The 71456-nt window shown below is 46.7% G+C and overlaps 2 protein-coding genes and 1 non-coding gene across 4 annotated transcripts; 2 read left to right on the top strand and 1 right to left on the bottom strand.

Moving 5' to 3' along the window:
* Positions 1–14155: 14155 nt before the first annotated feature.
* TRNAE-CUC (transfer RNA glutamic acid (anticodon CUC)) lies at positions 14156–14227 on the bottom strand. Its single transcript has one exon. It is a non-coding gene; the product is annotated as a tRNA-Glu (tRNA).
* Positions 14228–14941: 714 nt separating this feature from the next.
* LOC149362707 (sphingomyelin phosphodiesterase 4) lies at positions 14942–68162 on the top strand. 2 transcript variants are annotated; one of them, XM_089573178.1, is made up of 16 exons: positions 14942–15058; positions 20692–20778; positions 22677–22886; positions 23947–24061; positions 27051–27109; positions 29083–29288; positions 32435–32867; positions 38996–39150; positions 40393–40483; positions 42929–43041; positions 45687–45810; positions 47835–47874; positions 49226–49395; positions 54014–54292; positions 64142–64462; positions 66335–68162. In XM_089573178.1, exons 1-16 carry the CDS (start codon positions 15023–15025, stop codon positions 66683–66685), a joined length of 2790 nt encoding a protein of 929 aa, XP_089429304.1. In that variant the 5' UTR covers positions 14942–15022; the 3' UTR covers positions 66686–68162. The 2 variants fall into 2 exon arrangements, with proteins under 2 accessions (XP_089429304.1, XP_089429303.1); XM_089573177.1 differs by lacking the exon at positions 14942–15058 and adding an exon at positions 15463–15640.
* LOC149362708 (uncharacterized) lies at positions 50006–53612 on the top strand. Its single transcript, XM_089573179.1, has one exon. It carries the CDS (start codon positions 50561–50563, stop codon positions 52568–52570), a length of 2010 nt encoding a protein of 669 aa, XP_089429305.1. The 5' UTR covers positions 50006–50560; the 3' UTR covers positions 52571–53612.
* Positions 68163–71456: the final 3294 nt, after the last annotated feature.

The raw sequence follows: 71456 nt of genomic DNA, 5'->3' as shown, positions 1-71456 counted from the left end.
AGGCGGCGGCGCTTGGTTACATTTAAGGCACCTTTAGTTCATCCGAGCTTGTAGCTCCATTGTTCAGTGTAACGTGGATAGGAGTGTCCACCAAAAAGTCTGCCACACTTTTTGCCATGCGTCACGGTGAAAACGTCACAGCGGCAGCTTTACGTAGCAAGCCCTCCCCAGCGCACTTAATGAAGTGAATTCCACTCCCATCAGGACCCCATGACCACAAAACGTAGCAGTCTCGATATGGCTGCACCCTGGCCCATATGCCCCTAGTTAGAGCTCGGGACGACCTGGACAACATTGTCTCTTGGCTTTACTTGGATCAAGTAATCGGTCAAGACGTACTAAGACGCCAACACTAACGCTGTTTAACCTAGAGAATGGGCTTCATGAAGCTTTCGTAATATAAATTTTGTCCGGGGTTGATAACCCCAGCCAGAAACCTTTCAGTGGAAGCCTAAAAAGTTGCATTTCCAGTACACAACTGGAACTCGACGTGCAAAGATCTACCTGGTTTATTTCTCCAACATTACGGGCCTCGCTTACTTTTACAGTGCACGCTTCGCGTCAAGGCGCTCTCAGAAGTCCTATAAGCGCCAAGCATTTAGAGCGCCTTTGGAAGGCACCGCATTGATTAAAACCCCCCACCCTGCACACACACACACACACACACACACACACACACACACACACACACACACACACACACACACACACACACACACACACACACACACACACACACACACACACACACACACACACACACACACACACACACACACACACACACAACATTCCTGATCATTAGTGTCAATGCACGCACAGCAGCTGATATGCGTGTCGTCTAACCGGTGACCGATATTTAAGAGAGAGAAGGCGTAAGACACCCCCATTCCCCTTCCCACAAACGATAAACTACTTATGCGAAAGCTGCGCTGGCCCTCATTTTTATTTATTGTTATTAAGAAGACAGTTGAAGAAATGCATTGTATAATTAGTGCCACCATTTTCTCCGCACCCCTAACTGCTTGTTGATAAATCTATCTACCAGAGCATTTAACCGAGTCGCTATTTTCTATAGCCCTTCACACTTGTGACTGCTCGACACTCGGCATCTGCAGGTGGATGCAGAAAACGCGCTCAAGGTAGATTTAGTGGCGCCATCTATCGCGCATGCGAGTAAATCACCGTCATTGGTGTTTCCCGGCCCAAGCTGATTAATTTGGTCGTGGTTGCGCGAGGAATTGGGCAGACAGAGGACGATGCGATTAAAGGGCATATTTCTTTTCACCTACTGCGGTGTCTTTCAGTGAACAGTGCTAATTACTTACATACCGTCAGTCGGCTGCAGTACACCGCTGAGAGGAAAGCACACATGCACTTCAAAATCAGCAAAAACTTCTGAAACATAGCAATACCAGCCATTACATTTTTTTTTTTCATGCGACTGTGGGCAAACATTCAGTGTAGATGGGTTGGATCAACTTCTTTCTTTAGCAAACGAGCTGTTCTCGTTTCAATTCTCTAAATTCCGTTCTGTCCGAAAAAACGAGCAAAGCAGTATTCTCGGCAAGCACGCCGCAATAGCTGGCGCACTGAATAAAAGTTACACTCATTCAAAGAAGGAAACCAACAAAGTACGGAAGTCAGAGGCCTGGTGAAACGGAAGTTCTTAACAATACACAGCCTAGTTGTGCATTTTGAGGCATGACCCCGTTACCATACATGCATCTACACAACAGAATGCTCCGACTCCTCGCCAAGCCTCGTCTGCCAGCGTAACGCTATTCGTCAACTGTCATCACCCTCTTAGAGCAGCTTCTCAGTCAAGTAGGTTTCCTCGCTGCATATTAGGACACGGACGCAAGGCCAGGCTGTCGCGACGCCGGACGTTGGGCCCGAGTCGAGGGTTGCGAAGACCAGCAAGGCGTCGAGGAACCTCGGAGGCGAGGAGCTCTCGTAGGCGAATTAGAATTTATTTGCATCTTTACAGATAGAGATTGCAGAGAATTCTCTCTACGAGGCGGAAACCTCGATTTTAAGCTTTGTAATGTCCCTAGGTCCCTAGGCAGGGAATTCGTTGTCCTTGGGCACGCACCAATCGAAGAGCACAAATTGCCATTCTTTTCACACGGCACCATAAAGGCCCGCCCTCGAATTCCTGCACGTAAGCCACAGCACGAAGGTACTGTACACACACCAACAGCCTTCCGCAGGCAACCGCTGTTTCTCACGCTGCGAAATCGGAAGATCGTGTTCTCGGCGTGTCTGTTAGTCGTTTAGTGTTGCTCCTCAGCGGCGTGTACTTTTCTCCAACCGGCGGGTTGCGGTAAACTGATCCCCGCGCGGAGCCAGCGTTGCTTGCATCATGCCCACGCCGTCGCACCTTGGCGAGGTCGCCGTTCTCGGGTAGCCTTATGTAGCTTCTGCCTCATCCGGATACTCGATTCGATGGGAACTGGAGCTCCTTGTACGGTCACGCGCTACGGCAACCCTCGTCGACGCGTGCTCGTTTCTAGGCCATGGTTGCTATCCGCCCTTAAGCGCTCCACGGTGTACTTGGCATCAATGAGACACACCGGCGCCTTCTCAAACAGTTCAGACATTACAATGTATACGCATCAGTCAAGAAATAGCGTGATATTCTGGCTACCGCGATGGTTTAGCGGCATTCCAATCGCTACAGTCAACACGGACACCATGTGACTCCTCGCCCTCTCGGTCAACTCAGCGCAACAACCCGAAGATAACATGACAAATCAGTTTTTAAAAGTAAAGCTGCATTCGTTTTTGCTGGCGGTTGCATAATTGAACATCCGCTGCTTTTTTTTTTAACATTCATGTAAAAGCCCAGATTTATGCGCAACCGTTTTTTTATGTCAATTACCGGTAAATTAACTACTTTTGCTGATAAAAAGGCAAAAAGAAAAAGACCGAAACTGCCGTCTGCAATAAAAATCGATAAAAAATGCGCCATATTTTCAAATCGTAAAAACCCCTAAATCCGAACCCCCTAGAGATGTTCAAGATTTGCATCATCTCGGCCTGTCATACCTTCTTGAACAGATCTGGAATTTTGTAGCAGCCTTCTAATAGGACACCCTCTATTTCTGGCAACGCCACGAAGTGAGGTGAGCCCGCTTTAAGGTGAGCTCACGTCGCATCATCCTATTCGGGTGCCCCCAAAGGCTGTTCATATGCCATAAACGCGTAGCCGTAAGTGCAGCGACAGCTCAGCTTTTATCTGTTCCTCATGTGTAAGTGCATCGCGCTGTTTACCTTGACAACAGGGTCTCAAGCAGGAGGCCTTGTAGAACGCCCTGCTGACCCCCCAAAAATTTCAACCTTGCTTCTAGAAACACCACGCTTGTAATGTCTAGGTTTATTTTCCATCTGTATCGTATCTCTCTCTCCCCCTGTTCACTTTTCGAGAAGGGTCGGCTTCTCAACGTGCATTACTTGTAAGGCGGCGACTATGCATCCTTTTTTATTTGAGGAGAGGGGGTAGTAACTTCATAGTCCCCACTGCCCCCAGCTTTCAGTAACCGCATTACTTGCTACATCCGAGCAGGAGACAGGATCGAAATGGGCATAAGCGGCTACAAGGCTGCGCTGCACTCTCTAATGTCGTTTATTTGACCGCTTTCATTTACGGATAGTGGCCCGTGCAAGACCAAAGTATGTCAATGCGCTCGGCATGGCGAGAAGGCTTCGTTGGTTTGGCTTCTCCTGTCTTCTGTGTGCGTTAGGTGAAGCAAGCTTTAGGTTTTAGCGCATTCCGTGATGTGGTGGAAATCACAAATGCAATTGGGCTCTCACGTTTCAGTTCAGTTGCCTAGCAGCCCGATGTATTAGCGCGTGTGGTGTGAACTAAATTAACTACAGATACAGTAGTTCGTCAGCGGCACCCGTAACTGTTCCTGAGTAAAGACTATTCTGTTTTATGCTTTTATTTTTTATTGTTCGTTCTTTCGTTAACTTCCCGTCTCGTGATTTGTTATTTTGCTAATTTGTTTGTAAAAACTCTGCGCCCCTGTGAATTCACATGACGTAGCAAAAATGTCACGCGCATTCCACCCAATTCATCTACAGTATGAACTGCTGCTGTACAGTTTAGTAAATGGTTTACTCGTTCATTCATTTTTTTTTATCTTGTTGCTGTATCGCTGTGCTACTGGAATACTTATAAATAAAATCTAAGCAGAAACGTAAGCAGCGCTGTACATGGTGCGAAAAATTCACAACCGAAACATAGACTCGTTCTTGAAATATGACGTTCGTTTCTAGGTGAAGTAGGCGTGAGTGCTTAAGTGCACAGAAACGACGACTTTGGTGTAATTCTAAAGGACAGAAAAGGGCGAAAACTCTTTTTCACCCAATCACCGGTATTGTATACTTGCTTCAAATAAATGTGCAGGCTTAAATTTTTGTTCCGTTTTATTGAAGACGCCCAGCAAACGGCTGTCGAAGGTCTGCAGCGCAATGAAGGTACTACTAACACCTGACTGGCTGCTACCTATCCATCACAAAGAACGCAAAGGCCGGAGACAGAAAGATGTTCTCCATTTTGCATATGTCCTGTCGCTCGACTTCGCAATACGTTACCCTGATTCTTTGCATCTTTTCTGGAAGAGTTCACAATCGCTTTACTAGTCTCCCAAATAGAGCAAAAAAGCTTAACTGGGGATCAGCGGCTGAGGAGGAGGGAAAGGATAGGTAAAAGCCGAAATAACCGCTGCATGTAGACAACCTAAAAAAACTCCGGCCTTGTCGAAAATTGAGACCAAAACAGCGTCCCCGGAAAATTCTCATCTGCTTCAGCAACCGTTATAGGAGAACTGCTTCTTTGAAGATGGCTCAAAGAACACTCCGATACTGTATAATTACGGTAAAGCCACGCTAACGCTCCCGCTTACCGGTTTGATGAGATAAAGATTTTCCATTCGGTGCTATCTACTTAAATCGAGTCATTCCGAAACAACTTAAGAAAAAAAAAACCTGCTTGCCTGCGAACTTCACAACATGCACCGACTAGAGCAACTTTCGAAAGTTGGAAGCAGCATCGTCCAACGTCTTCTGGTGCCAGACGCAACGCTTGTTGTGGAGTATGAACGGTGAGATGGCTATTACGCTGCCTTGGTTCGCTGTTCAGCGCCACCACCTCTCCACTTCTTTCATTTGCCTTCACCCGCAGAATCTCGCTTCCGCACAGCTTGTGTGCTGCTAGCATATTTCACTTCGCTTGTATACGCCGTCTGGAATGGCGCCGCTTTCGGTCACTCCTTCCCGCGGACACGCTCATATCCAAGCTGATCCACGCATCATCTGCTCGCGTGTCCAAAACATCCCTTCGCTTTTATTTTTTTCTTCCCTTTCTCGTTTTCATACATCCGGCCAGTAGTGGGCCGCCGGACACCATTTCGGGGAGCCATCCCCTCGCCTTACCACCCGAAACGCGTCACATGATCTAGAGCTCGCAGACGACGTTGTCGCCAGCAGACGACGCCGCGCCGCCGCGGCGTGGGTAGGAGGCTATCGATAGCCACAACGGCGTGTCGTCAGCGACGAGGCCCTTTTCAATTTGCCCGCCAAATGACGCTTGAAATGAAGACGCCGTCCGGCGTTTTTCTCCCGCACACGAGCATCCGCAGTAACGGTCGTCGGCGGAAAAACCTGCAAGAGGAACGGGAAGAGAGGGGGTTATCTTCCGGAAAGTCGGTGACAAATGGCTGGGCGTAAATATAGCCAAGACGAGCCATGGCGCAGATTGTCTCTGCCGGCTGCGGAGTGGTTGGTTCGTGGCTGTGGGCATCTGTGGCGGCGCGGTGCTACGACGCAGCCGTTTCGGTGGCATTTGAGGAGCGAGCGTGGGATAAAGCGGCGCGTCCCGCGCTTGACGTCGTTTGCTTTTGTTTTTGATGGTACGCGCGCTCTACGTAGCCGCTCCTAATTGGCGCGGAAGGCACCAGGGAGGTTGGATCGTGGCTCGAGCTCTGGCTTGGTGCTCTATAGCGTCAGATAGCTGCGAAGCTTTGGGTCTGTATAAACGGGGCATTTCCGCACGAGACAGGGAGGGATGCATAGCTCGTAGCTCTCTGCAGCTAATGGGCTGAGTTCGTGCGTACTCTTTTTCGCTTACTATAGCCGGCCATTGCACACAAGATGTATCTCGAGGCGTACAGCGTGGCTTTGAAGCAGATATCAGCGGGAAAACTCATACGAGTGTGTCTCGCGTATGGTGTACAAAGGCGAACAGCAACGAGTGCTTAGGAAGGACAAGCCTGATGGACGAGGGCGCGGTGTTTATGAAAATAACTTAGAAGAGCGTATCGTAGTAGAAAGCAGTAACAAGGCGGAACGTATAAGCCGGGTACCGCACACTTTGCGTTTAATGAGAGGCATAGCAGAACCTTGTACTGGAGAGTATTTCAGGTAAGGTTCACTTTATTTCGGAGAAGTGCAAACACTCTTTAGAATAAGCCACAGGCCAAAAGCTAAAGAAAATAGCTTGAAGACGCCTGTGGCTCATCTAAAAGCCATTACAAAAAGTAAATAAAATAAACATATACATAAAACGGTGGCAGGTCGCATACGAGCAGTCTATAGCAAACAAATTATAATATTTACGCTTGAAGAGATTGTTATACAGAGAAGTAGTTTTGAAACTAGCAAAAACATTACAACTAAACAAAATGCATTTGAAAGTGACACACTGGTGGGTCGATGACAAATGGGAAAAGGACACCGATACATACACAAACTACAATATATAGCAAGAAGTTATGGAATATTATTTACAAAGTACACTTTTAAATCATGTGGTCGGAGATTATACATGCTAAGCTGGTTAGATTCTTAGCTGTTTAGAACATGAGGTATAAGGGAATTAAGTGCTTGTTTGCCATAATTTGTTCTAGCGCGTGGAAGTGTCCATACGCATATGTGTCGTTAATCAGTTTGTGCTGGATGGAGTTAAAGCAAACTAAAGCCGTTTTGAGGTGAGGCTCAGCCCACACTGAGCTGGTATTTAAATAGAGACAAAGAACCGACCATCAGCTCAAAGATAACCCTTCGCTGGTCGTACCCGTACAAGATGGACGGCAAGCATCAGTGCGGGCAGAACGCTAAACTAAGAGAGTGGGAGGAAAAAATTTTTTCCTTACTTGAACACCAGATCGGGGCCTATTTACTTTAATCTGTAAGCTTTTCATAATTTCACATCCCTTCTACCATCACCTGCCACACCACCACAGCATTGTAGATGCTGAATTTACCTAGCTCGAAGGGTGTAAATAAATAATAAAAAAATACAGACACAGAAGAACATAAACATCACGTTTATTAGAAACCAGGCTTACCATGAACAGTATTGTTCAATGAAAATAGTAAGAGCAGCTAAGCCTATTAACGCAGGACTGTGGAAGCATAGGCGGATGCAGTATTTGTGAGTCATTTGTTGTGTGGCATTGCGGAGCGCCCAAAATTTCTTTTTAAAGTCTAATTGCGATAATAAATTTTGTAAAGCCAACAGTTCGGAAATTATTCTGCGATTAAAAGAAGTATGATTAACCGAATTCTAGTCGCGTTTATGATAAGCATTTATGTGAGGAGCGCAGCCTCGAAAGGTATTAAACATGCGCTACGGTAAAGTGCGAAATGGTTGAGCTCCCCCGCTAGACATGTTAATTCCTGTTTTGATAGTTCGATTTGTGCATTGTACCTCACCGTTGCTAATGCTATGTTGACTGTAACAGCGTTATCTGACCATTCTTCCTGCGCACAAGTGGCTGAGAAAGTATGGATCGTCTCTGCAAAACTAACGGCACTATTTGGTGCTATGTAGGTTTTCTCTGTGATGATGCACGAATAGCGTGCATCACAGCGTGCTTTGATGGCTCTAATTTATTTACGAAATATTTTCTTATATTGCCAATGTGCCTTCTTTGACCCTGTTTCTTTTGCGCCGTCTTTAGAATTAGTTTCAGTATGAAGCAACTAGCCCAAACTAAACTACTACTGAAGTACTACTTTAACAATGTAATTGGATATACAATAGGAGTTCTGCATTAACACTCGTGCCCTTTAAATTAGTACTCTACTGCCAGAAAAAGCCGAAACTTTACTACTTTCATATCCATCTCGAAACAATGGCGCACGATACGACGGGACACAGAGAACGAGTTCAGAGACAGGAAGAACACAAAACTCGTCCTGGGAACCCTTCTTCACCGTCTTGTAGAGAAATTTACATCTGGCCAAGGGTATCTTTTCTCTTCTTCGAAGCTTGCTCGTTTTAATTCGTAATTCGCTGAAACAAAAAAAAAAATACGTCTGAGCTTTGCCGCGCGATTTTTTTATTAATTTGTTGCGTTGTGCGAACATTTGAAATTTTCTAATAGAAAATTTAATATCCTCCCATTCAAATCAAAATTATTCGAAACGAATTGAATACGCTTTAATATTTTCGAATCATTTTCCAGTAATACGCGCGAAGTCCGAATAAGGCATGCCATAGTTTTCTTAGAATCTTTAACGCCACCAAATTCTCACCAAATTATTTCGAAGTGATATGGGTCCCAGCCCATTCGGGGAATACGGGGAACGAGGCAGCACACAATGAAGCCCCAGGTTTCGTCGACCGGGCAGTGGATGAGTCTGGCTCCCTGAATTTCACGAAGGACTCCATGATCACATATCTCGATCTCACAAACCATTTTAAACAAGAGAGGAGAACTTTCCCCCCTCTGGACAAAAGCTTGACTAAACAACAAGACGTTACGTGGCGTCGTCTACAGACGAGATCGATACGCACCCCACCACTCCTCGCGCACATTTATCCTGATCTATACAACCCGAACTGTAAACACTGTGGCCAGCGAGCCAACTACGATCACATCCTATGGGATTGCAAAATAGAGCCACCTCCGGGTGATCTAGTTAACCCTCCTTCTCTCGAGCGGTGGGAGATCGTGCTGGCTAGCTCTGACCCCAGAACGCCAGTTCTGGCGGTGGAGTGGGCTGACAAAGTCGTCGAGGGCTGCGTACTCTCGAACACTTAACATGACCTCTTAGCACCAAGCTCTTCCCGACGAATAAAATGTTTTACAGTCAGTTAAACTGCGGTTTCAAACACTGGAGGGGTCACTTAACCTCTGCTTTAAGGGTATGACGCGATAGCTTTATGGGTTAATCCTCCCCCCCCCCCCCCCCCCCCCCCCCCCATGCGAAATTGGTAATTTTCGACTTTACCTTCATAGATTGCTGGGAGTCATCATACCTCTCATGGCACAATGGTATGGTGGCCAGCATATCAGCGGTGCAGCAGCGATTAAACGGTGCGCCACTGGCCCGCGATGGCAGGTGCTGCCACCGGTGGGGATTGCGAGACCCAGTTTGCTCTTTTCGAGCAACCTACCGCGGCTAATTGTTAATTTAACTGGCACTTGCCGCAACTTTGCTCACAGTCCCGTAGGCCGGTTGAGATGACGTCACAAGGTCACGTGACATATGTGCCCTCCTAGGTTGCCGCAGCGGCCGGTTGCTCCGGCCATTCCTGCTGCGAGGCTTTAAATGGTCGCCAACGCCGACGCCTACGCTGTACAATTTTTTTTTTTTTTTTTCAGACATGTGGGTACTAACGCTCTCACTTTGAAACAGGGTCGACTCAGACTGCGCACAGCATGCTGCAGCGATCGTTCCACGCTCCCCGACACGGTTCATTTGTGCGACGGCACTTTTAAATAATGCTTGTGTACATGCCTACATGAGTGGGCGAAGCAGTGGCGGTACTAAGCGGGGGGGGGGGGGGGGGGGGGACAAAAAAAAAAGCCTTTGCATATTTTCCCGAACGTTCGTTTTCGGGCTCTCATTGGGCGAAAAGTGATTTTTGACATAGAAATGGAAAGCATTTTCGTCTGTGATGCGCCAAGTAGTCCCCTACTTTGTACGTTCACCGTGTTAGCTGCCTTATTTCACTCATTTCTGCGCTCTAAAGATTCACTGATTTATTTATTTTGGTACCTCAATGACCCCAGACCAGGGGCATTACATGAGAGGTGGGTTTTACAGAAATATTAACAAATAACGAACATATTCTGTACAATGCCAACATCAAAGTTCACAATACAAATGAAACAGGCAAAGAGCTCAGAAAATCAAAATGCACAACGCTCAAATGCTTCCGAATACAAAAGAAAAAAACAAGACAAGAATAAAAAAAACAGGAAGAAGCTCTGAACGGTGGGTAAGAATTTAATAACGCATTACAAAACAGTAAAAACCGCATAGTAAAACAAAGTGCAATAGGTCAGAGTTAGAGGGGAAAGGTACACGAAAACCTAAAATGTGTCTAAAGATTTAAGCTTATCTTCGAATGCAAGCGTTTCTTCTATTATTACAGCGGCATTGGGAAGGCCGTTCCAGTCTTTTACTGTTCGGATCAAGAAAGACTGAGCATATGTTTGTGTTTTTGGGCAAGGGTATGACGCCTGTTGGCTGTTTTTGTGACAAGCTGAAAACAGGAAGCTTAACAGGGAGCTTAACGAAAATGAATAGTAGAAACGATGAAAAAGGGCTAAGCTGGCTAGTTTTCGACGGTGCTTTAATAATGGCAAGCTGGATCGGTTCTTAAGATCGGTTACACTTGTGTAGGATGAATAATCGGTATGAACAAATCTAATGGTGTGATTTTGGTAGCTTCTATACTCCCAGAAAGGAATTCCTCATGTGGGCTCCAAATGGCGGCTGCATAATCTAATTTTGGGCGCATTAATGTGGTGTAGGCTAGTAAATTTACATGTGCTGGGGCAAGCTTCATTGAGCGTTGAAGATAGCCAAGGGATCGGCTGGATGCTGCAGTGATGTGGTTGGTGTGCGTTGACCACGTAAGATCGTCAGACAGGTGCAATCCAATATATTTGTATGCTTTAGTAGCATGTTAACAAAAACCGCAGATAAAGTAGCTATGTGATATTAAGTTGGAGCATCTATGGAAACGCATGACCTTACACTTAGCAATATTTAAAGACATTTGCCATTTTTCGCACCAGTACTGCTATAGTAAGTCATGCAAGCTATTACTCTCTCACAACAGTATTAGTTATATAACAGGTTGGTAGTTATTCGAGTTCAATTCGCACGTGACTGTCGAGGTATCGTGGTCCTACCGTGACCTGACAGTTACATTTGCGCTTCATGACTGGCACTATCATTCAATTTGAAATATTGTGAGATAAATATATCTGTTTGTTTGTGTGCTTTATAGGGGTTTAACATCCCAAAGCGACTCAAGCTATGAGGGATGCCGTAGTGAAGGGCTCCGGAAATTTCGTCCAGCTGGAGTTCTTTAACGTGCACTGACATCGCACGTACAGTACGCGGGCCGCTAGAATTTTTCGTAAATCGAAATTCTACCGCCGCGTAAATATATATGAATTATATTAGTTAATGGTTACGTGAGCAATATTCATGCATAAATCATAAATAGATATGAATTACATGCGAATATTGTTCACGTAACCGTTAGCATTCAAAGCATGGGTTATGGTATAGCATCTTATCATTCGCCATTGATTTTTTAGCAACAAAGTGCACAAAAATGGTATACAAATAGAGTGTAAATAAAAAATCGTTTTTTTTTCTATTCCTTTTCTTTTTTTTTGTATACGGAGGTCCGTCCGCCCCCCCTAGAACCAATCGCTGGGACCGCCACTGGGGCGAAGTGACAGTACTCAAGCAGGTTTGGCAAACCGTATAGCGTGATGCGCGATCTCAGAGACCAGGGCTCATTCTCATCTCATCTTCAGAAATTTGGCTTTAGTTATCCGCTGCCATACGAGTGATTAGGAATTCCTATGTATCGTCTCTTTGCTATATACAGTTTGTTTTGTTAGCGAACCTTTGGCTCCGATCCATTCTCTGGCTTGCGACTGGCGAAAGCTGGGCACCAAACAACCACCTCCCTTGTCACTTGGTAGCAGATCTCTGGCTGAGCTTGTCACGCTGAGTCAAGGGCATCTCCTTTGTGACCGAGACTGCTACCCCACACGCTCTAAGGGTGTCGGGAGTGCATGCGACAAGCGCGCACAGGTGGTGGTTCTGATTATGAATGCCGAAGTACAGATGCTATACAGACTGTCCCACAATTAAACGCGCGCCGTAGAATGCTTCTTTCAGCTCAACTGGTCAACTGTTCGAGCTCAAGTGTCGCACAGAGATGGCATTTGGCCGGCAGAATTGTTTTATGCTACATTTGTTTTGAGTACTTCACTGAATCGATCAAAGTCGGATATTGACATCGTCTGCGGCGACGAGACTAACAAACCGTTACCTCAGCAATTGAACCGGTGGCGCCATCTTGTTTGTTGGCCGTGCAGATTCGGCAAAGGACACATAGGGGTGTTAAGCGGGAGGTTTGAAGACGCTTTTTCAACCATTTCATGAATTATCAAACAAAACTTAGTTTGGTCAAAACTCCATTAAATTGAAAGTATTTCGGGAAAAAGAGCCTCCAGAGCCTTCAAACCTCCAGCAAAACACCCCCCTCCATGCCCCGCTCCACTGTTTTGCGCCCACTTCATTTATATTACTCGACTGTATATATGCTGTGGACATCGGCTTGTGTTTCTGTCATTTCTTGCACTCCAGAAAACGAAAAACGTGGGCTTAAGACATGATTACAGACATGATATTACAGACATCGGATGATCTCACGTACAGGAAGCGTGCATATCAACTTGCCGCTGTACCTGTGCGGTCACTTTCTCTGTAGTTCTGGCGTGTACGTGTCTGTCTTCTGCGCAGAGCTACATACCGCACTTTGCTCGTTTCAGTACTTTTGGCATGTGCTTGCTCGAGATAACCGCATCCACTTCCGTTGATTCTTTCCTTGCATTTTAAATTTCGCTTTCAAGGGCTGCACTGCCGTCTTGCATAAATCAACAGCTTTTTCAAGCGTTAACTTTTTGTCTCTTAGCATTTTCTCCCGACATGTTTGGGTCAGTTAATTTGTACCAAAAATGATTTGGTCACGCACCACGTTTTAGACCATGGTGCCAAAGTTGTAGTGCCTGGCTTGTTTACTCAGGTCCCGCAGAAACGGTTCGAAGGATTCACCTTGCTCTTGGAGGCGAGTGCGAAAAATGTATCTTTCGTGCACGTAGTTTTGCTGCTCGATTTCCCCTGGGTCTCTTTGATTTCCCGTGGGTCAAAAGTGAAATTATTGAAGACCTCTAACGCATCTTCACCTGCCAAGCTGAGCAGCTGTGCAGTTTTCACGGCACTGCATCTTGGCTTTTTAGCTGCACGATGATGCTTGCCAAAAAATTTCAAATATTTGTTTGAAGAGGCTCCAACTGTTACCCCTGTCTCCGGCGATACGCAGTTGTTCTGGTGGTCTGATATGTTAATCATTCTTGCTGCTTGAAACTGCTACTTGAAGTAGTCGACCATCCCCGCCGCTCTCGGACGAGGGTGGCTATCCCTCCTCTGACTATATATGTATCGGCTGTCGATCGGAAGGACGAACGGCACAGTCAGGGAACAATGAATCCTGGTTTATTGTGGTCCGTACTTATATAGTACCATGGGGAGAGAAGGTAATTGGTTAACAAGAGAGAAGGAAATGTGGCACGTTGCACTTGAGCAGCTGACGATGATAGGAACGCACCGGCACTGATATGATACAATTTCCACGCTTTCTTTTCACGATCCCGGTATATTCAAGTTCATGTACTCGCGGCAAGCAGGCAGCCATGTATTTTTATTGCGCTGTTGGCATCACCCCGTGGACAAAAAAAAAAAAAAATGCAACCAAATCTATGACCAAATCGCAGACATGGACTGATCATATACCACCTCCAATGTACAGAACTAAGTATATATCTATAGGCTAAATGGCAAGGCTGGCTCTATATAGATCCTGTCTGACATGTTTATAATGTAGACATTGTCCACGATAGCGAAAATGAAATGTAACAGTGGAAAAGTCTTTCTTTACGCTACATGTACTGTTTGAGTTTCATTTGGCGAGACGGTGGTGTGCCTTCAAGGTGTGGCATACAGTTCAATAGACCAGCTTTTTTTAGGAAACCAATTAGAAGGTATATTTTTGTTGCACACCTTGCACATGTAGTACAGAAGAAAAATGCAAAAAATACTTTTCCGACACCGGGAATCGAACCCGGGCCTCCTGGGTGAGAGCCAGGTATCCTAACCACTAGACCATGCCGGAACGTGGAGGTTGATGTGTTTCCACTTCAGTTGTCCACAACTGAGGCACCGAAAGAAAAAAAAAAAAAAAAGTAATCGCTATGCACTGAAGCAATGTATTGTGGAGTTTGGTGAAGGATGTGACCACTTGATGACCACGATTGCAGCGATAGAGCGCTCGTTCCTCCAGTTGGCGGTTGATGTCGCCACCTGTACCATTAGTCCGAAAAAATGTTGCAGGCGGAGAGTATTTAATGAATGATTCTGATCGAAAAAAATGAAATACTGCATCCAAACGTTGTACAAAACAAAACTGCCCGCCACATGCCAACTTTGTTCGATATTTTGAACTTGAAGAAGTGAGGGGTGAGGCGGAAATTATATTTCTCTCTCGATTATCTCCGAGCGACGAATCACGCCGCGTCGCAACGTGCTCGCAACCCAGTATTAATACCAGTGAATAAAAACGTTTCAGGCAATCGGCTTGTTCCACTTCATAAAATTAATCTTTTTCCGCACGCACAGACTCATGCCACAAACTTTTACTGCTGACACCAGCGATTCCAGTAACGTTGGCCGACACTCGACTGAAAACTGAACTTTCTGGTCAGAGTCGTTATCCAGAAGCGGGGTCGGGTCAGCTACACTCTTAACGCAAAATACGCAGTTAACTACTGCAGTTCATCACCATTTAAATGTAGAGCACTTCGCTAACTTCGGTGCCACCAGTCATAGTGCGACGTATAAAAGTTTTAGCGAATTCTTAACTCATCCTGGCAACCATGTTTTAAACAACAAAACGCGCATAAACATCGCGATGGCGGGTACCGCAGGTTCTGTGGTGCAGTTTTCGGTGAGTATTTCTCTTATATTTGCCTCTTTGCATAAACATAGGAGCCAAAGTTGCATCACAGCGAATTCAAAATCGAACATTCAGCGATGAAACCACACTTCAGCGGGGCCTTACACTGTGTCATGCCGGTGTTTTTCGCCGCTATCACGTGTTTGGCAAGTTACGTGACAACCGTTCTACCAACAGTTTGAAAAAATGTTTTTACGAGCTGCTCGACAATTTCATCCAGCTTCTAGTGCTTATCCATCACGAAGAACGGACAACGGTCGTAGCGCAGGACCAGAAGGCTCTCGCGCGAGATTTAAACCTGCCGCTGGCGGCCGAAAAAGGAGGCCGCCTTGGACGCAAGCTGCGAGCCGCTTATCATTGGCCGTCGACTTGCGCTGACGGGGTTTCCGGCCCCGCTATCGGTAGGGGCACATTTGTTTGGCGTGCTACACCTACGTTAACGTAATGCGTTTTGTTTCGGCAATGCCCCCGCCGCCCGCGGGCTCCGACAGTAAACTCGCCATGGCGTTGAGGAACGCTTTTAACTTGTTCTCCATCAGCCATCATTCGCCTCTGCCGTACCAACAGTACCAGGTTTGTGTTTCGTTCCGGAAGGTGTTCCCGTTCCGTACTGGTCGCGCGCTAATTTTGCATTTGGGTGGAGCACCAGACGGGGGCCCCGTGGCTTGAACCGCTGCTTGTCAAGTGCGCTATGCCAGTGCAGGCGCGCGCATTTGCTGGAAAAACGCAACTTTGGCTGCTCTGACTGCATGCACTATTCGCCTGCTCAATGAGCGCGGTGCTTTTTTCTCCAGTTTTTGCTTAGTTCTTGTTTTCGCTTTCTACGCTCCGTATTTGCGGGCGCCCGTTGCACGTGGTGAGAGCTTGCACGCACGAGATGCGCTAGTTCGTACTGGCGTGGCGGGCGCACCTGTGTCGCGTTGTCACCGCGGCAGTGCGTTTAAAAAATAAATTGAAGGGCAGCGAGTGTTGGAGCTGGTAAGACAAAGCTAGGCAATAACTTCACGCCAACGAGTCCTGCCAGTCGTGGTCGCGCTGTTACCATGGAGCATTATTTCCAGCTGCATTTTGCTTAAAAACAAGCATTGTGATTTTAGGCCATGCTGACGGGTTGCATTATATTTTACTTGATATTGAGGCTTATATGAGCAAAACTTTTTTAATGGTGTCATCTCTGTCAAAATATTTGATCCACCCATAGTTTCTATTAAATAAAATTCTGTGCTTCACCATTTTGCACGTAATTCAGCATATTGTGAGCCTTCTTAGTGCGCTTGTTTTTGTAATTATGAATGAGTGCAAGTGCCAAAGTGATTGTTTTCGTTTACTAATTTAATTTTTACGTGGGGTTATGATCCTTAAAACTCATGTTGTTGCATGTTTTGCAGTCATGTGGTGAACGAGTATTTTCAATTTAGAGCTTCTTGGGTCCTTTAACATGCTGTGACATCACTGTGCACACGGGCGCCTTTTGTGTTTCACCTCCATCGAAACAGCGGACAAGCATAATATACAGACTGTTCTGCAATTGAACGTGCACCGTAGAAAGGTCCTCACAGCTAAACCAGAGAATTGTTCGAGCTCAAATTTCGTACAGAAGTGGTATTTTGTCGGCAGATTTGTTTTATACCACATTTATTTGGGTATTTGCCTGAATCAATAAGAAGGTGGATATTTGCATCGTCTGCGGTGAAGACTAAACAAAACAGGCTGGTCCTTCGATTGCACCGGTGGCGCCATCTTGTTGGTCGACCGTGGAGGTTAGGCAAAGGACGGGGGTCTTTTGCGGGAGGTTTGAAGACCCTTCAGCAACTGCTTTATCAGTGATCACAAAAGGCTTAGTTTGGCCATAACTGCACTAAGTTTGAAGACTTTCCATGACTTCTCATTTCAAGTTGGGAGGAATCCAGAAGCAGTGCAGATTTTCCAAAGGTGTGGTCTTGAGCAGACGCCTGTAGACAAACTGTGGTCATATTTTTAAAATTTTTTTTGCCACAACAGGTCCACTATCACGGTAAAATGTCACGGACATGGTGAAGTGAACTTTTCTTCTTTTTTCTTCTGTCTGTGTCTCTCTGTTACCAAATATTTGGTTTTGCTAGTATCTTATTGAATTGTTACACTTTCTCTACACTCTTGTCTGTGCTCTTGAATGGCAAAGCATCTGGCCTGTTGCGTTAGTTTCAGTCGTTGCAGCCGAGTGCATCTGGGAGAAAGTTCTGGTTTAAATGGTTGAAGTAGCACCAAGTGTTCAGATTAATATATGATGCTGGTTGACTGTTAGCATGGATCGTGAAAAGAGTGTTTATTTATTCAAGTTGCCTGGGGGACTCCAAGGTTCGGAGCATTGCTTGAAGCAGTGATGTGATAGCTGCGCCAATTGCGCCGATGTGCGCCAAAAGGCAAAACCTGCTACATCCTGCTACATTTTTGTTATTGTGCGCCAAAGCTGCGCCAAACGCGTATTTTCACTTTGATGTTATGCCTGATGTTGTCAGAGCAGTGCGAGGGGCAAGCAAAAGGTACAGAGAACGTTTGGCAGCTGAAGAAGAGCAGGCTGCCAAACGGCAGCGTGCCAATGTGCCCAAGATGACACCAAGTGATGCTGACAAAACCCTCAAGCTGGAAGTAGAAACAGCAAAGAAAATGCTGGTAAATGCAGAGCTGCTCATCAACAATGGCATAAAGATGAAGAATTTTGGTGATATTGAAAGTGGGCAGGCCTTGCTTGCTGAAGGGAAAACAAGGCTTTCAGCTGCTGTTGACAAAATGTCGCCTAAGGCAGCCAACTAGGCAGTATTTTGCAGTTAAAGACTGAATGATGTTGCTCACAGAAAAAAGGCACAGAATAGGTCCACTGCTTTTTGATAGGCCAAGAAGCTGAAAAGTTGTGCTGTCGTGTACATAATTATTATTCAGTTCGAAACGTTGATAGTGTTATTTCATTGTTTTTCTTTAAGCTTGTGATCTGCATTCTAGTCATTCTTAAATAAAAGTTCCAGTGAATTCCTTGTTGTCCATTTATAACTGCTGTCCTATAGGGGCTTGGCGGCTAAAACACAGGGCTGATCTATACTTGGTCGCATAAAAGATTACATGACACTGAAGTTCTAAAATTAGTTATTTGGGCCAACATATGATGTTTCACAATTGCCTCTAATTTAATTAAATTATTGCCAAAACCACGATCTGATTATGAGGCACGCCGTAGTGGGGGACTCCAGAATTGGACCACCTGGGGTTATTAATATGCACCTAAATCTGAGTACACGGATGTTTTTGCATTTTGCTCGCATCGAAATGCCCCTAACATCCTATTGAACAGCACCTTTTTGTTCCCAAAGGTTTCCTCCTTATTTTACTATTTTACTTCTCGCAAAGTCAATTTTTTCACTTGCAATGAGCCTTGAGCTGCTCCAAAAGCTTGTTTCCCTGCTCCAAAATTCCCTTTTGGCTGCTCCAAAAAGCTGCTCCAAAATGGCTTCAGCCAATCACATCACTGCTTGAAGTAGAGGGAGATTACATAAATGGAGTCAAAAAGTATTGATGGCCACTTAAACCTTCAGAACAATACCCATTTTGTCCATGGTTCTTTTTTTGCTTTCATCACACTGTTGAGCTGATATTGTGATTTTTTTATTCATACACCTTTCATAATTTTGACAGAGCTCTTTGTGCATGACCCTGTCATCACTTATGCAAAGGGTACCTAGGAGACTTTTATCTTGGCCACCTCTTGTGGACAGTGCATCTGAAATGCACTTGAAAACTGGATTGTCTAGTATGTAGCCTTTAAATGCTGAACTCATGTTGCTTGAATGTGCTGTGTACTGAATTCCGTCACTTTTGCCTATGCCGAGGTGAGCTGCCCAAGGTGGTGGTTTCATTGTAAATTCATTTGCAACTATGCTCACCTCATCTTTTAACTTCTACACTTGTCGGGGCATTTGTAACAAATTATCCCTTCATATCCTGGCACTGGTTCTGTAGTGCAAAATTGCACAACCTTGCCCGTTTGCAGGAGCTATGCCTATTCCGACTTTTTTCATAAGTGTTTCCTGCTACTTTTGTACCACGCTATGAATGCATTTATTTCTGCTATTATTTAATGCTTGCACGTTTTCAACTACTACTTCAGCTTATTGCCACTAAAGGGGGAATAACCTGCCAAATTCTTATGTACTTTGAATCATTTACCTGAAAATTCAAACAGCTTGGTACGGCTGGTCTCAAACTCTTGCACAAAACCTGCTCATTTTACTCTTTAATTCTTGTTTAATCGAGTAGGGTCCGTCATGAGCCTTTGTGTTCTTAGTCAGTTTTCGCATGACCTGTTCTAGCTTATGCTTTGCCTGCATTGGGCCCTTAAGTGATGATATAGGGTAGTAATAAAGATGGTTACAGGTGTTCCTGCCCTGAATTCTACTGAGTTCGCATTGTTTTTTAAATTCAAGGACATGCCATTTGGCTTGATGTGTTGCTGCTCGCGCTTATACAGGTGTAACATTTGGCTCTTCAGTTTTGAAAAATACTAAGCTGCCTTCCTGTTGTATGTGAGAGATGGTGTTATGGAAGTGTGCCATTTTGTACAGTTTTGGATATTAATGTATATTTTCCTGTCGCAAAAAAAAATATTGAACCAGTTTTACAGAGTAGTGAAAATGTTAAGAGAAGCATTTTACACGTCTTAGTGACAGTTAGTGGCTTGCTTGTTGAACAGTGAACTTGCCTTGTTTTTGTTTGGTGCTACCATGTGTAATGGGCCTTAACTTTTTTGTTGTTGCTTTTGGACAGAGCAGCCAAATGGCATAAGCAGAAATCCACAGAAAGAATTGTGCAGACCGTGCTGCCTAGCGTGCTCTGTGATTGACGTCACACTGGGAACTCGCGCTGCTATGGCTGTTTTTCGAGCATGCTCACTCCCCACCGTTCCGTCATTTGTCATTTCGTTTCTGCTTATTACATGTGTGGCCGCAGTGTCTAATAAATAAAAAAGTGGTGCATGCTGTGCATTGTCCGTCAACAAGTATTGTGTTATGGTACCAGCAGACTTCTGTGTTCTGTTTTTTGATGAAGGACGCGGAAGTAGCCAAGACAGTCAGTGTGCCTTGTTATTTCTCACTCCAGTCGCTCATGAACACATGCGTCTGAGATCCTGGCATTCTTGTAGCATAAAGCGTCCTGCTTTGGTGGCTCGAAAGCACAGTCAGATTATTGCCTTTGTCATGCATGCCAACGTGACCAGGCTGTCTTTCATCACCCTGCCTTTGTCATCATGTGTAACGGGCAGCTCGTGTGCGTTGGCTGGGAGTTTGTCCACTCGTCTAACAGCCGTAGTTACGCGAATCACACACATTGCATCGCTCGCAGTGTATGTTAGGCTGTGCTGTTTCTACAGAGTGACATACGTCTCCTGTATTAAAAAAAACTGGCTTTTTCATGCCACGTATGCATGAAATCTAAACGAAATGTAAAAATGGGTTATGAAGAAAAAGCACTTGTCTCCATGTGTGATGCACACTGGGCTGTGCTTATGTTTGGTTCTCTACATGCGAAAATTGCAGTGCATTAAAAGCCTGTCTCTCTCAAAGCATAAATGTGATGAACTGTATGTTCTCATGCAGGGCTGTCTAGTTGCTGCACTGGACATATATCCGTTGGAGAAGCGGTGCCACGAGTTGAACCACCTGTTCCAGGAGCTGCCCCTTAAAGTGAGTGGGGAAAAAAAATGCTTCACCCAAGGTTGATTTTCTGCGCATCTTGTTTTTTTCCACACTTTCTAGGATGCTTTTGTGCTGGTACCGTATTGCACCAGTGTTGTTTCTACTTGTGTGCTTTCAAAGCATTATGTGTCCTGCTCACGTCTTTGAGGGGATATAGGCTATGCGAACTCGGGTAGCAATCAGTTAAACGAGCAATTTGTCACACAAGGCTTGCCCCCTCCTGTGTCATTCTCTCGTTGTGCTATAAAAATGACCACTTTGCACAGAATTGTGACTGCAGCAGCTGTTTATTACAGACCTCCTCCTGGTGGGGTTGTGAATGGGCACTGAGGACTACACCATCCAATTATTGTTCTCAGTTAAAATTGATTTTCTGGTTCTTTCTGGCTGTGTTGATGTTTCTTCGGCAACAAAAGGCGTGTTCATAGACAGGAAGTGGATTTAGAAATCTTCCCGCCACTTTACCCAAACCCTTGACGTCCCTACCGGAAAGAATGGCTTGCCGCCACCTTGTAGTTAATGGTGGTGTAGTATAGCCTCTGGCATCCGTATGAAATTCAGCGTCGGCGCAAGCATTTTTGTTGCGTAATTGGCCGGTGGTGATGACTCCTGTATTTTGTTGTTTTGGCCTTTTGTACCCTATATAAGCTCAGTTTTCGCTGCTAATGGAGTGTCTGTGATTAGAATGCGGTACCCTCTCAATACAGGCCATTGTCTATTTTTCTTCGGTGTGTCTTTAATGGGTGCGGGAAATTGTAGTCTGGCAGCGAATGGGTTTAAGCTAGTGGGCAACCCTTTTTGTCGTTCATGATGAAAGAGGAAACACATGAAATTTGCTTTGTCTGCATTCCCCGTTGCGAATGTTTAAGCTTGTTGCTAGAGGCGTCCACAGGAAAGATTGTGGCATCAAATCAAAGCTGAAGGAATGGTTGGACATGCGGACTGCTGTTGTTGTGCTTGTAAGGATGTCGCAGTAGCAGCTATTAGTTCTAGCAAAATGTAGTGCTGTAACTTTGCCAGTGGTGTCAAGTGTGTGTTGGGGAAAAGGAATTAAACGGCAAATGAAATGCTTTGTGCTAATCTGCACTGAACTAGCATGTGTTGTGAAGAAATTAACAATTATGTATACCCAGTTTCATGTTCTCAAAAATGTTGGGAGTACAGGGTACGAGGTGGGTGGAGACTGGGGAGATGGTTCCGTGCTCCTAAGACAGCGAGGTGTTGGTGGTTGGCATAATTTTTTTTAATGTTTTCTAACTGTTCTTAATCATTGTGTTCACTTAAATGTTGAGGTAGCATAATTAGCATAAATGAAGACTTACTCGAACATAGCTAATCCCATATATTAGGTTAATAGGTGAAAGCTTGGATTTATTTCCACATCCTGCAGGTCTCCTCCTTCCTGCTTTTGGTTTTCTTTAAAACGGTCCCATTTTAATGGTTAAACTGGATGACTGGTGAAGCCGGAACTGCGCCAGAATTGCAAGCATGGCTGTAAGAAATTAGCTTTTGCTTTATTGTGCATGACATCTTGCTGTAAGGTGTCATACCTACACCGTAAATTATACCTCACCTGTAATGGTGAAATAGTCATCCCTTAAAAACATTATGGGCCGTGTTGCATTGTCTACCGCCATCAAGTAACTGTCAAGACTTGACATCCAAACAAGCTCTCCAAACCACTTCGACATTTGTTTTGTAAGAGTTGCCTTCTACAAAGTGCTGAAGCTAGTGGCCTATTAATCTTCTGTCTCAACGTTTACTTTTGACCCAGAACTTGACGAGCTGGTGAGTCTTTCCTTGTCCCCAAAACGCATGTCTTGCTATTTGCCCTGACAAGACCTCTTCCTTTTTTTTTCCTTTGTTTCTGTGGGGGTGTCCTGCAGGAGCTTCAGCACTACCTGCCCACAGTGGTGGAGCATGTGTTTGGCTTTGGGGCCAACCTTGGCTGGGGTCTGCAGTGCGTCCAGCACGGCCAGCCAGGGTTCGATACGATCCGCTCCTTCCTCAGCCCCGAGGGTCCGCTTCTGCGGCTTGTCTATCGGCTGCTGTCGGATGCGGGTCTCAAGTACGACTTCCCCGTGTCCTGCTTGCCTGTGAGTGTTGACCTCTGTGGTCTGTGATGAAGCTTCTGGCATGCGTCTTTATCGCTCAGTGTCTGACTAGAGATGCTGCCAGGTTTTTCTGGAATGCTTGTAGCCCCGCACAACTGATTCTACAATGTCTGCAATAGTCCTGGGCGATTTCCGGGCCTTATCTCGAGAAAGTTCTTTGTCAGCTTTAAATTGAGCACAGCTGAGAGCAGCAAGGATTCTGTTCTTTAACAGTTGCCGAACAGGTTTGTTGCTTTTCCGCCGCCGAGTTCTTGAGTTCTTTGTGGGTGCAAGCCAGCTTAATGAAAAATTAATTTCACCACCATCTCTGTCTGCTGGTCCTTTTACCATGGCGTTGGCAACACCACATGAAAAAGGGTAATGCTGTGCTTAGAAAGCGTCGAATGGCAGCCTGCACGGAGCGCACAGTGGCTACTATGAGCTCTCGACAAACAAAAGAAAGGTCATGGAATTTCAGCAGATCAGCTGTTCTTACTGTATATTTACTCGCATAATTTGCGCACTTTCTGAGTAAGGAACAGTGTAATTTTTTTTTTGTTGGTTTATAGGGCATCGTCAACAGAACGCATGTTCCACATGGGGCACTCACTCTGATGGCAAGTCTTTTGCAAGACTGGGTCTGCCTGTGGGCTTTCAGTGCCCTCCCTAAAAAAACTTGCCTGGTGCTAAGGAAACTTTTGAAACACTCTTCATGATGCTTGTTGAGAGAACATATTTGGCACTTTGTTGGGGTGTTTTTCATGCTGCTGCGCTTGTTTAAAATTGCAGTACCCTGAATTCTGACCTAGTGTGGCAAGTTTAGGAATCGCTACAGACAACCTTTGCAATTGCGGCCTTGGGGCAAAATATATTATATTAAAGAAAGGAAGTATATTAAGAGAATACATCAAAAGAGAACCAATGCAGCAGGGCACAGTATTGTGACGAAGAATGCCATCTTCTCCGCTGTCTGCGTGCAGATATAGGGGGGCTGGCTTTAGGCTGCTTGTTTGACTGCCGATTTGGTGTGTGTCCTTTTTTCTTCCCCTCCCCCATCTGCCAGTCCGATGCCCGGCGGAGCCTGAGTGTGGGGCCAGTGCCACCCTTCTGGGCCGCTAAGATCCCATCGTACCCTGTTCCCGGGGTCGGTTCTCAAGGACCCACCGCCGTGCAGCTCAGTATCCTCTTTCCTAAATCGTGAAATTGTTTCCCATTGAACCCAGGCCAAATGTTCCTATTGGCATGCCTTCTTGTTGGCATACAGGCAACTTGTGGTCCCTTTGGCAGGGATGGGGGTATGCTTTTCAGTTGAACATTATTGAGTGAGTTGGGGGATCAGTCATAAATACTGGCACTGTTCGCCGCACAGCGTGCGTGAAGGTCACGAGGCCCCGTCAGGCGCCATATGGACGCCTTTTGCCTCGTGAACCTCAGCAGATATAAAAACAAAAATCCCCAAGTATATGTACCCCGATTCTGCTGAAATAAATTTAATTTCATTTCATTTCAAGTGTGCCAGCGATGTTTTGTAACTTTTGCTACCCTATTTTGCTAACACTTTCAGTGTTAAATGCATTTCATATTACAACTACCCTATGTACTCGTGGATAAGCCGCTCTTTTTTACAGCCCGTACCCCCCCCCCCCCCACACACACACTTTTGGCCGCAAAAATTTGAAGAAAAAAAAAAGCTAAAATGTGTCAAAAACGTGCCTAGTCCCACAAAGCGCTGCAAGATGGCGCCGGTTAGTTTTTCCCGCACCGCATCCATTATCGTCATCACTGTGCAACACGACATCTCAGCAGCTTTCTGTTTCTGGTTTTCACGGCTCGATTTGGTCTTTGTTATATGGTGCTTTGTTCGGAAGTCTGTGGACTGCTTGCAGAATCTGTTGTGTTGTGTGCGCCGTCGTGTGGCAGGCTGCGTGCTTTTGAATGCGAACAAAAAGCAATGGTCAAGTGCAGACGGTCCTACACTGCAGGCTTCGAACTTCAAGTGCAAAATACGCTGAGGAAAATGGTTAACGGGAGGGAGGCCGGGCGAAAGTTTGATGTGGATGAAAAGTATGCTTGCTGCTGGTCTATGCCAATGCAAGACCTTGCCGAGACTACCCGAATCCGGAAGGCTTTTCGCGGGAAAGAGTGCAAGTTCCCAAAACTTGAAGAGGACCTCATTGAGTGTGTTAGCATCACTAGGAGCAACGGCTTCGCAGTGTCTACGCAAATGATCCGCATGAAAGCAATTGCTATCGCTCAGCACATGAACCTTCAACCTGCTGACTTCAAATTTGAAGCCAATGGAGGGTGGCTTCAACGTTTTATGAAATGGCACCAACTCTCCATTCGCCATCGAACGATGTCGTGCTAGAAGCTGCCAAAAAGCTGAATGCTGCCAAGAAGCTGAATGCTGCCAAAAAGCTGAATGTGAGGACCAAATAACAAAATTTCATCACTTTGTCAACGCACTTCGGAGGGAGCATGAGTGCGACCTCTCACAGATAGGCAATGCTGATCAGGCCCCTGTCTGGTTCAATGTCCCTGAAACTTTCACGGTGGAAGCCAAAGGGGCAAAAAAGTGTCTCCGTGTGCACTACTGTCACCGAATGGCAAAGGTGCACAGTGATGCTTTGCATCATTGCTGATGGAAGGAAGCTTCCACCCTATGTTGAGACCCAGCCAGGAGAGAGGTTCTGCCAGGGTATCGTAGTCCGGGTGGAAGGAAAAGGTTGGATGTCCGACGAATTGGTCATAGAGACTGGCTGAAAACAGTGTGGCAGAACCGACCAGGAGGCCTACTACGCCGCAAAGCCCTTCTTGTTCTTGACAGCTTTAGTGGTCACCTAACAGACCGAGTGAAGACTCTGCTGGCAGACTGCCAGACGGACTTGGCCGTAATTCCTGGTGACCTAAAAAGCATGCTGCAGCCACTCGATGTTTGCGTTAACCGGCCATTGAAGACTGAATTAGCGCTGAGCTACACCGAGTGGATAGCCGCGGGCAACCACGAAACAACTCCGACAGGGTGGTTGAAGCAAGAGTCCCTACAGGAAGTGTGCGCTTGGATTCTGCACGCGTGGTGTTCGTTGTCAGCGGACACCATCTCAAAAGAGTTTTAGTCACGGGACTGTCAAACGCTGTGGACGGCACAGAGGGCGACCAGCTTTGGGAGTATGCCACCAATTAGGTGAGCTCGTCTGACAGCGGTGAAAGTACCGATGAGCTGAGCTCGTCTGACGGTGATTAGCGCGAAAGCAGTGATGAATGGTGAAATAAAATGTTTGTATCTGTTGCCAGCTTTTTAATTATCTGACACTGTAGTCACAATGGCACCACAATGTGTTAATGTGTAGCTGTAGGCCTGATTCGTGTATGACTTGCATCTGAGAAAATTTGATGAAAAAAAAGTGCGGCTTATACACGGGTATATATGGTATGTTCACTCGTGAAGTAATATGCCATGTAAACTGATTGCAGATTTCAAACCAAAACTTTACAAGCATTGCTCTTTTTTGCAGATTTCAAACCAAAACTTTACAAGCATTGCTCTTTTGTTTGCTGCTTTTTGTTTTTTTCTCTGCTGTAAATTTCGGTTAGCCTTTGAACGTTGGTGCATTATTCTGAGTTTTGGGGTACATGCTGGTAATTTTCATGGTCCATGCTTAGGACCTGCTCTGAAAGTCAGTGCGTTCGAAATACAGTGGAACCCGACTGTTACATTCTCTGGGGCTGCATTTTCCCAGCTGCTGCATTTCCCGGCTGGTATGTACTTTTAGTGTAACAAAGGGGTTCTGCTGTACTAAAAGGTACATCACCGACCCATGGTAATTGCTAACAAGTGTCATTAAGAGTCATTCCCACACTTTAGCATATTTCAGGGCACAGTGCTTGATGCAGGCACAGAAATGGGTGGCTCATTTCACATTTCTAAAATTAATGCAAGCTACCTGAAAACCCGGCCTTTCTCAGTTTCTTAGTTTGTTTTCAGTAAATGAAGAGTATTGCTGTAAATGCGTGGAGGAAAAACCGTTTTTTGCAAGTAAAGGCCTTTCTGTTGGTTTCTTGTTTTTGGTTCATCAAAGGCCTTAGATGGACCAAGATGAATTTCTTTTTTTTTCTGCGTTATATGCTGCTTTCCTTGACTGTGCTGTGTGTTTGTACCTTCCTAAGATGCGTTCGAGCTCTACATGTTCCATTTTGCCTACCTCGTCGTCAATCCTTCTCAATCGGTGAGTGTGGAGATTGCCTTGCTGAATTTGTAATTTTCTTCCAAGTTTCCTTTGTAAATGAGCATGTAGCTGGCATTTGTTGCATCTTGATTTCGTGGCTTTGGGTGTTAAACTAAAGAAATGGTGAACATTCCACATGGTGAAGGCTCGCATGGAGACAGCGCAGTAGTCTTTGTTACAGAAAAATTCAGCAAGCATTAGTACAGATTGTTTACAGTGCTGTTTGCTCTGTCCGGCGACAGGTGGCACCACTAGGACAGACGCCATTCCCGGCCTTCGGAGCCGTCGTTAACAGCATCGGTAGCACCGGTGCACAGTGTGAACCACTGCTGCGCAGTTTGTGTACGATTGCCAGGTTACGCTTTAAACAAGCCGGCTGTGGTACGGATGTCATGCGTATTGTTGAATTACAGTGAAACCTCGATTATACGCCCCCCGGTCATGCGACGACCCGCATTTTACGACGAATTTGTGTGGTCCCGGCAAAACCCCCCTAGAGACAATGCATTAAAAACCTTGGTTATACGACGCAAATTTTAGAAGGACCCCGCTTCGTACGACGGCTGGCTCGTACCGTCCGTCAAAACAGGTCGTCAGCAAATGCAGGCCGGGATGTACCGTATTTTCGCGATTCTAAGCACCCCCCCTATTTTCGGGAAAAAATTTCTGAAAAAAAAAAACTTCGCATGCGAATCTAAGCACCCCCGTTTTTGCGCGGAAGAGAGCGTTGCCGAGGCCGCCAAGTGCACTTGCTCTCTTTTTCGTCGAGCCTGTGCAGTCGGAGTCCCGAGGAGGCGCGGCCTGCGCGTTGTTGTTGCGACTGAGAGAAGGATGAAAAGGAAAGTGCACGGGCCCGCCGACTGGCTCGAGCCAAGCCACCACCGCTGCCAAGTGCAGATAGAGGAGAGTTAAAAGATCAGAGGAAAGATAAAGAGAAAAGATAAGACGCGCGTCCCAGCAACAGATGCGTCCGCAGGAGCGGACGCTGATGAAAAAACAGATAAGCGGGCGAGGCCGCGCTCGCCCAAGCGAGGACAGCGGCGTCCACGGCGCTTTTTGTAATGGAAGTAATGGATGCCATGTGCCCCGACGATAAAACTTCCCACGAAGAGGAAGTGGACAACGATGCAGAGGTTTGCGCTCCCATTCCTAGTTACGCGGACGTGTTGCAGAGCGTCGACAACATCCGGCGCTTTGCTTGCGCGCGTGACGATGTTGGCGACCTACTGCCGGACGTGGCAGCCCTTGAAAAGAAGTTGATGCGCCGAGGTTGGGCAAAAGTGCAAAAAAAAATTACCGATTTTTTTTAAACAGTAATAAAGATTTTTTTGCAAATCTGTTTCAAACAAATGCTGGGTTTTGTTTTTTTTAATCTGATTGGCATACTTGCCGCGGGCTTGAAGCCGTTCAACAGTTTTCGGCGCAAGGCCGAGCGCCACTGGCCGCATTCTTTGATTTTCGATTATACGACACCCGGATTATACGACGGTTTCGCGCGGTCCCCTGAACGTCGTATAATCGAGGTTCCACTGTAATATGTCAAACTAATATCCCTGTAGTCTAGTAGGGGAAGAACAGACAAATGGGGCACTTCGCGCTACAAGCCGCCAATTTTCGAGGAGCTGTCTTGCGAGTTCATGCTGCTTTCTGGGAGGACAGAATGTTGATGTGTTGTTCTATGAGAGAAAAAAAATACGCATATCACAAACCCCACATGCCAGTTTATATCGACACCAGCAGTAGCTGTGGGAATGCCAGAACGAGCTGGTGTGACGTCTTCACAGCACTAATACATCGCGCGGTTGTAATATCGCCGCGTCGTTTTTGCAGTGTATGTCTGTCTAGGTTGTCTGGACCAATGTCTGCTCTGGGCTCCTCACATAAACGATCACGTGGTGAACGCAGCAGTCTTTGTTTCGGTGCTTGAAGCCACTGGGGGGGAAGCCACTCTCATCTCTCCTCGTCATCACCAGGGTGCGCCGCACCAGCAGCTGCCAGTGCTGATGGACGTGGCTGGCGGCGAAGGCCAGAGGGCGACTGGCAAGACCATGGAGTGCTTGTATGTGGCCCTTCTCCAGGACTACCTGCACTATTTCCTGCCGGTGACGCACAACCACCCCCCTTCCCTGGACGGGTACCACCCGCATCAGGGGGCCTTTGCTGGCACCTCGGCACCCAGGTGAGCATGGCTGCTGCACTGTGCATTTGTCAGTTGCAGTGAATGCAGTGTCACTGCTGCGTGAATGTACCTTAAAAACCCGCGTATAATACGAACCCGAATATAATACGAGGTGAAGTTTTAGAGACGCGAAATGGGAAAAAAAAGTTTCACCCGCGTATAATACGAGTGACGCAAGCTCATAGAAGACATTTATTCAAACCACATCCCGCACTTCACTTCAATTACTTTCTTCTTCAGTAGATCTTTCTTCGGACATTTCATTGTCCGACCGACAAATCATCCCAAATGTACTCATCTACCGTGCCATCGAGGGCGTTCGAGATGCCGCACTTCTTAAGCCCGCTTCAGCCACCTGGTTGACGTCACTGCAGGCTCACCTGAGCGCATCCACTCTGCGTAGCACCGCTTGACTGCGTCCTTGAACGGTTTGTTTACACAACCATCAAGCAGCCGCGAAAGCTTCGTCGCGTTCCGCTGCACGCGAAAAGGGCTTCTTTCTGTCGTGGCCATCCACGAATGCTTCCTTCGACGACACCAAACTGCCTCGCGGCCGCACCATTGCTGATGTTCTCCGCAGCTAAAATCACTTTTTGCCTGAAAGTAGCCGAGTACTGTTTTCGAGACCGTGACATCATGCTCCCTAAAAAAATATCCACTTCACGAAGCGTGCCTTACATGTGAGCACACGCATTGTCAACAGGCTCACGGCACACCGCGACCCCCCGGCGCACCCAACGAATCAACAAAGAAACGACGTCGTGACGTTGTTTGTCGAGAGTAACGAAGCCAAGCCGTAGCCGCGCGCCAGTAGCAAAGCCAAGCCGTAGCCATGCCACAAAAATGAAACCAAAACTTCGAGCAACTTGGAAAATTTTTGTTCGGATCCGCAAATAGTACAAGGGGGAAATTTAGGACGCTAATTATGGGAAAAAAACCTCGTATTATACGCGGGTTTTTACGGTAATCTTTATTTTTCAAGAATGGAGTCCTTGCACGTGTAGTGCAGAGACGGGGGATGAGATGAGGTATGGACGAGACGAGCACCAACTGTGGCTCGATGATCTTTTGCGGCTCTCGTCCAATGGCCAACCAAAGGTCCAGTGCAGTCAAAGGGGGAAGAAGTTTGAAGGCAGGAGGAAGAGGATAAACATTTCATGAGCCTGTGGAGCCATTGTGGGTGGTCTTTCTCGAGTCTGGGCCAGGGGGCCGGAAGTTTTTGGTCCTTGGTGACCTTGAGAGCCCACTCCACGGCCCAGAGTTTGGTCTCTGGGCTGGAGCTCAGAAGCACAGCTTCCCCGCACTTGGAGGTTCAGATTTGCATTTAGTCCGCAGGAGCCAAAAGGCCAAATTATATGATCTAGCATGGCTATTGCCTGGCACCTAGTGCTTTTTTTGAGATATTGGCCAGGGTAGATGAGAGAGAAAATGAAAGGCGAAGGAATTGAGCAGGTTTGAAGGCAGTGCTACTTGGTTGCCTGGGCACTAGTTAAGGATTTGTGGTGTTTGAAGGCGGAAACCTCGCTTAGCATGTTAGACTGATGAGGCTGTAGCTGTGCCCGTAGTGTTGGTGTAATGTTTTGTGTCGTGCATCCGTGTCACCACAGCACCAACTTGTCCGAAGTTCCGCTTTGCTCAAGTCTTTTGTTTTTACATTGGCCTCTTCTTCTGTTGTGCCATGCTTCCGTGGTACACCTTTTTTCCCTTTTTTCCCTCATAGCCCAAAATTTCACTGTGCTGAAGTTCTTCTAGACAGCTCTCTACAGGGGTTTTGAGAGAAAATTGCGAACCAGTGGCTGCCATGTTGGACTTGCCGGTTAATCAGCGCTGCTTTGCACTCTGCGGCCCACACACGAGCAGCACAAGCGTGCCGGTCTGGTTGCACACTCTTGGCTTAGTGCTTGGCACATACAGTAGTGCTTCCACTTTTCAGCTGAGCAGTGTGTCTGTGTATGTGGGGGGGGGGTCACGGAAATACTGTTGCTCAGTATTTCCCTTGTTCACATCCTTCTCGCTGCCCACAGGGCTCCTGTTTTTATTGCCAGTGTATTCATGCTACGATATTGACGCGTACAGTAAAACCGTGCTATTACTGGATTTCACGGGAGCACGGGAAATGTCTGAATTAAACCAAATGTTGAATTATGGGGGGCACGCCATACAAAGTGTCCCACACCAGCACACCACCTTTGTTTCATCAAAAAAATCTTTAATCCTAAATTGCTTTGCAGGACACATCCTCTAGGATACTGAGGCCATCAACAGCCAAGTTATATTTGCACACGCTCGAAAGTTTTGTCAAATTTTCATTGCTAATGTACAAGGTACATTTGTAACGTGGCTGTGCTAGTTATGTGAATAGATACAGAATATATTATTCACGGCAGTCACGTTTCAGTGGTGCGAGGGTGTGAAATTTTATCTGCTGAGATTTTTGTGCAAGTGCTTGTTTGGTGGTTGAAATTAATCCAGAACACCCTATAGTTCCCCTGTAGCCTTGGCACGTCATCATCATCATCATCAACCTGACTACTCCCTCTTCAGGGCAAAGGCCTCTTCCATGTACTATCAGCGTCAATTGAAACGCGAACAAGCCAATTGAAACGCGAACAGCAAAACTCGCAGATATTATTCTAGGGAGGCAAAATACATGAGCAGTTGATTTTCCCTTCGAAGCCGAAAAGACCGCTCTTCTGAAATGTTAATAGCCCACGCCTGTATTTCATCTCCAGCCTCTAATATGCTTGATTTTTTGTGCTCGCGTTCCAGTTGTTTTGTTCGCGTTTCATTTGACGCTGATAGTACCTTCAATTAACCCTGTCCTTTGCCAGTTGAGGGCCCCGTATCCCTGCAAACTTCTTAATCTCATCCGCCCACCTAACTTTCTGCCGCCCCCTGCTACGCTTGCCTTATCTTAGAATGCACTCCGTTACCCTTAAGGACCAGCGGTTATCTTGCCTTCGCATTACATGCCTTGTTCAAGCCCACTTCTTCCTCTTGATTTCGTCTAGGATGTCATTAAGCCACATTAATTCCCTCGCCCACTCCGCCCGCTTCCGATCTCTTAACATTATACCTGTCATTTTTCTTTCCACGTACAGCCTTGGCACGTACAGGGATGCATAAATTGCCCTCTCACTATGCAGCTCACTGTACCGAGACGCGGCCTCCACGCTTTGGAATGGGTCACTGTCTCTCCCCAATGGCAGCGGCTACTACGGTAGTCCCGGCGCTCTTCCACGCCACCAGCTCTCCAGCAACGAGATGCGCCTCTTCCGTAAAGAAGTCTTGGATGACCTCTTGGGGAGCTCTCGGAGCGGTGGTGCATTGATTAGTGCAGCATCGCCCACCGCTGGCAGCCCGGCGGCCATGGGGGGCCACGGTGGTAGCAACCCCTACGTGCGTGTCTCGGAGGCCTTCCTGGAGATCCTGCTCCAGTTCTGGCTGGGCCGGCAGCAGGCGGCACCAGCCGGACTGGGCATGCCTCCGTCGACGCTGGCATCGACAGCGTACGGGATGAGTCCGAGCACCACAGCTGGCTCCACGTCTTTCCACCACTCGTTCAGCAGCATGGCCGAGGTGAGGCGGCTTGTTTGGCTGTGAGGCTCTTGGGAAGTTGCTGTGGTGATTGGCTGATTGTGTTAGAGTTTTGGGTTGTTGCGAAATGTTTCCGAGCAGGGGTGCCACTAGTTTGAACTGCGAGTCTGCCGAATCTTGTCGGTCGCGTGTTCTTTCAGCGATGGAAACTTGGTTGCCCAGTGGAGGTATTCCCTTCGGTCATGGGTCACGTACATAGTTGACCAAAGCAAGGTGGCAGAGCTGATGCTGGAAGAATTATGGAGGTGACACAGCGAAAGCCATCCGGAAGGGTGTGCTCGTCAGGAATATATACCGTATTTACTTGCATAATGATCGCACTTTTTTTTTCAAAAAATTGACGCAAATTTAGGGGTGCGATCATTACGCGGGGTAAATTTTTACAAAAAATTTTTTACCTCCGAAAACGCAAACAAGTCGCAGGCAGACAACCCTTATCACACGGGCGCGCTCCCCGCGATTATGCCGCTAAAAGCGGTTATCGCGAACCGATCTCGGCTTATGTCGTTAACCGAGAAGGTAGAGTGCGAAAAGCGCAAGAGCTGGCCCACTTCAAGAACGTACTTCCTTCGCACTGAATCACGTTCCAAGAGCAACACGTCAAAATAGGCAGTGTGTGTAGTGCTGTGCGACGGCGCTTTTATGTGGGCTTTGATCTCTTCCGATAGCGCGGCAACAGCGCACAACAGCAACGTCCCGCGGCGCTCAAGCTACGCATTTTACCGCCGATACGCCGAAAAATGTGCGGTCCTTGCCGCATCGTTGATGTACTTAGGTGACACGTTCGCAACGCTCGGGAGCACTGGATCCCGCGCGCTTACCGCAATGGTGCCGCCCGCGAGCGCGGCGGACGACGGTGCTCTGTACTCCCTAGTCGTCGCTAGGCCTAACTTGTTTCGTATCGAAGCCACAGTGGACGGCACTTTTGAATTGACCAACGCTATAATGTATGTTCTACTTATGGTGCTGCCTCACTCATAACCTCATTGTTTCATATTAAAAGAAATATATACGATCGATTTCAGCGACGCCTTCGCAGCGGAGCTGGTCAAGCAGATCGGGTTACTCGCGCGGCAACGGCGGCAGCTGCTACGTGGCTGCGAACGTAAAACTAGCTTATATCGCAGTTATTTCTCCTACCAGCAACTCGGTATACAGGCCCGCGATCCTCAAGGAGGATTCATTTTTGACGTTCCCGTATCCCAGGGCTTATTATTTACGAGAACAATAAAGTTTAGCCGGATCACCGTGTCACTTCGTTCATTGCACCGCAGCCCAGAACGGTGGTGAGACTTGCGACAATGACGAACTGTGATTCGAGATAATCGCAGTTAAGTTTGGTATCCGCGGTTAAGCATAACCGCATTTAGACTGGCCGTGTGACCGCAGGTCAACCAACAGGTGGCTGCCGCTGCAATGCTGACAGAGCAAGATGGTAATCTGCACATGCCATCTGTCAGACAGATAAGCAATTGCGATCATCGTCGGCTAGACTCGACATCGTCGACAAATTGCCGCGGCAAGTTTGGGGTGCGATCATTACGCGGGGACTAAAAAAAACTTAATTCTGCCAACAAAATTTGGGGGTGCGATCATTACGCGAGTGCGATCATTATGCGAGTAAATACGGTAATACATTATGGATCAAACAAGAAGCCACTCATTTTTGCGCTGAATTGGGTGGTCAGCCATGTTGTAAGTACCGTATTTACTCGTATAATAGGCGCACTTTTTTTCCAGAAAATCCGGCTCAAAGTTCGGGGTACGCCTATTACGCAGGGTAAAATTTCCATAAATTTTTCGACTCGCAAAATTGAACATACCGCATAAACGCACTCGTGTATGGGCCGCACCCCGTTTTCCTGAAGAAAATATTAAAAAAAAAAAAAGATCCGTGTAACGGCTGCACCGAAACTTTCCACGACCCACGCGGGAATAGCCTTCGAAATGCACACGCCAAGGCCTCCGCGATCGGCTCCGGCTGCGCGCAACGGGCGCTTGATCGCGGAGGCCAGACACACGCACAGGAGCTTCCAGACGTCCATGGAGGGCGCCCGAAGCCAAGCTCATCATCATCAGCGTTTTTCTCCGCCGCGAGCTTTCGCTATCCATATTGCCATCAGCATCACCAGCTCCAGTTTTTTTGTTGCTGCCAAGTGCCGGGATCTGCGGTAGCGCGTTAGTTCATCGTGGTTTGTGGCTCTGACGCCATGCGTTGCTGTTTTAGCTCGACGGGCAAGCACCTTAACAGCTACAGGGCTGGGAGTTTGCTCTCGAACACGCCAAGTGTTTGGCAGGTCGGAAATTCGACGTGGCCAAGAAGTTCGGCAGTTGCGACTGCGGCGTGCCTAGATTTTCGTACGTGACTCCAAGCGCGGAGTTTTTCGCGGGCCTAAGTCGAGAACTTTTCCGGCTGGAGATGAAGCTTTCCAAGCAGACGTTTAAAGTGAGCGTCCCTGAAAACTGTGTGCGGCTGTTCTACGCAATATCGTTGTACATGCTGTGGGTCCGCAGCAGCTGCGACGGCAGCAGCACTAGTGAGGACTAGCAGTCAGTTCCGCAAAAACTTTGTTAAAATAAAGATTGGGGGGCGGGGGGCGGTGAGGCATCGGCTTGCAATTGTGTAAATACAGCATATTGATCACAGTGCCAAGTTCGGGGTGCGCCTATTATGCGCGGAAATAAAAAAATCGATTTTTCGCGACCAAACTAGGGGTGCGCCTATTATGCGAGTAAATACGGTACTCATTACATTTGATATGCGGAAAAGCCCACTTGAGAATTTTGCGTTATGGTTAAGCCTAGCGGCATGCAAATGTGACCAATTCACGTGATCAACGACAGAGAAGCGAAGAGGACGCTTGAGTAGCATTTTCGATCTTACACACAAGATTAAAGACGTGTGTTGACTGTTTGCCTTTTTCTTGGTGTTCTTTAGCCACAGCTGCCCTTGTGCTATAGCACCGGGCGCGTAATTCGGAGGTCGTGGGTTCGGATCCCACCGGTGGCATGTGGTCGTTTTTTCTTCTGCTTTTACTAATCTCTCGTTGATAAAAAAACTACAAGTTAAAAAAAAATGCATCCCTTATGCACCTTGGTTTTGGTGGCTGTTGGCTTCTGTGTATGGGTGTAAGGGTGCACAGTAATCTTAGCAGCTGCTCCTCACATGCTGCCGGCATTGTGGGTAGTGTAGGCTACCTGATCTTTAAAACTGTGCAAGACGTCATAGCTACTTGTAAGACAGAAAAGGAAGCCGGTTAGAGATTGTTTCCCCAAAATTTAATTCTCTGTATTCCTGTGGGTCATGTTCATGAAGCCATTTTGTTTATTAAAGCACGGTGGACTTAATGTGCAAAAAACTTGAAGGGACCATGAAAGTCATTTTCATTTTACCAGAAGTGCCTTTAGAAGATTGTGTTAGTATGCCAGGTGTGTTTAGATATCTATTACATCAGGGGTTCTCAGACTGGGTTCCGTGGGTTCTGCGAGCACCCACACTGGCCTGTCCCTCCTTTCTGATGCACTTCTGGGGAGAATGTACAAAGCTGGCATAAGTTGGCTTGGTAAGACTCATTTCGGAGCACAATTATAAAAAAAAAAACAGCAGAAAAGATGCATTCACAAGAAGGAGTAGACAAAACGGACGCTGGAAACACAGCTGAATTTTACTCGGTGAAAATTGCCACAACAGAGCCGGATGCACATGTGTGTAAGCAACAATGCCGATAAAACGCATTAAAAAAAATTGCCGTAGGTCTGCTATATTGCACGTGACAAAGTATGTCCCATTCATGAAATGGTATCTCGCAGTAAACCAGAGCTTTTTGATATTGAACGCTTTTTGATCTATTTGTGTTTTTCCATGGCCGATAATTCTGACTTTTTTTTTGTTTTTATTGGCATTTTTGCTTACGCCCATGTGCACCTGGCTCTGTTGCGGCAGTTTCTGTCTACTCCTTCCCCTCGTGAATGCGTCTTTCCTGCTGGTTTTTCCTGTAAGCATGCACTCACTGGCCGCGGCAGCTGAATTTCTTTGGGGGCGAAATTCTAGGGGCCCGTGTCCTGCGCGATGTCAGTGCACGTTAAAGAACCCCAGGTGGTGGAAATTATTCCGGAGCCCTCCACTACGGCGTCTCTCATAGCCTTAGTCACTTTGGGACGTTAAATCCCATAAACCAAACCAAACCATCAAGCTACGGTTTACGGTTCTTCATTTCAGAGCGTTAGCTCTGCTTCGCTCGTTACTCAGTGTCATGCCATCGGCGTCAGTGCCATCTGCAGCGCAGACCTTGGGCAGAGCACCGAGACACTGAGCACGCTGTTACACGCACTCTTGCACATAACACGCACCCCTCTGCTGATTGGTGGAAACAGACACTGACTTTGCAAATAAGGCTTGCTTTGCGAAAATGTAGGCACGCCTGCAGTGTGCGCAGGTCTGAAGTGCTGTAACGTTTAACCAACTATTGGTGGGTGAAGCCATCCTAACATGCTCGGAGCACCACGGAAAAGTTTAGCGCACTCACGACGAACGACAAGGTAGACAACACAGGCGCTTACTTGCAACTGAGCAGTTATTGCAAAAACGCAGAATATAAAGAGAAAGAAAACACCAACAGCAAAACAAGTATTCACGTAGGCGCATAGAAGGTCATCAAGCAGGTGCATCTAGATATAAAAACGCTCACTCATGCAAGATAAAGTAAAAGCTCGTAAATTCGGCACTGACGGGACCGCGAAAAATTTTCGAATGATCCGAATGTCGAAATATTGAATGAACAGCAAAAAACAATGTTTGCCGCAACAGGACATACCTTTATTTGGCAAAGAAATCTGTTATCGTCGTCTGCTTTTTTGAGTGAGTACGATAGCTCTAACAGCTGCCAGGTGCACCGCGGCACACGCACCGTCAGGGATTTGTTCACAGAAGTCCTCCTGCACGGACAAGGCTTCTGCGGCTTCTTTCACCGTGCGCTTCGGCATTTGGGGCAACTGCTCACAATTGTCACCTTCTGACGAATCGTCGTTGTCAGTGCCTGTCACTTCAATTATTTTATCCTCAGTCAGCTTACAGGACACAAAGGCGAGGCGCGCAGGCACTGCGTGCTACCCACTCGAAAGCAGCGCAGTAAACACACTGGCAAAGCGCACAATTACCAAAAAAGGTGCCGCCTTACGGTTAAATAACCGCGATCGTAGCAGCAAGAACACGCGGAAATGACGACACACGCCAAAACGAGACTTGCTCTTGATAGGGTTAAGCGGACGACACCAACACGACTGCTACGACACAACATAGCACAAAAAAAGACGCCGGCCACTTCGGCCGGTGCTAACCTCACTTCCCTCGCCCTCTCACACTGCTGATGACGATGACCATACAGATGGCCTACCAGCTGTACAGTAGTGCCGCTCCTGGTAGTGTTTTTTTTTCTTTTTGCTCTCGGCGCACTGGCTTGGCGGGCTGCGGAGTGAAGTCGCATTAACAGATGCACGGCAAAATTTGTTCGAATTAACGAGCGTTTCACCCCATAGACTCCTATGTATAATTGTAGGGACCTCGCGTGTGCGTCGAATTATCCAATTTTCCGAATTAACGGGGGTTGAATTAACGAGCTTTCACTGTAACACCATAGGATCAGCCACATACGATTGCTCATCCTTGCGGATATGATATGCCTCCGCAATTTCTCTAGTCAGCTGGTCAGGATGGCTTGTATCACTCGCAGCATATGGCAAGAGAAAGAAGGGAGCGAGGAAGAAATTTCCTAGGTGTTCTCTGATGTCATAACCATTTGGGCATCTATGAATTAGACTGGTCTGGTTACTTAGGACACAGCAGGCTATCCGGAAACCATTCGGTGGCTTGTGCTCTATACTCCTTGAGGAAGGGATCCCTTTGTTGGGACCACCGAGTCCATTCTATTCATTAAGGTACATAGAGCTGGGAAGCCATCCGCTGCGACGCCTTTTATCGATCGCCTTTCCTCTTCTGCGAGTGCATGCCCCAATTGCATATAGTGCGTGCTCCTGTGACGATAGTTGCAGCAGATAGCCTCACACACTGCATCTTGCTGATGATCTCGTGTAATTTTTGCCTGTCCTCGTAGGAGTCCTACATGCGGAGTGACTTCCACATGCTGATAGTGCGAGTGGCGGTGAAGTACCTGCACCAGTTCCGGTACTCGGTTCAGGACAGTGGCACCAGGAACGGAGGAGCCCAATATCAGTGTGACCCCCATCTTCCGCTGGACGACATCAAGATGTGAGCTCCCATCCTTCACTTACGGCTGTTGCTATGTAGGGACGCCCCAAGATAAATATATCCACTGTCCCGGTAAAGGACGGTACCTCAGGTGTTCCCCAAAGGAAAGTTCACGCAGAAGCTTCTATTCATGTAAGACCACAAAAATCTGTTTCTTTTGTCAGTTGCCGAGGGGTCCTCTTAGCTGCTCTAGTAAGCCTCAAAGGGACTCAATGTATATACAGTAAAACCTGGCTGAGATGTTCCGGATTCGTACGATTTCCCAGTTGATGCGCTCAAAATTGCGAAATTAAAATTTCCATAGGGGTCATTCCATGCCATACACACCATACTCTGCGCTCGACCCTCTTTGAATTCATGCAATATATACGCGGCTTTTTTTTTAAGGAAGCCTTTGATGGCTCATACTCGTGGCCATGACTGTCCGTCCGTCCATTACATCTGAAGTGAAAGTCATAACTAGTCATCACTAGTCACAAGTCAGGACTAACTAGTCATTAACCAGAAGAAAAAGTCCTAAAATCTTGTGCACAGCGAGAATCAAACCACCATCCTTCTGGTCCATAGCAGATCGTGTTACTAACCACAATGCTACGCTACTTCCTGCCAATGCATATGCAGTTCTCTTTGTCTAGCATAAGGACGCTGGAGAGCGTTGCAGGAAAGGCTTTTGCCTCATCACACTTTAGATCACCAATGTGTCCCCTCGAAATTTTGATCCCTCAAAACCAAGTTCCATTATCTAACGGGAATAAAATTTTCCCATCATGTGACAGCCCTTTCATTTCTTCAGACTAGTGCAAAACTAGGTCTCTGTAAAAAATTCACGATAAAATGTTTATTTCCTTTTTGCAATCCAATTTTTTTGTGGACAGTGTATAAGAGTTGTATTATTTATCATATGTCAAGGCATTGCCTGCACAAGGTTTTTAATCTTTTTGTAGTTGGTTTGTTTAGAGCAAAACGCTCCATTTTGGAACTTTTTAATAAGTCCTTACAACATTTGTGATCAATATACGGTTTTCACTGACTCGCCGCAACATGTATTGAATAGAAATCTTTCCACGGAGATTGAAGTGCGTAACGGTCAGAAAAAACATGCCAACGTTGCAAAGAAGTGCATTCTGCTGCGTATTCAGACAAAAATACTTTCCCTCGTGTCGCCCAAGCGAGTGCCATTGTTCTTTGCTTGCTGCATGAATGCCGTAATGTGGTTGTACGTGTTGCTGCCATCTCTTGCAGCAGGATGGTGCCGCAGCTGCTTCGCAAGAGGTTGTATGAGTTCCTCAAGCAGGCCCTCACCCACTGGCCGCTCGACAACTCCTTCAGGCTGGTGAGTGCCATATCTCGCACTGCTGCGACCCTTAAGCGGGGAGCCTGGTCTTGAAAAGAAAATATCTAGTCACAGTTATGGAATTTTCAGTGCACATGAATACTAGTGCGCTGATTCTAGATATGCCATTTAATTTCATGTAAAAGAATTCCTTGAGCACTTATGCAATTTTTGTCCATGTATTTGGGGAAGAGTTTTGAAGAAAATTTGCTGCAGGAAACTCGCTGAAATGTATGCCATTGGTTTCTCTTGACACCAAGGAATACAATAAGGGTGAAATTATCATCCTGCCTATCATAGAATTTGAGTAATAGGGTACTGAAGCTGCCACTTCAGAAACAGGAACACACACTTTTCGTCTCATTTCTGAAGCGACAAACTCAAAATCCTATAACTGCCCGTTAACTGCCCGTTAATTCGAAAGTGAGTCGGTTCTGTATGGATAATTCGAACTACGTGCCGCCGCGTCTGGGCGGCTTGGCACACAGCACATGGCCAAAAAAAAAAAGCACCTCTGCATAGTTAAAGACTGCGCACGCACGTCCTACACGGGGACAGAAGTTGGAACGAGATAAAACCATGGAAGAGTGGGTAAAGCCTAAATGGCGTCATCACCGGCGTGGCGGCCGGCGGCACCGGAGGGTAGGGGTGGCGGCTGCCTACCCTCTTTTCCGCGCAACCTCTGGAACTCACAACTAAATACTTGTTAATTTGAGCCCTGTTGATGCGGAAATATGTATAAGTACTGTCGGCGAGGTCCCAGCCAATGCCCATGAAGGCTATGACTTCGGACAGGCGCTACAAATTACGTGCGAAAAACTCTTTTTTTCTTTGCGAGTGTCGTCCATCCTTCCACCCATAAGTCGCCAACGGAAGCACGCCGTCAGCCGCGACCATGACACCGGCTTTTAGCATCGTTTGCTGCTATGCTGCTATCACGCGTTCCAATGATTGAGTGGTAGTAGACGGTGTGCGCTCCAATCGCCCAAGGCACAATAAAGTGAAGAAAATTGCACAACCGGACAAGCGCTGGCACTCTGCCAAGTTCACTTTCCCCTTGCTGGAGCTAACGTCAAAAGTAAACATAAGTAAACAAAGCGCTGCTGCGCAGCATCTTGGCGCGCCACCAAGAAATGCGTTGTGGACCGTGACGGTGCGAAGAAAACGGAAGGAAGCGTTAACGATTGAAGCTTTTTTTTTTCATATTCTTGGGCAAAAATCTGGCGTGGGTGGGTTCATTATGCGAGTGGATTGGTTACGCGAGTAAATAGGGCACATATACCGTAACCCAAATGGTTCTTGTCAGTTTTTTCGCGGCCATTCAATAATTCGAACATCAGATAATTAAAACTTTTTTCCCGGTCCCGTGAAGTTCGAATTAATGAGCTTTTACTGTAATGTATTTGCATTCTGCAAGCTTGCATGCCTCCATATAAAAAACGGCTGGAGTTCAACATGGCCTGAACCTAGTTATACAAGCAAAAACTCTATTAAGCATAGTCTCCACCGTCTCAAATCAAGGTCAGGGGTCAAGGTCAGGTACCCAATGGTCATTGTCTTATGATGACATGGCATTGAAGGTCATTGTCGATGTGGCGCCCATTGTCTCAAGTCAAATGTCAAGGTCAAAGGTCAAGGTCAGGTGCCCCATGGTCACACTCATATGATCATCTGGTCGTACTGCCATAGCTTGGACCATGCCACCACGCAGCTAAGCTCAGTTTGACCGTGTGAGGCACTGAAGGTCACTGTCTCATCCACATCAAAATTGGAAGTTGTGCCCTGAGGAGTAGAACTCTTGCTCTCAAATTCACCTCCTTGCCTGTCTTATGCCCCTCTCACACTTACAGGGCCATTCTCAGTGCCTGCCCATTGACGTTGCTTTCATGCTAAAATACTTGCATTTGATGAATGGACACCTGGTTTGTCCGGTACATGCGTGCCAAAGGCTAATGTTGGCTGCTTCCTTGAAGCATTTGGACAGCAGGGCCACTCTTGGAGGACTTGCTGCTAGGCGTTCGGCCGCAGAGTTGGCAAGCAGCCCAGGTAATGCAGGCGTGTTCACGTCTTTTTGAGTGACACGGGCCTCAGTTGTGATGCCATCAAATGTGGGTGCGCATACTCTCATTTCTCTTCTCACCACATTGTCGCCCATCACAATTCTCTTTCTTCTCTTCCCCATTGCAGAGTAAGTAGCAGGCCAGATATCAATCTTTCTGGCTGACCTATTTGCCTTCGTTTCATTTATCTATCTGTGACTAGGGCGTGAACTTTCCGGTGTTTATTTCTGAGAAAAATAGGCGGATGCTTTTAGGTGAAAACGGAAAACTGTGCGGCATAGTTAGAATATGTCATGGGGATCACTGAGCATTACATGAATTTTGGGAACTTTCATCTTCTTTCTATTCTAATGTTCGTTTCCTTTCTTTTTCACTCTCTTGGCAGCCCTTGGAGACGTGGCTGAGCTTCATCCAGCCCTGGAGGTATGCCCCTGCTTTCCAGAACTGCCATGCTGGAGGCCGTCAAGAGGCGCAGAACCAAGAAATCAAGCCACAGTGGTCAGTGCTGCCACACCACTTGTGTGATTTGTTTTTTGCCTTTGCGTAGATATGCTGTGTTATCACCCTTCTGTTCTTCTGGGTTGAGGCACACTGGTTGAAATGAAAATTGGTTTTTGAATAAAGGAAGTGATGCAGTAACTGTCTCACTTATCTCGATGGACACCTGAACCATGGCCATAAGGGAAGGGATAAAGGAGAGAGTGAAGGATGAAAGGAAGAGGTGTCATAGGGGAGAAGAATAATTTCGACCACCTGGGCATCTTTAACGGGCATCTTTAATCTTTAATGTGCACTGACATCGCATAGCACAAGCACAGGGGTGCCTTTTGCATTTCGCCTTCATCGAAATGCAGCGTGTCACTTTTTTGTAATCTGTGCTCACATGATGCCTCGAGCATTTGAGTCTCAAATTTTCAGCGAGACAGGTTGTGTATAGTGGTTATGTGTAGTGGTAATGGCGAACTGTGTGTGTAGTATTTGTAAATTTGTGAAGTGGTTGTTAGCTGAAGTGATTCATGTTCGGTCACTGATGTCTGCTTATAGAAAGGCTGCTGTCATGTAAAAATTTCATTTTGAGATTTTGCGACCATCTGATCGAGAATTTCTTTATCGTTCAGAAAATGTATTGCACTTGGGTATTCGAGATTGAAAACGTGTCATACTTGGGTATTCGAGATTAAAGAATGTATTTTTTGGCCCTTTTTTGCTGTCATGGTGTCAAGGGGAGTGTTTTCAGACACTTTATTAGTGCATTTCCTAAAAAAGAAACAGTTTTGGAGGTATGGGCACCCTTTTTTTGGGAAATGTAAAGGCATAAGCTAACAAAATTTTTTCACAGATGTTGGTCAGTGCCATTTACATAACTGGTACCAGAATCGGTAGCCTAAGTTCAATTGTATTTTTATATTTGTAGTTTTATAGCATCTAGTTTTAGTTCGAAGGGAATAATTTTGGCACCAGTTGTGTAAAAGCATCGGTTGCTGCACTGATTTAAATTCCTACACTCTGCAGGTAGATCTTAAGGTGGTACATAAGTAGAACAAAAAAAAAAAACCACTAGATCAAATTTTAATGTAGTTTTGAGCCCAAATGCAAGCTGCATCCATATTTAAGACCTTGCAAATTTTGTTCCATAGCTTTTATAACAATTGGTGTGCAGCCAGCTTTTGAAATTTTGAAAACCACTTCCAAATCTCACCGCACCATTTAATTAAATGCCTTTCCACTTTTTATGGGAACAGATAATGTGCCAGTAGATTTTTTTTTTGTCTGACTCTTTTGGCAGCTTTTTTTTGTGCGTGCATGCATGTGTAGAATAGATATTTGTGATTATAGTAACATGAGAACCTCACGCAGTATTTTTAAAATGATCATGGCAGTAATTTGTGAGCTTATTAAAGCATTTATATTATATATTCAAAGTAGAGATACCAAACTGTGTGACAGCTTTGTTCGAAAAGAGGCTCTTGTGGGGCATTCATGCACTGCCCCACTAATCAGTAACTCAGTTTTCCAGCTATGTGACTTGAGGTGCAGACCTGTGAAATCAGTCATTGACTCCTTGGATAAGGGTCGTGGTGATTTACTTACAGCTCCAATAAACGTTCCTAACGAAGCGCTTTGGTGTGCCGTATCGAGGTTATGCTTGCCTGTGTCATCATCGGTGGTTGCAAGCAGTTTCTTGGTCATGCACTGTGGCACAGTGGGTCGCCCAATCTTTGCAGTCGTGCCCTGCAGTGGGTGTAGTCAGGCTGATGATGGTGATGACGAGCAAATTAGTAAATATGTATGCATGCTTACTTAGGTTGACTTTTGTTCATAAGCCAGTGCTGTCACTATGAGTGTGCTCCACACTTTCAACTCGCTGGTCTTGTGAATGTTGTCAGGGCATCTGAGACGAAAGTGCTTATAGTATATTGCCGCATATTAGTGGAGAATGTTTAAATTTTTTTTTTTTAGAAATTTGCCATCTGAAATTGGGTGGTCGACCTATATGTGAAGTCAACGTAATTGCAGCATCTAAGGTAGTTTCGTCCGAGCCGCAGGTAGTATGCGCCTCGTGGCCGCGCTTGTTCCCGGCAGGATGCATGGAGCTCAGTATGTGAAAGTGAATAAAAATAAAACTTCGTGCTCAAACCAGTTTCGTAAAACTCGAACTGAATGCCACTTACCTGGCTTGCTCTTGCTGGCAGTCACTTTCCCTGACGAGAGTCGGCACATTTCCGGTAACCTCCAGAGCACACGTTGCACTGGAAACTGAAACAAATGGGCCGTCGGCAGTTTGGTTCACAGCAAGTCCACTGGCCACACAAGAATATGGAAGGGTGGATGGGGGTGCCAGTTTATGCCTTTCGTCTCCGTGTGCCTCCTACTGTTGGCAGTTCGATTGCTTAGATACTCTTTTTCTTTTTTCTTGTTTTGAGCTGCTGCTGTGAAGTGCCATCCCGCAGATGGGAAGGGGGCAAGGTGTACGTGTGGACTTATATTTGGAGGCAGCTTTCTTTTAGCAACAGTACGGGCTATGAGTTGGAGGGGGTTGACTTGTACGTGGCAATGTACAGTACTTTGTTGAAGTTTGAAATAGTGTTGCAGTGTTAGTAGGTGAGCACAAATGGTCCTCCTCCTCTTCCGCTGCGTTGCAGGCAGCCCTTCGTGCAGGAGCACCTGCTCTTCTACACGGAGCTGCTGGGCGTGCTGCTGCCCCGGTTGTGCCGCATGGAGCTGGCCAGCCGCCGCAACGCATTCATGCTCTTCCGCGTTGCAAAGGTGCGTGGCCTCTCTCTGGGTTTTTATTATCTTCTTCCTGCCTTCGTTGTCCACCATGAAGTGATTTGAGAATCCATTTTCTGTGTTTTCCCTTCTAGACAGGACGAACAAAGCAAGCGTGCCTTTTTGTGGGGCCATTAGCAGCGGTCAGACTTTTACGGTTTTCCACTTTATGAAAATTTTAGCTTTTATTTCACAATGCAATTATCGATCTTTTTTGTTTTGCAATTGCTATTCTCTCTGGATGATTCGATCTAATTTTCCTTTTGTACAGGAATTATGTGATGCCCCTGTGTGGTCAGAATTAAAGTTCATCTTGACCTTTTTTTTTTCTTTTAGTGAGAACAGTTGACGTGCCAGTAATTCTTGCATAAATATTTGTATTTGGAGCTGTCCTTGGAGAAGGAATTGTTAAACACCTAAGTGGGAGTTTAGTTTTGAAACAAACTTGGTTGTCGTGTTGTAGTTGAGCAAGATGGGCACAGATCACGTGGCCGGCCTACTAGCATCGGCAATCAACCTGCCACTGAGGTGTCGTGGAAGCCAGAACATGGTGCCGTTTTGTGTCGCTTATGCACGGTTTCATGCTAATGGTGGCTTGTTATTGTTGCAACCACTGCCAGTGTCCTTTACATGCTGTGAATGTACTTGACTGAGCAAGAAACGGCCCTAAGTGGGTGATGACAGTGTGTGGGGTGACAGCGCTCAGACAGCATTACGTTAGGGGACAATGCTTGGTGAGGTGGTGGAATCTCCCGGCCTGCACTGGAATGTCCGAAGTCATGCAGCAGTGCCTCAGATCGCATAGTCACGTTAGTTAACCTAACAATACCATTGCTGATACCATGGCCCGGTTCAGCGCACTCTCTTACTTTTCTCATTCCAAGTCATTAAAACGTTGGTTAGAGATACAGTTGCTTACATGAATGTTAAGTAGCACCTGCTACACAGTGTGTCCAGCGAATAGCCAGCTGACTTGAACGTCACGGATACCTGTTCTTTTGGTTAAAGGACTGTAGAGACCAAATTTTTGCTTGTGTTTTCTTCTTTCAAACTATGCGTTAGACAATGGTATACATACATTCAGTACCCGGTGGTATTCCTCTGCGACCGCTCAATAATTTATAATTGAATTTGTTCTTGGCGCTGTTGCAGTTTCGATCTCAACTGCCGAATGATGGCTGTGATGTGTAGTTGATGTTTAGGTCACGTTAGGGATGAAAAATGTGCTGTATAATTGCGGATAGGTCGTTTTTTTGCCATTGCAGGTCTTGAAAGAGCGATTAGTTTGTCTAGTGCATCACGTGACCTAAACATCAACGACATGTCACAGCCATCATTCGGTAGATGAAACCGAAACTGAACCACCACCAGAGAAGACATTCAATTATAAATTATTTACCAGTTGTAGGCAGCTACCGGTACGTAATCCATGTATTCTAATGTCTAATGCATGAATTGAAAGAAGAAATAACGCAATGAAATTAGGTGTCTATAGTTCCTTAAAGATGAAATTCAAAAAATGAATTCGTCACACTTTAATCAGGTGCTGCCAATTTAAGCTGAAAAGTCCAGTCTCTGGTCATGAGCGGCTGTCAGTGTATACGTCCATGTTGTGTATCGAGATGCAGCTGCTTGTGGTACGAAGAGGAAGGGCATGTTGGGGATGAAAATTTTTCATCATCAGTTGGAAGTGGTTGTACTAATGCCCATCAGGTGATGTAATTGAAGGCTGTTGTGCCTGCCAATGAATTATTGAAGCTTGTAAAAAGAAAACATGTTCACAGCAAGCACTGAGGTTTTGGACATTGCTTTTTGGACAGCAAATTGTGCAGTCTTGGTATGCTGTATTTTATTCCTTGCTTTTAGTTGAAAAGTGTTTTTTTTTTTGTCTCTTCAATTGGTGATTCAAGTAGCATTGCTTGTGACAGTGGTACAGCTTCGCCGGTTTTCTTTTTTATTTTTATGTGCTCTGCATTGTACCTCACGTGATGTTTTCTTTTGTCCTTGTCACTTGTTCGCAGGTTTTTAGCCAGCCTAACCTGTATTCGATGATCAAGCAAGGTGAGTTGTTCATGCATGAATGCACCTGGTTTGGTATATTATAGTCCCAGGCTCCACCACTGGAGCGAATGGCGCTAGCGTCAATCTCGAGCAGCAGGGGGACCCCGTTGCTCCTCTTGCAGGAAGAGCAGAGTGTGCTTAAAAGAATTACTGCATTTTAAATGCACAAGTCGCGCTTTTCTTTTTATTTTTCTCTCTTAGCGAGTTCCTGCGTTGCTCATTATTGTAATCATGTTGTGTTACAGCAACAGCGGCTCATGATCGATATTTCTGCCATAGTGGTTCATTAGTGGCTCAGCGCCAGGCATAAGCGACGGAGCTCGGAGCAAGTTCCAATTTGGTTTTTGTGCCCTTTGTCAAAAGTAACAGGCACAAGGGGTTTCATTCTGGGGCATGCTCTGTGGCATGCTAGGCATCGCCAGCATTCCAGGTCTCGAAGGTCAGAAGAATACTCGTCATTTGCTGAAGCCTCCTAGCTTAGGACTTCCTGATATGCTACATGATTGCCATACATGGCTTGGAAAAAAATCCTTTAAGCCGGGAGTTCTCAGACTTTTTTTGCCTCAAGGAACCCCAACAGCCTTCAATATGTGCCAAGGAACCAATCACAATCGGTCGTCACAAGCATCACCTTTGGTCAGTGTTGCTCGTGAATGAACCCCTTACACTCCCTTTTTTTTTGCTGTTTCGTTTACTTTTATTAGCATTTTTTTGTTTTTTTGATTTAAGCAATTAGTTTTTTGTTATAGTCCATCTCTCACTCACGCTCAGCCCTCAACTACAGACGAGAATGCAGGAAGCTGCAGTCGCAAGACAAACGTTCCACCTCATTCGTACTTTCAACCAGCTGGGCTGTGCGCAGTGTCACACAACGGCTCACCTGGCTTTCATTGGCTATCTGCCGCTCCTCGCTCCACTGGCAGCACAACTACGGTGTTTTTTTGTTTGTTTTTTTTCTGTTCAGGCAGATACTGGCTTTTCAGCATATACTAAAACGAGTTTTAACAAACCAGATGCCGTGTTCGGAGCACGCTTGCCCACAAGGAGTGTACCGGAAAGTGGGGAGAGTCCAGGGGGGTGCTCGCAGAACCCAGTCTGTCTTTAAGCTTTTGACAAAGGCTATACAGTAGGTGCTGCTGGCTAGCAGACAGTGTGAAGAACTATCTGCCAGAGGGCGATTCTGCGGTATCTCACAACTGATTTGCATTCCGGTTCACAATAACGATACGTTTTGAAGTGATGCCGTGGGCAGTTCCTTGTGTCATTCTGCACATGAGTCGTAAAACGCAGCTAATCTTGCGACTAACTCGCTTGCAGTTATGACACCTTCTGTCCTCCTTGTCCCTTTCAGCGGAGACCAGCCTGACCAGCGGGGCTGTGCAGTCGCCCTCACCCAACACTGGTCTTCGGCGGCAGGCAGTGGGGGCCACGGTAGCCAACCTCGTGAAGCAGCACATGGCTGACGTCGAGGAGCCTGGCTTTGTGCACTGCCCGCTGTCTGGTGACGACCGACGCAAGCAGGTTGGACCACTCGTCATTATGTGCAGTTGTTTGTCCACTTGCAGAAATGTGGGAGAATCAGCATGAACTCTTACTTTGTCACTAGTGTCCCTATGTGTGTGAATGTTGTAGCAATATTATCGGATATAACAGTTGTCAGTCACGGCTCCGTCAGCTTTACCATGTGTTGTATGGTAAAATAGGCCGCTTATGGCAGTGCTGTCATAGCACATTATTGGTTATGGCAGTTAAATCTGGACGTTGAATGTTAACCATTAAAAAAAACGAACTTGTAAGCACTACAACCGCACCAGCAAAACCACACTTACATCACAAAACCGCGTGCGTGTGGAGTCGACCGATAAACCAAGCCGGCACAGCGATGCCTTAAGCTCAAGACGAATATTTTGAATATTAAACATTCGGATTGTATTCAATAACGAATACCTTATTATTCGACTGAACGTTCGAAATTATCAAATATTCTCACATGCCTAGCAATTTCCATCAAACTGGAAATTAAGACAGTTGAATGAGCTGAGATTAAGGGGGGACGCGACCTTTGAAAACCGAAAAATCGCAAAAAAGTCGATTTTTGTAAAAGTATATATTCCGGTTGTATATGCTATAAACTACCTTTTCTGTAATTATCAACGTCTAATTCGCCGTGGAAATATTTAAAATTAGATATACAACAAGCCACGGCAGCCCCAGAGCCACGAGCAAGCGCCGAAAATGCCCCAACTACGCGCGCGCGCCATTCCTCGCCCGTTGAACCGAGCGCCGCCATTTTGGTCTTGTTTTGTTCGTGAATTCTTGCGCTTTTCTTTGCTGCCGGAGGCGGCGACGGCGGCAGCGTGCTCGAGGCGTGGCTAGCTTTTGATTGGGGGCCTCGCGGCTGCTTTCGAGTTTCCCGCGCCTGAAATCCGAGGCTACGATTGGACCAAGCGCGCGCTCCTCGAGAACGAGGGGGAGCGGGCGGCTGCTATTGGCTGCTGCGCGCGCTGACGCGATGGTCTCCGCCGGCTGCCCCCCGCGCCGCGTCGTCTGCTCCTCGCTCCTGCTTCTTGCTCTTTGTGCGGTGCGTTCGCCTTTCGCCATTTTTGCGATCGCCGTCCTTGCTGTCTGTCGCCGCGCCCTTTGAACAGTGTCGTGTAACTTGTTGATCGTTGCGTGGTCGGCCACGATGCCTACGACGAAATCCAAGACGCGACACGCGTTCGGTGCCCGTAAGCGTTCCATGAGGTCCATCCGCATGGCGAAGCGCGCTGCCGACGACTGCATCGATGCTTCCAGCGTGCTAGGACCTGCTGCAACGGTGCAAGACGAATGCGTCGCCGCATCCAGCAACGTACTACCACCTGCTTCATCGGCACAAGAATCCGCGGTTTCAAGTGCGCCTGGTGATCCGAGCCCACCAACATCAGCGATCGCGGCCTTCAGCCCCGGTCCCGCATCTCCTCCCAAGGGCGAGAACGCGTCGTCCACCGTTCGCTTGAGAACACATTTCTTTACGCCCGAGGAGATAGAGGCGGCGGAGGCACAACGTGCTGCCGTTCAGGAGCAACTTGGCGCCATGCCAGCCACACACAGAAAGTTCGAAGCAATGACGCCCGATCCCGGACCCGCCAGCTGCAGCGCTACAACTGAAGCAACTGAAGGTGGGAAATTTTGCCTTGTGCAAATGGATGTGCTAGGGGACCTGCTCTCCAGCTTCTTGTGCCAGCATTGCCTTGCAAGTGGGCTGACAATTCAAGAAGGCACTAAACTTGGACTGGCAACAAAACTTGAGGTGATGTGCCCACGCTGTGGGGTTGTTGCGAGTAAGTGGAATTCTGCGCGCCAGAACGAAGGACAGGCTTTTGACGTCAATATTCGAGCAATTATGGCGATGAAACAAATAGGGAAGGGCCAAACAGCTCTCAATGACTTCTGGGCAGCAATGAACGTGTCGCACCGAGGTCTACACCATCGCACATTTCAGAAGCACTTGAAGAAGACCTTCAGGGACCCAGAGGCTAAGTGCATGGAAAAGTTCTACGCCGAATCGGCTACTGCGGTAAAAGAAGCCTACAAGCAGATGGACCCAGGCTTTTCCAGGGACATTACTGTGATTTACGATGGCACGTGGCACAAGCGGGGTCACACGTCCCACATTGGAGTTGGGGCGATCATCGAATACCACACGGGCCTTATCTTGGACGCTGTAGTCCTATCGAACCAGTGCCTTGGTTGTCAGATAGGACCAAAACCTGGGGACTCGGACTACTTAAGCTGGCATGAGAATCATGAGTGCCAAAAAAACACCGATGCAAAATCCGGGAGGATGGAGGTGGAGGCAGCCCTGATTCTCTTTTCACGTTCTGTCCGCAAACACAACCTTCGTTATGTGACACTTGTGTCTGACGGCGACAGTGCCACTTTCTCTGCCCTTGTGCAAGAGAACGTTTATGGCCTTGTTCCCATTGCGAAAGAAGAGTGCCTGAACCACGTTCAGAAAAGGATGGGGACTGCACTGCGCAATCTTGTGCAGAAAAGTGAGAAGCCATTAGGAGGCAAGGGCAGGCTTACAAAGGCCCTCATTGAAAAATTAACAGGATACTATGGCTGGGCCCTCAGGAACAACTCTAATGATGTGGCTGCCATGCAGCGTGCGGTGATGGCATCATACCACCACGTCACTTCAACTGAAGCAGCGCCTCATCACGAACTTTGCCCTGAGGGTGCCGACTCATGGTGCCGGCATAAGGCTGCTGCAGCAAAAGGAGTAGCCCAGCCGAAACATACATACAATCTTCCAGGCTATGTTGCTGAGGCTATGCTGCCTATATATGAGCGCCTCTCGCAGGATTCGCTGCTCCGACGTTGCCTGGGAGCGAAGACCCAAAACGCGTCGGAGTCGTTTCACTCAGTCTTGTGGTCCCTAATGCCGAAGGAGCAACACGCATCTTTAATTGCTGTGGAGACAGCACTGCATGAAGCAGTACTAAGGTATAATGCTGGATGCTGCAGGGCCACAAAAGAAATCTCTATGTCAGTGGGGCTCACACCTGGCCACCTAGCCATCCAGCGAGCGGCAGAGAAAGATGCTCTGCGCATGGGCAAGGCTGAGAAACAGAAAGAAATGAAAACTCGGAGGCGGCAAAAAAAGAAAGAGCACAGAGACAGCTCCAGCTATGCAGCAGGATTGTTCTAGCCTTATAAGTGTCTCACATTTCGAGCCCATTTTCTTTGCATTATTTATTTCTCCCCTTGTATGACGGGCTCATTCGAGCATATCTCAGAAGCCACTCATCAGGTTTCCTTGATGTTTTTTTTTATCCTGTACATAAATTTTTTAGGGCAAGAAAAGCCCATTTATTGAAGATATATTGCTTGGAATTGTTTATAATTAAAATTTGTTTAATTAGTGCATGTCTAAGTAATTAAATTCAGTGCTGTGCTAAAATTTTTCACCAAATAAATTTAGAAGGGCCTTGTTGTTGCCTGAGGTGCCTATCCAGGAATTATCATTATTAATTTCACATTGCAAACACGTTCTGCAAATTCTCCTGGCCTGTCCCAAAGAACCTATGTAAACCACCTCAATATACTCCTGTAACTTGAGAACCAGTGGGCAAAACTCTACGAAACTTGGCAATTCTTCAGATGTTCATGCTGTGGGCCTACCCTGAAAATTTCATCAAGATATCTCAAGAAACAAAAAAGTTGATGTACTGTCAACCTTCTAAGGCCATTTTCTCAGAATCAGTTTTTTGCCTGGTGTGGCTGCTAGGGAAAGCCATATCTTGGGAACCACTTATCAGAATTTCATGGGGTTTCTTTTGCACCATACCTGAATAAATTTCTGAGGGCAAGACAAGCCCGTTTTTTTAAGATATTGTCTGTGGAATTCGTAATAAACAATTAAAATTTGGTTAATGAAGGTCCAATAAGTAACACTAAATTTAGGGCAGCGCAAAAATTTTTTAGCAAAGAAATTTAGAAAAACGGCCTTGTCTTGCCCTGGGGTACCTATCCAGGAATGACTATGCTGAATTTCAAAGTGCCAGCACATTTTGCAAACTCTCCAGGCATTTCCCAAGGAACCCATGTAAACAACCTTGATATACTTCTATAACTTGAGAACCAGTGGGCACAGCTTCATGAAACTTGGTAGTTCTTCAAATGTTTGTGCTACAAGCTTATCCTGAAAATTTCATCCAGATATCTCAAGAAATAAAAAAGTTGATGCTCAAGGGTAGCCTCCCCCCTTAAATCCCCAGTTGCCACAACGTTGAAGGTGCCAAGAACCATGCTGCGCACCATTTTGAAGAGCAAGACTGACGTTTGCGCTAGAAGGGAGAGAGGGCTTGGCGAAATAAGCAAGTCCCTGTCTTCAAGCAAGTCAATAAGCAAGTCATCTCTTTTTGCGCTGTAAACCCTTCTACAGTAAGTGGCTGTCGTAGAAATACATATTTTTTTCCACCTCAGTGTGTTTTTATGTTAAATTTGCTGCTACTTTTACGCCGAATTGCGCATTGTATCGAACTCATAGGCTTTTTTTTTTTCGCGAGTTTGACTGAATCTGCTTGTGCAAAGATTGTGCAGCACATCAAGGTGTGGCGCTAAGATCGCGCCTTCTTCTGGTGCTTTGCAGTTGGTGCAGTTGGTGCAGCTGGCACTGCAGGCACAGCGGGTTGTCAGGTGGCAGCTGCACAGTTCAGGCCATGAGGTCGACCTCACCGACGGCGGAAGCCAGCAGCGGCGAGATCAGCGCCCACCCGCCCCCACCACGTGGTGGGGTCGTCTCGGGGGATCCCTGCGATCTGCGCTCAGCTCACTGATGCCATCCGGGGCCCCCGATGAGGTGGCCGAGCGCAAGCGGACGCTCCACTACCTGCGTGCCTCGGTGGACGACCTCTGTGCCACCTTCAAGGTGGGTGGCATTTGGCATGAAGCCCATAGGTTAAAGGGGTTCAGGGGTGCGATTACGAGTCGCTCGAAATCATCTCAATCGGAAAGTGTCTCAAAAAGTGTCTCATTTGCCCCGTTCCTATTGGTCGGTCGTGACCAGCGGTCATATTGTTTTTTTGCGTCACCGGCCGACGTCATAAAACGGGCAGAAGTGTTGACGTTGCTTACCTAATTATGCGAGCCGATTGAGACGATTTTTCGGGATTGGAACGAGTGGTCTCAAACCGCTTGAGACAGAAAATGGCGGTTGTTTACATGGCCGGTGGCCGCGCGAGCAACGGTGTAAGAGGGTGCATGAAGACTGTTTTGACGTGCCGGACGAGTTGTTTCGACGTTTTGACATAGGAAGGAGCCCAACGGCTGTGCGACGAACTCGCCGTTGAACTTGGAGGTGTGCGGGTGAGTGCGCGGTCAGTGGAGCGGCAAGTGCTGTGCGCGCCTTCGCCGCCGGTGGGTTTCAAGACACCGTCGGAAATGAAGTAAACGTCGGCGTAGCCCAACCGGCTGTGCAAGTGTTTGCGGTGAGTTGCGGAGACCACTGTCAAAGTTAAGTCGCAGATGGTGCGCGCTTTCCGGCGAGACCCCCAAGACAAGGCGGCGGCGAAGGAGGACTTCCTTCGCATAAACTTTCGCCACCGCAGTATCCCTGGCGGCGTCATCCGAGCATCATCCGAACGGAACGGCAACAACACGAATGTCAAGTGCTTAACCCGAAGCGGGCGGCATGAGTTGGTTACGAGGCGTCGTGAGTGATTGTTGGCGCAGTTACCGGGCGCGTGCCGGCTCTTAATTCCCGCAGTGAGATTGCAAGCTCCCAGCAGCTGCACCGGTCTGCTGCTCCTGTGTGTCGGCAATTGCTGCAGTGTGATTATTCATGGTCGCCTGGTATTTTCTGAACAAAAGTAAATAGAACCACGCATCGCCCTTTGAGCACATTTGCCGTCGATAGCAGGCTAGGTGAGTTCACTCTGGCGAGTTGCGGAGGTCGCGCGACAGGCTTAAATCGATTTATTACGCTCCCTGCCCGCTTTAAATGTACTTCGGAAACCGACCGAAATCGGTCGCCTAGAATACTAGCGCGACGTTTGCAACTCGCCAGTGTGAACTTGCCTTGAAGCTGCCTTCGCCGGTCTTCGAGCCAAGCGCTCCTTGCAAATTGATTTCGGCAGGCTCGTAGCGATCACTGCCTTTAAACAGATTTTTCCGCGCACTTAAGACGTCTGCGCAGTATTTTGATTCTACGTAATGTGTAAAAAAATAGGACAGCCGTCGAATCAGCTGATTTTTGTTTCTGGCTGCCATGTTTACGATGGGTGAATATGTGGGTGGAGGGATAAGGCTGAATGTAGCTGAATCCTTTGAATCAGGCGGCAGCTCACGCCACCTAGCCGACGCTTTTCCAGCGTCAGTGCGCTCTCGCGGCAGCAAAAGTGACTGAAGAGCAAACTTAATTGCAGAACTGAGAACGCTTCTTGTTTTGCTTAATGTTGTTAGGTTTGAAACATAGTTTGTTGGGAAAATAAAGCATTGTTCATTTTATTAACGGCTTGTTTACAGCAAAACGTTTGCATACGGTCCCCTATTGCGCAACTAAATGCTTCCTGGGTGGAGCCCTGCTACTAGCCGCTAAAGCCCCTAACTAGGGACTTCACTGGCCACCGCTGATTGGTTGTCTTCGCGTTCGCATCTCGCGGTGTCGTCATTTTGACGTCAGAGTCCCAAAATTGAGACAAAAACCGTAATCGCGCCCCAGGGCCAGGTTGCGAACGTCGAATCTAAACTGCCACTTTGTTAAATAAAAACACTTGGATGAACCTCCGAGCCAAATACTCTTTCACGCACCAGTGGAGAACCAATAACCACACTAAGAAGGTTTCTTGCCTCACTTTTCTTGATTTGTGTACCACATCCCGTCTTTCGTGGTCCTTGAACATTGCTTTGCTTCAACGCCGGAAGAAGCAGACGCCTCCAACCTTGCTGAATGCAGTACTGAAACAGCCATGCAATAGGGTATAAATTAATGTGTGAGAAATTAGGGGGATCGCTGCACATCTTTTAGCTTTGATTATAGTTGGGAAATAAAAGTAATTAACATTTATGCCTGCAGCACAAATTCAATTTTACCCGTAATGCACATTCAAAAGGTTGCACTTCGGTGCGATTGGTAGCAGTCATGTCAGTGTGTTGCACATTTTGTACGTGAAAGCCACCCATTCTTGTCATGAAATGGAGGAACGTTTTTCTCCAGCCTGTGATTTCTCACTAATTATTGCCAGAGACAACTCCAAGAGGCTGTTGCATGCAAATCGCCATGTATTCTCTCGAAGAGTGGTTCAGAATTGCTTATATGCTGAGGGCCCTTCATGGACCAGCATATGAGGGGAAGATTGGTGGAGGAGTCCGTGATCTCGGGCATTTGGAATGGTTTGAGGTCGGCATATATTTTGTTGATTACAGCTGTGAAATAAAGCAGGCTTCTTGTGAAAATGCAAATTTGTATATTTTTGTCACTGTTTCAGTTCTTTAGTATTTTAGAGCGCAGCTCCTAGGTGCCCGTTTCTGTGTTTCGTGGGGTCGGTCGCGTCGCTGTTTTTCGTTGTAACTAGCTGTGGACACCCTTAGAGCTGCGAAACCAATGGAGAAACCAATGGAGCGGTAGCTTGGAAAGGAGAAAGTAAAAGCGCAACCTCCTCCCCTCCTTAGCAACTGGCGCGACAGTGGGGGGCGCAGCTGTGCATAGCCACCGTGACGTCACACAGTAGCGGTAGAACGGGCGCACACACGGTGGCAGCTACACCGCCGCTCCTTCACCAGTCATCTCATTGCAGTCAAGCGAATACGCATGGCTCCGAAGCGGCTCAGTGATTCCGCGCCAGGTGGTTTCGGGGAAGCAGCAGTGTGTTGGCCACAAGGTTTTCATCAAGCTCACTTTAGAATTTTTAGAATTTCCAAAGTGTCTTCGGTATTTTTTTTTAGGAAAGGAAATGCTACAGCTGGGAAACCAATAGAGCGGGGCTTGGAAAGCAGAGGGTAAAATTTGTAAATTGGTTTTTGAGGAAAGGAAATGTGCACTATATGTCTCACACATCTGGGTGAACAGCTGAACCAGAGGGAAGGTGCATAACTGCCCTCTTGGAACAGTGGCCCCCGCAGGGAGGCGTCTGCAACATGCAGACGTTGGTGAGTGGCGACACCACGGGGTTAACCCGAGCATCCGCAGGGACATCCCCGCAAGGGGATGATGGTGAACAATGCGTCACCACGGACCCGAGCATCCGCGCTTAGCCGTGCGTGGCATCGCCGTGTCCGGGGAAAAGGGGATCCTGGTGGTTGAGCCGATGCCGAGCGTTTGGACCCTTAAGGCCCCTCGGCGGAGGCAACACACCACTTTGGCCCCAGCTTCCTGTAGACGGCACCTCCGGCCTGACCCAACCGGAGGAAATCGGCAGTCGCCTTTTCCTGTCCTCCCCTCTACCTATCACTTTCCTATTTCCTTTCTTACAACTTTCCTGTATCCTCCTCTCTTCTTCAGTTTTTTCCTCTTTTTCCTGGCGGCGAGGGTTAACCGTGTGTGACCAACTACCCTGAGTTGAGTCATATTAGGTTATAGTTGGGGTGTACAGCTGGCGTGGGCAGGACTTGCTTGTAAGTTCCTGTCCCGTCCCCTTGTTGGGCTCTATGGTGGGTGGCTGGCACCATGACTGAAAAACATTAATTATTTATGGCTCCCCCTTTTTCCAAACCAGATCGCTCTCTAAAAAGAGGGCGGAACGATGCAGACGATTTTTTTCAGAAAAGAAAGCTATCTTTCCCAAAATTTCATGTTGTCCATAGCGAAGCAGAAGGAAAACAAGCAAGACTGATATCCCCGTTCCTAGTAGCAAAGTGCCTTACAAACACCTTGGGCCTTGGGTACAAGGTATCCAAAATGGCCAGCGGTGACTTACTGCTCGAACTTCGTGACACTGTCCAACACTCTAAACTCTCAAACCTTGCGTCCATTGGGGAAATCCCAGTCTCTGTCACTTCACATCGATCTTTGAATACTGTCCGAGGCGTCATATCTGAAATCGACTTTATCCACCTCTCTGAGAAAGAAATGCTTGAGGGCCTTACTGACCAAGATGTCATAAATGTTCAACGCATAAAGATCCGGAAGGATAACAAGGAAATAGACACGAAGCACCTGATCCTCACTTTCAATACCAGCACACTGCCTGAAAGCATTGAAGCTGGTTACCTGAAAATAAATGTAAGACCATATATACCCAACCCACGAAGATGTTTTAACTGTCAGAGATTCGGCCATGGCTCCCAGAGTTGTCGCGGCCGCAAAACTTGCGCAAAATGCTCGTCAAAGGAACACCAATCTGAAGAATGTGTTGCTACACCGCGGTGTGCAAACTGTGAAGGAGAACATGCTGCCTACTCCAGAGCTTGTCCTTCTTGGAAAAAAGAAAAAGAAATAATTACTCTCAAGACTACGGCAAACATTTCTTTCAAGGAAGCAAGAAGGCGATATGCTCAGACGAACACATTCTCTTTCAGTGCAAAAACAAACTTCGCTGATGTGGTGCGTGGGCGCGGCACACCACACCAGGCTTCGGCACCCGTCCAGGCCACACGCAGTGTGCCTGTGGCGGGGCCACCCGCGCCCCCGTGTGGAGTAGCTAGCGCTACTCCGCAAACCCCAAAGGAGGCAACGCAGACCCCCGGGTCGGCGGGCCTCAAGACCTCTTCCCACAGGTCGAGGTCAAACTCGAAAATCAACATACCTCCTGCACGGTCGTCCAGCGCCTCCACAGAGGCGATGGACACGACCCCGGGCAGCCCCGCGCCGTCCACGTCGGACGGTCGGCGGAGCTCCCTGGATCGGTCAAAAAAAGACAGGCCCCGAGTCACGGGGCCATCGACAACTTAATCTACTTTTTCACCCTATAGAAGCACAAAATTAAGATGGCTTTCATAATACAATGGAACTGTAGAGGACTTCTAAACAACTACAGTGACATAAAAGACATACTAGGAGCGCACGCTCCTGTTGCTTTATGTCTACAAGAGACAAATTTAGGTCCCAAAAAAAAAAACTTTCTTAAGAATTATACTGTTTTCCGCCGCGATCGAGAGCAGGCGAGCAGGCTGTCGGGAGGCGTAGCCATCATAGTGAAAAACGGTGTCCCAGCTCGAGAGCTTAAACTAAAAACAAGACTCGAAGCTGTTGCGGTCAGTGTCGTCAGCCATAAAACAATTTCTATCTGTTCTGTATATATTCCTCCACACTTTACATTAACAGTCCACGATTTACAAGAACTTGTCAATGAACTTCCAGAACCGTATCTAGTAGTTGGGGACTTTAACGCTCACTCCCCTTTTTGGGGAAGCGAGCACTGTGACTCTAGGGGTCAAATAATCGAAGATTTTATCCTCACAAACAATGTATGTCTTTTAAATACAGGAAAAGCCACCTACTGCTCCCCTGCCTCGGGGAAAATGACCTTTTTAGATTTGTCTTTTAGCTCACCTTCTGTTTTTAATGATTTTAAATGGGATATCATTGATAACCCATACGGCAGTGACCACCTCCCTATACTAATCACTTTAACATCACCACCGGAAATAATCCCCACAAGGCCACGGCGCTGGAAGCTTCACCTCGCCGACTGGTCACTTTTTAGAGCAAAGGCAACTTTAGAAGATATAGTTTTAGGAAATCTTACCGTTGACGAGATAAACGAAAAGTTCACTAATTGTATCATAACTGCCGCACTCACAGCTATTCCTCAGTCGTCAGGAGTGGCGCGACAAAACCATAAAGTATGGTGGACAAAGGACTGTAAAGAAGCAAAAAAACAGCAAAATAGAGCGTGGGGTAAATTCCGTAGGTATCCGACACATGAAAATTTCCTAAATTTTAAAAAGGCAAAAGCTAAAGCTCGGTATGTCCGTCGCAGTGCCGAAAAAGCTTCATGGCAGAATTATGTTTCAAATATCAACAGTCAGATCCCATCTAAAAAAATGTGGGAGCAGGTTCGAAAAATAAACGGCAACTTTTCACCATTCACAATTCCTTTTTTAACAACACCCGGAACACAAACAAGCATACAGGAACAGGCAGACATATTGGGGGAACATTTCACTGCAGTTTCAAGTTCATCACACTACACGCAGGCCTTTTTAAAATACAAAAATACAGCTGAAAAACAGAGGCTCCCATCAACTGGAGGTGCAAATGAAAAATACAATAGTCTAATTACCCTCCAAGAAATCAATACAGTACTGTCTGCCGGAAAAAAAACTGCTCCAGGACCCGACCATATAAATTATGAAATGCTTGCACATCTTTCTGAGCCTGCCATAGAAGCACTTTTGAGATTCTTTAACACAGTTTGGATGTCAGGGAAAATACCTGAAGCCTGGAAGAAAGCTATTATTGTCCCGTTTCTTAAACCTAGTAAACCCCCAACCTCTCCTAGCAGTTATAGACCCATAGCCTTAACCAGTTGCCTCGCCAAATCCTTCGAAAGTGTCCTAAATATAAGACTAACCTTTGTTCTGCAATCCTGTGAACTGCTTGATATCCATCAATGTGGATTTAAAAAAGGATGCTCCACTACAGATCACCTAGTCCGTCTCGAAAATACAGTCAGAGAAGCTTTTATACACAAACAACACTGTCTTAGCGTCTTTTTTGATTTAGAGAAAGCATATGATACAACCTGGAGGTTCGGGATCCTCCAGGACTTAGCTGAGCTCGGCATCCATGGCAGAATGCTGAACTCCATTAAAGACTTTTTGTCTAACCGCTCATTTAATGTCCGCCTAGGCTCGACCCTTTCGAGGGACTTCATTCAGGAAAATGGAGTTCCTCAAGGGTGCATTTTAAGCACAACTCTCTTCGTTGTAAAAATGAATTCTATTAGAAAAATAATCCCAAGGTCCATTATGTATTCAATGTATGTTGATGATCTTCAGATAGCGTGCACATCTTCCAATATATCCACATGCGAACGACAAGTACAGCTTACAATCAACAAAATGGCAACATGGGCAGACAAGAATGGTTTCCAGTTCTCACCACAGAAAACAGTGGCCTTACTTTTTTCACTGAAACGAGGCTTGCACACAAATCCAACATTACACCTCAACCAAACCGAGCTGCCTTTCAAAAAGGAACACAAATTTCTAGGCATCACCTTCGACAAAAAACTAACTTTCCTGCCTCACATCAATGCACTGAAAAAGAAGGCGTCGCTAGCACTGAACATACTGAAAGTCCTATCACGCAAACACTGGGGTTCTGATCGGGTATGTCTTCTACACATTTATCGCTCTGTAGTACGTTCCATTCTAGATTATGGTTGCATAGTGTATGGATCAGCAAGGCCATCGTTCTTGAAGCGACTGGATCCTGTGCACAATTTGGGATTGCGCCTTTCAACTGGTGCATACAGGACGTCACCAATAAAAAGCCTGTACGTAGAAACCAATGAACCACCACTTGCAGACCGAAGAACAACGCTCACATGCTCATACATTTTAAAGATCCGTTCCCAGCCTAAACACATCTGTTACCCACTCGTTACAAAGTGTTCATCTCGAACACTATTTACCAACAGACCCCTCGCAATCAGGCCACTTCTTCTCCGCTTTGAAGAGAAATGCCAAGAACTAGATATAATGGACACATTGCCTAATATTGCCCGCAAACGTGATCCACTCCCTCCTTGGTACTGCCTACCATCTGTGTGCGACTTCACATTAACACAATTTCAGAAAAAACATACTCCACATGAACATATATTACAGGAATATTTAGCACTAAACGAAAAATACGGAGAATACGAAGCATTTTACACCGATGGATCAAAATCGGCGCACTACGTGGGAAGTGCTGTAGTTCAGAATAATTGGGAAAAAATAGTACGGCTACCTGAGTGTACATCCATTTTCACCGCCGAATGTTACGCAGTCTTGGTGGCTGTAGAAAAAATAATAAATGAGAACATTCAGAACAGTATCATTTACACTGATTCTCTGAGCATACTAACCTCACTTCACCATAGAAATGCAGTGACACCACTAATTGGTGATATCATACACAACGTAAGAAGCGCCACAATACAGGGACAAGACATAAAATTTTGCTGGGTTCCCAGTCACATTGGAATCACTGGCAATGAGAAGGCGGATGAATGTGCTGCAAAAGCTCGGAACAAAGAAGTAAAGAAAGTGTACATTCCTTACAAAGATGGTATGAGGTTGATTCAGTGCAAATTAAGGAATAAATGGCAGTCGCAATGGAACATCGAAAGAAATAATAAGCTACATTTAGTAAAACCCATCCTAGGCGAATGGAAATCATGCTCACACCAAAAACGATTCATCGAAGTTATTTTATGCCGTCTCCGTATTGGACACACTCATCTGACACACAACTTCCTGCTAACAAAGAAAGACAAACCTGTTTGCGAGCAATGTGGACATGAACTTACCGTAAACCACATACTACTATCATGCACAAAACTTGAATCATTAAGGAAAAAATATTTTGCCATATTTTACAAAGAACATATCCCATTTCATCCAGCGTTGATTTTAGCTGAACATGCACCCGTTAGTATGCTTGATGTTTTTAGCTTTTTAAAGGAAGCCGGTGCTCTTCAAAACCTGTAATGTTCTTATCCTGTGCTTCTCTACTTAAAACGATACACCTCAGCCCTTTCTCAGTCCTGAGAAGGAGGCTGAGGTTTTTATCTGAGTAGTTGGTGGCCTCGAGATCCTTGGCAAGCCAAGGATGTCCACAGAGGTTAACCAACTTTTAAAAGCTTCTGCATACAGCCATTTCTAAAAAGTTTGTATTTAATGAGCCAGGTAATAAAAATAACTTTTAGGCCCTTTACACCACCGTTTTTATACACTTTGTCTTCAAACTTTGCTCGAGCTAATTTTACTAAACCTTGTTCTTGGCGCATGATAGCCTTAGCCGCTTATGCGCCATTAAACACAACACAACACAACACAACACACTCTTGGAACAGTGGGCCTTGTAGTAGGTAGTGACAGGTGTGCACTGCATGCTTTGGCATTGACAACGTTGTGCCACAAAGGCTGCCACCTGCCAGGGTGGCAGGGTGGGTGGGGACTTAAATGTAGATATAAAGAGAAGCGGGAACTTCTTACCACTTATGCGGGGGATCATCCGGTTCCTCTCTCTCATAACGGCTCCCACAGCTGTGACAACCTCACGAAATACTTGCACAGACCTCGTCTTTGAGAACCAGGCATTGGTGCAGCAAGTCGACCATATATCCATCTATTTCTCCGTCCACAAAGCTTCCTTCATGACAATCAAGAACTGTTAGTGGAGTGTTTCTCAAAGAAGAAATGTGCTTGAAAAATAACAAGTTGTCTGTAATTGCACTTGCATGTCTTGCTAGAATTCTGTGCCTCAATCTATTGAAAAGCTGGAACAGCTGATGAGCTGCGCTCAAATTTCGCATTAGGAAGTAACATAATCATCGGCAATTTTTTTCTCTCCTTCTCCTCTGTCTGCTGAACTGACCTTGCAAAGCGTGAACGTCTTTTCTTGTGGAATACTGACTTAAGACCCTTGCTATTAGGAGGTATGGCTCAAGCTATAGTCCAGTATCCTGGTAGTCAGTTTGAAGCCTGGATGGTGAACTTGATTTGTGCAGTGCCCACATTTCAAGCATGAATGAACTGTGATGTTATATAGCAGTTGACACTGCCTTGCATGGTAGGGCTGTTCTTCGCACCTGCGCTTGCTCAGACCTGATGCTTTCCTTTGCAGCTGGAGAATGTTCCAGATCCGTCTTCCGCCACCATGCCTACAGAGTCGCTGAGAGAGCCTTCGTCTGCACTGTCGCGCGACATCACCGACTTCCCTGGCAAGGGCTATGGCGTGCAGCGCGTCGCCGACTTCTCCGGCAGGGGCTACGACACGCAGGACATCGCGGACTTCTCTGGCAGGCGCTACGACACACAGCGCAGCATGTGCGGCGTCAATGCATTTGGTTACCACGGCAACCCAGACACGGAGCCCATCCGCAGCTACGAAGTCGTCTTCCTGGTGCGCATCCTGCACCTGCTGTCCTCCGCCTTCAATGCCAAGGTGGGTGCTGTGCAGGGGCGGCAAATTTTCCGCCGGCCAGCGCGTAGCACGGGGTGGTGTTGGCTTTTCAGACAATTTTCTGTGCATGGTGTGAGTGCAAAGAGACGAGGAGGACTGTGAGGGGGAAGACAGCATGGGCACTGCTCCCTCCTGCAGTCCTTGTTTTTTAATCCATTAGCATTACTACCCTCATTTTTCACAAAATCTGTCCTTCTGTTGTGTGGTATCGTATAATGTAATATGGAGAGGAGGTGCTTGTACCTCTGGTTAGTAACAACTGGTCAATAACCAGCCACTTTGAGAAGTGCCCAGTACAATCGAGCCCACTTATAACGAGCCCACTGATAGCTGCTCAAAGTATTCAAACCACTTAAACATTCAGAAGTCATGAGATTTCATGTTCCTCTGAACTCTCAGCCAAACATCACGACGTTTCAAAATGGCACCACCTGGCTCTTGACATTGGCGAACTTGTTCTTCCCGCTTACAAGTGCCAGCCAGTATGCACCCAGAGCATGCATGCGGATAACGATGTCAGACCTTGCAGAGAAAGCCAATGCACAGACGGCCATCTGGTGCCACTATGGGGGGACTGCTTCATGCAGGACCATACTTCATGTTATTGCGTTGGCCTGTGATAGTCTGCGGCTGGCTGCAAACATGCTGTTGATAACGAACGGCACCAGCCATCTCCTTGTTCTTGATTACTGCGATAAGAGACGTGGAGCGCCGGAAAACGGGGCTTGCAGGGAGTAGCAGAGCGGGCAAAGGTGTAGTCCGCAAGCACTGCTGCTGTTCCGTGGCAGCCATTGTCATCCATAATTTTCTTTTGTTGGAATCTTGAAACCGTGTTGCTGGGGTTCCCGTCATTCAACAGGTGTGCCGTTTCCAGATTCGGGTCAACAATTTCCATATTTGGCAGGCTTGAGTAATCGGGTAGCATTATGTGGAGGTGCAGATATCGCACACAGATGAGCGATGATTTTATTTACCAGCATGTTGGGTGAGTAAGAAAAAATCTATGGACTTAAGAAATTTGATGTACGTCGAAAAATGTTTGAATTCGCCATCTTATATTCTTTACAGTTGTATTCTTCAAAGCATTGTAAACAGGGTATTAGTCTATAAAATAAAGTTCTTTACTCTTACAAATACATGATCAGCCCTCTGCTATTTAATTACTGGTAGGCCTTATAGACACAGTCAGTTTAAAAGCTAGTGAAAACAATATTTGTTTGCTGTACATGTGTTTGCTAATGTTAGAAAATACTCAGTTTGCTTCAGAAACATAAATTCAATATTCGCAAACCTCTATTTTTGTGCTCTTCACTGCAAGGAGTCTCCACTATATGTGGGGAGTGCACTAATTAGACAGTTTACCTCTTAGAATACACTCGGTAAATGTCTGCACTGTGGTCATTTACATGTTTGCATTGATTCTCCAGCTTAATTTTTATTTTGATCATGATGAAATGCGCGAATAAACAGCGCAGTTACTTCTTATTTGTGTTTGTTGACAGTCTTGTGCAAGATGAGTCCACACTGCATTTCTGCATCTGTAGTTCTCACCAGAGCGAAGACCAGCTGAATTCTTTTCTTCCCCGGCCCCGCCACGGTTGCTCAGTGGTTATGGCACTCAGCTGCTGACCCAAATGACGGGGTTTGAACCCGGCCGCAGCGGTCAAATTTCGATGCAGGCGAAATTCTAGAGGTCCGTGTACTGTGCGATGTCAGTGCACGTTAAAGAACCCCAGGTGGTCGAAATTTCCGGAGCCCTTCACTACGGCGTCTCTCATAGCCTGAGTTGCTTTGGGACGTTAAACCCCATAAACTAAACTGAACTCATTTCTTCCCCGTCTCCCCTACGTGCAGTATGGACACGAACTGGAGCTGCTCTACGAAAGCCCGCGCTTTGGGGGCTACGTGGCCCGCCAGTTGCTGCGTCCGCCCACCGTGTACACGGAGACCATCAAGACGGGCGTGGGCCGGCCGTACGTCCGACACGAGCACCGGCTTCCCGCCCGACTCTGCCTGCGGCCGCTGGCTCACCGGCAAGTCCTCGGCTACCTGGCCTGCCTGTTCTTCCTGGGCTACACCTGGAACGTCGGCCCCGTGGCGGTCTCCTTCGCGGTGCTGCTCTGCTTCAGCCTGGCCGTGCTGATCAGGGCAGCGTGGTCTTGGGGCTTGCGGCGTGCGTCACACAGCCATCAGGCTGCGGACTGATTCGTGCGAGAACGGTGACGGTTTTTCTGGTCTAATGTGTCCAGGCCGTCAACTCACAAAGACACAATGACAAGCTGGGATGTGACTAGAAAGTGCGTGTAGTCGCTCGTGGTGCGCTTCATGAATGTCGTCAAGTACATCTTCCAAGACCATCATCGAATTGCTGCGCAAGTTTTGGATACTGCATGCGGAGGACAAGTGGACGCCAGTTTTGGTGTTGGGAGCTCTGTCAAGTGGTTAGTGTATAAATTTTGGGCACGCACAAGACTGGTTGGACTGATTGCTTGCCCTCTACATACTGGTAATTTGTACAGCTGACAATGTTGCCTTGTATTCATGCATTGTTCTGTGTGAGTGGTAAAAATTACACTTGCAAAGGCGTTGACTACTCTGTCGTGTAAACTTTCAGTTGATTTTTGCATTCGTTGACACATACAACCACGTGTGAAAAGTCCCTGCATGCGTGACCAGAGGAAAACTCCTTATACAGATTCAGGCATAATGTGGCTTGCTTTTTTTGCTGCAGTTCATAAGAGTGAGTGAAGATCGTAACTTATTTGGGGTGACAATGCACGTGCAACTCATTAGTGAGGCACCAAGCTCTGATATCTTGGGATGAGCATGGAGTAATGGCACATTGCTATGTTTTACATTTTTAGTGCTTTTGCTTGAAGAGTTCTTTTGGTATCTCAGGGCGCTCAGTGGGTTTTGTGGGGGCTACTTTTTCACTGCCTGGGAATGCAGCATGAAGATTATGCATGAATGCAGGAAAGTTATTGGCGTTTGTACAGGGTGTTTTACCAAGGGCTTTCCGCAGTATAAAAAAAATTGCTTTGAGTTAGTGCTTTTTCAGCATGGCATTGTCAGCAGTGTAGTACATCAGAATGCAGCTAAGACATGCGGACTGGCAGGCTGGTTAAGTGATGTTAAATAGTTAACACTTTATTATATTACTGTTAGCTTCCTTAATTATTAAGAGGCATGTAGCCCACCGTAAGTAATCCTTATCAGTTTTCAGAATTTCTAAAACATGGCTACAAATTTTAACTATTTCGACGAGTTGCGTGAACTGGAGAGGTTGGTTTGCCTGCAAGCTTCTGGTCACAGCGCCGAAGGTAACTGCGTTCCTGTTATGGACATTACTTATTGTGGGTTACATGCCTATAAATGATAAGGAACCTAACAGTATAGTTAAAAAAGTTAGCTATTCAGTATTAGTTAACCAGCCTGCTAGTTAGCATGTCTTAACTGAATTCTGATGTACTACACTGCTGACAATGCCATGTGAAAAAAAAAAACTCTTCTAACTCTGAGCCTATTTTTGTTTGTGGAAAGTGTTAAGTGAGACAAACTATGTATGATGGTGCCACACACATCACTTAAATGCAACCAAAGGTAGCTGTTGGTTGAAAAGTGCCTTGTGATTAGTACCTGCGGGGTATAGAAAAATAAATAAAATGCCCGCTTGTTCTCGGTGCTTGCTCAGTCTCTCCTTTAGTCACAATACACATTTTAAGGTGTGTGTGAATGTTCGCAAATCATGACATGAATCGAATAGTAATTTTGTTGTGTGTTGTTCATATTGGATACAGAAAATATATCTTCAAAATGCTGACAGGATGGTTACCACTGGTTATTGAGAGATTCAGCGACAGCTATTAAGGTATTTGCCTTTTACAATATGTTGTGGTAGTATGAGACTGACCTCAAATCTGTGTAGTTCTAGGGCGCTCTTTTTAGTCTTTCACTCATGGTTCTTTTTCATCTAGGCTGCGTGTTTTGCAGCAGCTGTCGCAGATTGACCATGCTTCATTCCTCATCTCGCCATGCCCTTCCTCCTTCTAGCATGGTAACCACATTCCGAATGGTTACCATGATGTGCCTTCCTACATTCTCTCCATAACCTCCTCCTCTCGACATGCCCCCTTGCATGGCAAGCCTCCTTCTCCTAAGGTAACTACCCTCCGGTTGGTCCATGGCAACCACATACCATTTGCGCCTTCTCACGCTCTCTCCATATCCACTCCTTTCACTGTAATCATCCTCCTATCTGGGGATTTTTCCACTCACACCACACCTTCCATGGTAACCATCTTCTGGACGGTTATCGTTGTAACCATCCTCTGGTTACGCCTTCCTACGCTTGCCATAAAGCCTTCTTCCATGGTAACCCTCCTCGTCCTTCCAGGATAACTACCCTCTGGGTGGCTTCCATGGCAGCCGCCTACCAGTTGCATCATTTACCCTCTCACCATACCTATCTCCTTACAGGGTAACCGCCCTCCATATGGTACCTGTGGTAACCACCCACCGGTTACACATTTCTCTGCTCATGTGATACTTCCTCCTTGCTTGAACCATGTTCCAGGTGTTTCCCATGGCAGCGCACCCACCAGTTACGCCAATGATGACAGCCAACATCAGATGACATCGTACTACGACACCAAACCCAGGATTGAGCACTTAACAGCTGTCGCTGTAAAATATTCGTCCACTCTGCAACAATTGAACACTGTCAACTCTCATAAACCTGAGCAGGGCGAAACCACAGTATTTGGACAAATTGTCCAAAGATCAAGGTTTAAAGCTTAAAAAAAAATCAGTAAAAATTATCCGCTTCAGTTTTCTTTTTCTCTTCATCGCGTGGCACAGTCATGTTCCATAGCTTGATGTCATCACGCATCAGCTGATTTTTGCAGCACATTCCAATGGGTGAACAGGAGCACTTCACAGCACACCCAGAAGTGCTTTCACGAGAGCGGGGCCACCTTCCAGTGGGCCAGTGGGTGTGGGAGCACTTTCATCCATTGGTAGAATAGGAGCAGTCCCGCTGCGCCGAGCACTGTCGAGAGCAGTCCGGGCTACTCCTTTGTAGAAAGCAGTGTGCGAGGAAGTAACGTGACATTCAAATTCATATTCTTGCCATTTTTCTTTTTCTTTCGTTGCTCTGTGCATGCTTGTGTGCCTCCATCTTCTCTAAGCTCCACTGGTTTAAAACGAAGTGCCAGCTCATACCACGCATGCGCGGTGCATATTGATGAGGTACATGCTGAAGCTGCAAGTCCATATTTGTCACGTGGCACAGTTGGTGCCTAGAAGTGGACTGGATCGCACCGCCGGAATTCATGGGCTCTTTTTTATTTCACTGCACATTGCCCAGAGGGCACCACATTGTAAAATTCTTTTGATATAACTTTAGTTCTATTATGACTGCAAAGTTCAGCCTCTCTGCTGGTAGAGGGCAAGAAAACGAGTGTTGTTGAAATGGACGTGGACTATTGCCAATGCAGCACCAGAGGTCTCCGAAAACCAGGATTGACAGTTGTGTTAGCTAACATACGTGCGGAGAATAGTGGGAAAGTACAAGTCGTCACGTGGCATACTGTTCCAGTGGCAAAACAAGTACTTCATCCCTCTGCATGCTACTGCTCTACTGTCCCCTGCTCAGTGCATCTGCTCCTGGAAAAATTGCGTATAGGAGTCGGCCAACGGCCCTGCTCGTTGGGTGAGACCTCGAGTAATGTCGTGTGCGGCGCTGTTTTCCTCTGCGCGTGCACTGTGAGCGGGGATCCAGGTGATGGTAAGGGTGCGGCTATCTCCGAAGAATGGAAAGAGCACCAGGGAAAAGCCGGCCTTTGGCAAAGCCACGTACCGCAGACTGAGGGAAACCATGGCTATCGCATATTCCTCGAGCTGCCTCTTCTGAGATGCAAGTACGAACCGTCGCAGACGCAAGAAGGGAGCCAATAGGGGATACAGCTGCCGTAGCAAAAGCTGCCTGCAGGGTGTATTCAGAAGCGCCGACGTATGTGGTGTGCAGTTAATTCCAGTCATTTTTGTGGAGAGCCTTGGCACGCGCATCTCGCAGGTCAGTGTAATGAGCCGGAAGCATGTTGTTGGGTGTCGGAGGAATAGCCTGCTGTGAATATCCCTGGGAAGTGCTGTCTTATCTGTGAAAGATGATTCATACGTGATGTGTTGTGTGAACATATGTGACGGCCAGTAGGGGTGTATGTAAGGCTTTCGTACTGTGCAGTGAGGTGTGCTTCGACGAACCCTTCTAGCGTGTTCTGAAGACCCAATGCGAAGAGAAGTTAGGTTGGCGTTCGGATATATAGACGTAGAGTCGATTTAATTACTTGCCTAAAAAATGGCCAAATGTAACTGAATTACATTACCAGTTACTGCTCGCAAAAAGCAATGGCATTACATTGCAATTACTTCCGAAAAGTAATGCAGTTACGCTCAAATTAAAAGCAACAGCAAGCTCTCGACGCACACGTTCCTTAGTCTTCCGGCAAAATTCCGCCCAGCTAACTATCCCCCCCATCCATATTCTTTCCTCTAGCGCGGGCTTTTACAAAGATAAGACAATGCCAACAAAACAAATAAAACAGTATTAAGCATGACCGAACAGTCATTTTCACTGTGCCTAACAAACAAGCGGCAAACCTAACACCTTGCTGCCCAGAGCTGTCTTGTTTGAAGTATCTGATGCAGGCGAAAGCTTTTAATGGCTCATTCTCCCGTCCGTCCAGAGTTATATCCAGCGCCTGGATGACGGTGTCCACCGAGATATGTGAGACAGTTACTGCTTAATTTCCTTTCCTCAAATATAATTTTCATTTTTTTCATTACGCCCCTCATTCTTGCTTCACTCCCACTTCCTCCCTTCCTCTACGTTGCGGTTCCGTTGTCCACCGAGATGGCGGAGAATTACTGCGCCATTTCCTTTCCTCAAAAAGCGTTGCGTTCAAAGGGCTTCGCGCCG

Source organism: Amblyomma mixtum, chromosome 2 (genome assembly GCF_055824585.1).
Source record: "Amblyomma mixtum isolate Tamu chromosome 2, ASM5582458v1, whole genome shotgun sequence".
Taxonomy (NCBI): domain Eukaryota; kingdom Metazoa; phylum Arthropoda; class Arachnida; order Ixodida; family Ixodidae; genus Amblyomma; species Amblyomma mixtum.
The sequence above is the reverse complement of the archived record's forward strand: the minus strand, read 5'-3'. Positions and strand labels throughout refer to the sequence as shown.

Excerpts from the sequence above, each read along its gene's own strand:
- LOC149362708 (XM_089573179.1), top strand. The coding sequence starts at position 50,561 with ATGCCTACGACGAAATCCAAGACGCGACACGCGTTCGGTGCCCGTAAG.
- LOC149362707 (XM_089573177.1), top strand. The coding sequence starts at position 15,512 with ATGCGTTTTGTTTCGGCAATGCCCCCGCCGCCCGCGGGCTCCGACAGT. Across the intron at positions 22,887-23,946 it reads TCCCCGTGTCCTGCTTGCCT|TCCGATGCCCGGCGGAGCCT; the intron begins GTGAGTGTTGAC and ends CCCATCTGCCAG. Across the intron at positions 49,396-54,013 it reads GTGACGACCGACGCAAGCAG|TTGGTGCAGTTGGTGCAGCT; the intron begins GTTGGACCACTC and ends GGTGCTTTGCAG.